This window comes from Musca vetustissima, unplaced genomic scaffold, assembly GCF_032173495.1.
Source record: "Musca vetustissima isolate MV318-11 ecotype Yass unplaced genomic scaffold, APGP_CSIRO_Mvet_v1 utg9712, whole genome shotgun sequence".
Lineage (NCBI taxonomy): Eukaryota > Metazoa > Arthropoda > Insecta > Diptera > Muscidae > Musca > Musca vetustissima.
Window position 1 is genome coordinate 121,123 of NW_026879051.1, and position 72,089 is coordinate 193,211.

Below are 72,089 nucleotides of genomic sequence, written 5' to 3' on the forward strand. Positions count from 1 at the left end.
AAATATAACTAACGACATCAGGCCACCTCCCGCCAGACAAAGCTCACACTTTACAAGACGCTGATACTACCCGAGCTGTTATATGGATCGGAAGCATGGGTACTTGCGCAAGCAGATGAGGCTGCTCTTGGATCTACGGCCCGATCTGTGTCGACGCGGACATACATAGTCAGTCGTATCGAGCTGCAGCGGCAACGGTGGCTAGGCCATGTTGTGCGAATGAATGAGAATGCCCCAGCTCAAAAGGTATATAAAAGCGAGCCTACTAATGGTTAAACGCAGAAGGAGAAGAACACGAATTAGATGGAAAGATCAAGTAGAAGATAACATCTCGGAAAATGGTCTTTCAAATTGGAGGAGATGCGCACAAGACCGCCGTGATTGGAAATCTTTATTAAGCTCGGCTTATGGAACAACAGTTCTGTAACAAGCTGGCTTGTTAAATAGTAAATATGTAAGTTTTAAACAGTTCACCCACGTTTTGTGATTTATTTCACTGTCAAACATCTTCAGTTTGGTCTATAATCGAACAACTCAACCGATACGTAAATAAGCAGAAGTGTCGAGTTTTGAGTGAAGATCTGTCAGAAGGATGACAATAAATACGAATGCACCCAGCCAAAGTCACAGTTTGTTGCGATTTATGGGCTGGTGGCATCATTAAACCGTACTTCGTAACGTAACCTTGAACGGTAAGCGCTACCGTGAGATAATACCCATTTTTTTTTGCCAAAAATGCTAGATCTTGACTTGCATGAAATGTGGTTTCAACAAGAAGGTACCATATGCCACACAAATTGTGCGCTTTAACGCCTCTAAACTATATTTTGTGGGACTATTTTAAAGCTCATGTCTATACAGACAATCCCGCGTCAATTGACACATAGGAAGACAACTTTGGGGCATTTATTGCTATTGATCTTAAAAATATCAGCATTTGCAATGATTTCTTCTTATACCATCCACAACCTACTAACAGACAATTGACAATTACATAGTCTCCATTTAAATGCCCATTGTCTTCCTCCACATGGTGGAGGGTATAAAAAGGTTATATTATAAGTATGAAATCTCTAGATCACTGTAAATATATGGAAGCTGTTTCAATTCACGACTACCTTTGAACAGCAGAATGTTATATGAAAATATTTTATCTCTAGAAGACTTATAAGACCTGATGTTGCATATTGAATTTTGGAATGTTATCCATCCATAACGCATTTTTATATCTGAAAAGGTCCGCTGTATAGTTCTTATATTTCTAAAAATACATGCCTTTAATCTGAAGATAAACACTCTCTTGAGGATAATACTAAGATCTTATCTTGTATTTATTGCACCTATAGGTCTTCTATATAAAAAGGGCCCGTTGAAGGCATTCGATGAATACATACTCTACTCACTGATAAACGAGTAAAGCTTCTGAAATAAATATAACGTTCGTTGGTTAAATTAAGTTGTAGATTTTGCTACAATAAGAAATGTATATAGATAATTTTTATACAAAGGAGTAACCTTCACCATACTTTGATAATGTTCGATGATAGACTATATTTGTTCAATCATATGCTAATGATACATATATCTCGCGACAACACCGACTAATATTTCCTAATATTTCATGTGGAGGTGACATGGAATAAAAATAATTTCTTAAAGTATTTTTGGCAACACTCTTCGTGCAACAGTATTTGATTGCATCGCTTTGCCAAACGGATGTAAGCCATCGTCATCGTAGCCTAACATTCATTCAAATACACTCACTCACACACAAATAAACATACATCTATGCTTCAACTTGCAACATGCAATGAAGCAACAGTTGTTGCAACAGTGAATGTGCATCGTGTTTCAGTTTAAAAAGTGTGTTAACTTGGATAATTTCTCTTTTGCCATAGCCGTGGCAGAGTCAGAGCAGCAACAGATTTTCTTTTTCATTTTTGTCTTTCATCTGCCATTACTTAACGAATTTTCCATTTTCCATGAAATGTCTGTAAGACCGTCTGTCTGTCTGTCTGCCCCTATGTGTGTGTGAGTGTGAAACTTGTTTTCCACTTCGACATAATGGCTTTTCCTTTTTGCTCTTTTGGGCCAACTGGTAATCATTGCCAAAGCCAAATGCCGGATTGTATTCAGTGTCAGTGTTAGCGAAAAAGTTGGTCATGTTATCCATTCAAATGCATTGTGTCGATGTCAATGGAAATGGTGGAGGTGATGGCGATGAAAAGTTCGAGGGGGTTGGGAAGGCCAAGTTGTTATTTGGTGGAAATCACGATCAGTGTCGAGTGCAGTCATGCCTTGACTTACAAAAAAAACAAAGGCTTGCAACACAGTTTATTTGGAGTTGCAATGAAATGTTGATAATTAGATTGTTGTTACTACAACAACTTTTTATGATGATGCTGTTGTTGTTTTTGCACACTCACACACACAACCATATATTGCAGAATGTTATGTTGGTGTGTGAGTCTTTGTGGCATAAATCCAACAAAAGAAAAAGTAAAATTACACAAAACGTTCAAATGGTGAAATGAGGATTATTTCATTTTAATTAAATGTTTGTAATCCGCTGACTGTTTAGAAATCTCATCATATTTTTGTAACATTTATTCCGAATAATAAATAACGTCAAATTATTATTTTCTATTTTTTTTATGAAACTCCATGCGCATAAGATTGAATATGTTTGGTATCTAAGATATAATAACATTTTTAATTTTGTTATCAAAAATAGGTAATTTTCCAAATAAATAAGAAATTTCATTGGTCCGCCATGGTGTTATTTTTTGTGCGAAGTATATTATTCTAGTTCATACTAGATTCAGACAAGTACTCGTTCATGATCGGAAATCATGCCCGACGTCGAAAAGGAATTTTCATTAATACTTGTCTAGCCCTATAAGCCCCCCAATTACTTATTTGCAATGCTACAAGTCTTCAATAGTATGCTCATCTATTTGCCAGTGAGTTAAACATCGTCGAAACAGAAATCGATATTTGGTGGTCTCCCCTTAAATGAAATAAATTGTGCAACATAGCGTATACATAATATGTTACGTATTCGATGAATACCATCTAATTGTAGCAGGTGCATATCCAAATACACCTAAGTCTGTTTTTACACTGTAGATTGGTTCCAAAGGAAGCCGTGTAAAAAATACATTGATCTTATACATAAAGGGAATTCCCCTAAATTAGTGCTATTCACATTTGCTTTGACCAGTAAACATTGTTTGTACGTGCTAAAGGGGAATTCACTTAAATCTTTAAGCTAGTGTTCGCAAACTATCGATACTATCGATGGTTTCAGACTTTTTTCTTTCATAAATACTTTATTGTGATATGAACATACTTCGCAAAAATTTAATTTGACAAAAAAAAATTTAGGTATATAAAATTTCCAATCGTGTAAAAAAATTAAAAATATTCAATTTTCAAACCGTGTACAAAAAGACCGTGTAAAAACAGACTTTGTTGTATTAGTTTGGGGAAAAATAAGTGTTTTATCGAAAATGTCGATAAAATCGGAGAAATGATCGAAGTTGAGCAGCATGTTAGCAGTCGTAATATTGCCCAGGAGCTAAAAATCGATCATAAAACTGTTTAAACCATTTACAATTGACCAGAAATTAGCCAACAGGAGAGGTGTAGTGTTCCACCAGACAACAGTGACTCGCCAGAAACTTCGGGAGCTTGGTTGGGAAGTTTTAATGCATCCTCCATATAGCCCGGACTTGGCACCAAGCGATGATCGTCTTTTTCTTGGATTGCAAAATTTTTTAATGATAAAAAATTGGTATCTAGGGAGGATTGTGAAAATCAACTACTTAATTTTTTTGCAAATAGAGAGCAGGACTTCTATGAGAGGGGCATTATGAAATTAGCTTTAAAATGGCAACAAATCATACAACAAAACGGTGCATATTTCGGACATTCCGAAGCATGTTAAATAAAGTCCTATAATTCATATAAAAATAATGGATTTATTTTTCCCCAACCTAATATTATGTTCACGGATGAATTAAAGTTTAATATTTAAGGCTCATACGCGAATAATTTTGCGGTGAGAATACCTACAAATGAAAGGCTCAGACCTCAGTATTGCAAGTGTACTGGTAAGCATGGAGGTCAGGTCAATAATGTCACTGAGCTGCTTTTCTTTTAATGGTGTTCGATTTATTTACGAGATTTGTGAAGTTATGGGTCGTATTGCTTCTAAAAATGTGTTGAAAACGCAATGGTTCCATTCACTAAAGAAAATATACCGCATGTTTGGGTGTTTCAGATTGATAATAACCTCAAACATACATCGGAACATATCAAAGGTTGTTTTCGGGAGTCAAAAATCAGGATTTTAAAATGTCCAGCAAAACAATCAGATATTCACCCTATAGAAAAAAATCTTTGTAGTATCATATATAACAAAATAAAAAATATTTTCACAAACAAACCGACATAATCTCTTCCCAAAGGTTCAGGATGCGAGGAATAGTATACCCACGGATCAAATTGAACATCTTATAGATTCAATGCCTCGTAGGTGCGCTGCCGTAATCAAAAATAATGGTTATGATGTCGATTACTACCAAAATTTACATGTTTATAAGAAAAACTCTAAAAGTTGCTTTAGTTTTAACCAGGCAAAAATTGGGTCAAATTAGTTTTCCATATAATACTCCTATAATGTTGAAAACCTATTTTTAAACTAATAAAAAAATCAAACATAAACTTCTAGAAATTTTCAGAATATGCAAAATTCAACAGTTAACTACCCACAAAGATATGGCTGTTGTTAGATCTTTGATATCCGTTGCATTTCGTTGTCGGTTACAGCAAAAAAAAAAAGAAAGTTTTAGTTTGCACTTTTTTGCATTCGGAATTGCAGAGGGGTTTAGGAGTGGAGCAACATAAAACAACAATACAAGTAATATCTATTGTGTATTGGCGTTGAATTTCTGTGGCACAGTAGGTTAGTCGGTTGGGTGATCTTTGTTGTTGTAAGAGTTAAGTGAGGCTAGTCAAATGTCGACTACAACAATGGAGGCAACAAAACGTCTCTAGAGCCACTACCACACAGACGCACATACACACATCTATGACTATTTTTTTCTTCTATCCATTCAAGTGCAAATTTTCTCTTCTGTCATTTTTTATGGCCGCTTTTCTAATACGACGAAGAAACAACAACAACAGCAATAAAAGAGACAGCAATGGTAAATGCAAAAAAGTGCATTGTGTAAAAGTTGCATTTTACCAACAACCAATTGTTGTCGGTCATACTTGTTGCACCGTCAAATGCAATAACACTTTAGGGATTGCGATTTGGAAAATTCAAGATACACAGGATTAGGACAAAATTTGCATATCGTAATATCAATCCACTATGTATCTACGCTACGAAATTTTCCAAATTTTGAATTAAAAATCACAGTATGTATTCCATATGCGAAAAGAGTATCGGCCTAAGATAACAAGACATTGTTTAGGACGAATTGCTCAAAATAAGTTTTTGAATGCTGACATCTCTACAAGAGAAAAATAGCAAACTAACATTGTTGTTAGGTAAATGCTTGTCTGTATTAGTGTACGTACGTAATTTTACTCTAAATGTTGTCGATGTTGCTCTTCCAAAGATGGCTGTGGTTTTTGTTACCGATGCAATTGTTAATAATAGAAAACTTTCATGTTACCATCAAATGTTGTGATGATGATGTACAATGGAGAGCTAGGTAGGTAGTGGATATTTGTATTCATGTTGGTGTTTGTATCTCTGTTACTAAGATGTAATTTTCCGATGCAATGCAATCCAATCCATTACAATAATAAAAATGCAATAATAATTGCATTTGTCCCACTTTACTTTCACTCGACAAACTGCAAACGGCAGACATGATCGTCGCTGTTCACTGCCACATAGTAACACACATACATACATGCAAAATGTTTTAATACTTCCATAAAAAATTATCTAGAAACTTTCATTTGTCTAATAATTAATGGAATCTATATATAATTGAAGCACGTAGTATGTTTTTTATCATGGTGTTCTCAAAATATAGGATTTGCAATATATCGAAATACCGATCAGCTTCGACTGCAATATTATTGTTTTCATATATCTCCGGTAGGGAGTCTACTGTGGAAAAATAAGTATATGTTTGGACTAACATGGTGATTGTGATAATTTCATATTACAGGAAAAATTATATTAGATGAAATGAAAATACTTTTTTGGAATAGCTTTGCATTACTCATAATAAGTTATTCGTGAAAAAATTAACAAAGGTATTATCTATATGCAACAAATAACAAATTAAATTCAAGAAGACAAGAATCTCTATAATTACCATAATTAAAAATATGAATAAATGTACATGGTCAAACTTGCCATTTTTTTAATATTCCATTTTCAAGAAATCGGTTTCTTTATACCCTTCAGCCTTATGACTAACGATGATACGGTGAAAATGTGATTCATCAAAATATTGGTTTTAGACCAAATCCGTTTCAGAAAATTTGTAGTCGATTTACAAATGTCCGTCCGTTGTCAGTCAGTCTGGCCGGCTGGCGCGGATGATAACTCTCAAACTTTGTTTATCTTCGAAGATGGGGAAATAAGTTCGAAGAAATGATTTACAGAAAACGCAACTAAATCCGCGAAATTAAAAAAAAAAATCATTTTGTTGGCTCTACTTTTACTTTAGCACGAAGCCTGTGAAATTAGTGGCTTAGTCACAAGTCCAGAAAATATTAAAAAAAAACTGGGTTGCATCAACCTATTTGAACCCATTTTTTGCATTAAAGTGGACACAGCTTCCGTTGTCAGAGTTTTTTTCATGGAGGCTGCATTTTCCGACGGTGGGTACAAAATATTTTCCTTCCGATTTTTGCATTAAAATCTTCTAGCAGAATTTTAATGTCATGACCAGGACAGCGGTCATATGCTGTTTCTAGGCGCTGATAAAATATGTCTTTGGTCTGCTCATCTTTGTCTTCCGTCGGAGCATGGGCGCAAATAAGACTAATGTAGAAGAACTTCGCTCTTAAACGGATTATAGTAATCATCAGCTGTAGTGAATCTGGAGACGAGGTCTTTTATTCTCCTGTTAACCATAAATTCGCATTCAAATTCATGTCTCGTTTCATGGCAGCTGTAAAAAGTGCGTAATCGTCTGATTTACTTACGCCTGACATTTTCCATTTCCTGTAAGGCAATAATATCGGCTTAATACTTCTTGAGTACATCCGCCAAAGCGAAAACTGCGCCTGTTACCTACAACGTGAGATGAAAGAGGGACCAAGACTTCAGTGAAGCACCCTGATTTCTGCAGTGTATTCCAATAAGATAATATTGAACTATTTTCGACAGAGTCCATGAGATCTTTTCAAATTTCAAAAACATTTGATTTTCGAAAAATTTCTAGGACTTCGCAATAGGTTCACAACTTTCCTCAAAAACACAAATACTTATTAACAATATTTACACATACATTCATATGACATACATGTGAAATGCTATTACATATCTCACTCCAACCATCGAATGTTTTTCTTGCAGTAAATATTGCAACAATCTGTTGTTGCACGACTATGTATAGGTGTACGCTCGTTCGTTTGATATAGTTAGAGGGATTGAATGCGCCTGTTGCTGTTACTCTGTATTTGCTGCAATGTGTCAGTGTGTCTGTGAGTTGTTTGATGGAAAAAGTAGGTCAAGCTCAATACCAGCGAGATTGTATATTTCTTGTTTTCATTGCCTTTTGCTTTGGTTTGTTGGATATATATTTTTTGTGCAACTTGCAGTTTGACGAACACGCAGACAGACAGACTAACATTGCTTCTAATCTCTCTTTTCTCTGTTGTTTATTTTCATTTGGAAACCTTTTACCATTCGACAAGCTTTGGATTGCAGTGGCTTGGTGGTGATGGTGATGCAGCAACAACAATAATGGAAACAGTGTAATAAACAACGGCAACAGTTGGCTGGCTGTGGGTTGGTGTTGCAATCGAGTTGTTGCATTTTCTTTTTTCTCTTTCCATGTATTATTATTGTTGTTGTTATTATTTAGTTAACCATTGTTTGCTATTCAGTGATGTTGTAAAGTAAGAAGTTGGCAACAAGTTTTCAAATCTGCGTTAACATAAATTATATTCCATAATATTGTCGTTGTTGTTGTAACTGTGTTTTGTTGTTGTTGTTGTTTCTAAATGATATTGACGTAGAGTTTTTTCCACTAAACCATCGTTTTCAATGTAGGTCATTTCGACAATTTCCTTGCACAAACAGACACACGCCGGAAAAGTGCATAGAAATAGAAAAGCAAAAACAAAATAAACGCTGCTAATAGTGTTTTTCCTGGCCTAAGCCATTCGTGTTGCGCCTTCTTTACTGTGAACGGTAATATGTGTTGGAGTTGACCTTTATTTGAAAACAAATACAGAAACGACGCTGTTTGTAAGGACAACTAATGCGCGGGTGTACACTTAACTGATCTTGGGAAAGTTATGCCATGGAAATGGTGATTGTCTACTTGGCATAGAATATGACCTTTTGAAAAGGAATAGGCAAATAATAATCATTTGGAGAAAAATTCTTTGTGGATGAACTAATATTGATCGAATTTGGAAACGTAGATTTTCACTTACGGTTCGTCGTCGTCGTTAAACATTTTAAATCCGATTAGGACGAACCGATACGACATTACATTATTTCAAAATATAGTAGAATAACATTAAAATTCGGAAGATAGTTGAAATCTGCTAACTAACATAAGTTAAGAGAAATTTTATAAAAATTGCAGTTGCATTTATTCAGTTTTTACAAACTTTACTAGATACGGTTCCATAAAATTCCACTAGAAGATAACTAATTATGATAGTTGTGTGGCTTAAGATTTTAAATTTTAATCGATCGAAATATCGGACCGTGTTTGAAATAATATGTTTGACGTTTTGACTGATATGCAATTGCAGACAAAATGACTACTAACAATTTAACTCTATGTTTTAGCCTATCAGAAATCCCTGTTCTGACGTAAGATTTTTAAAATTGTAAATTATTTCATTTTGCATATTAATGCACATGTATGTTCTGAAAACTTGGAAAAACAAATGAATCGTTAAGAAAAATGTTCCATGAACAACTTTTGACTATAAATGTAGGAGTTGTACATTTAAATTCCATTCAGGCGCTGAGGCATAATTGTAATAATGCATTTCTTATAATAATGATGAAATTAACACAAAAATAAAAAAATTAATTCAACTTTGGGTTCACCGGATATTCGGGTCATGTTACTGAGCAATTTATACTAGAAAATTAAAAAAATAATTCCATGATTGATAATTTGCCATCCCCCTCCCTGTGCGCCAATTAAAAACATTTAGGTATTTTTTTATTTTTTATTTTATTTAATTTTTGTTTAAAACTATTACAATAATGAATAATTAATTATAATTATATATGTTTTATTTTACATATAATATAGTTTACTTTATTTGTTATTTACTTTTGACATCTTCTCAATTTGTAACTGTTCCTTGAAATGGAAATTTGAATTGTTTTTTTTTATTTACATAGAGACAAAATAATATTAAGTATATAATTTGTTGTTAGTAATAAACTGTTTGTTGTACATTAACTTACAATTGTATATATTAATATGTATATTTTATGCGTGCCTAAATAGAAGTTTTTATAGTTGTCATCGATTTGTAAAAAAAGAAACGCATATGTTGATAAATGTAGAGCGCACGCATTTCAAGCCATTAATTCAAGAAATATTTCCATTTGCTTATAGGGAGTAAGTTATGTTGCTGTTACACCTCAAAACATATTGTATTTGCTTTGTAGCTTATTGTAGTTTTTGATTTGTGGGATGAATTTGCCAATAATTGGCGCCGGGTTGATGGGGGAGATTTAATACATGGAAATGATTTGCAAAATAATCTAACAATTCACACAACGTTCTATACAGATTTTCAAATAATGTAAAATAATCCAAATAACTCATTATGGTTGATATAAAAACGATCGGTATAAATAGTATCATCATGATATTGTACGGATGTAAATTAAAACAAGGTTTTCAATTCTTTTGGAAATGGCTAAAATAACGAAAAAATTAACGTCTATGCAAAATATTGGACAGTGTACGCATTTGTTTTTGCAATTCAGAATCCATTCTGGCTGCTTCTTCCTCAAAAATATTGCGCATCTCACTCAAGTTGGGCAACTTATTCGATTTTATATTTAAAATATCACCAAAGAATTGCGTCCAGACGTGTTTCTTTAGATAACGTGGCAGTTTCTGTTTAATATCCCAGGTATCACCTCGCTTTTGTAATTGCATATATTCGCCAAATAGCATAACATGCACTGTTCCCGCAATGCAAAATAGATCCGTTTCGTAGGACCACGAGCGCCCCTCTTGCATCTCTATACAGGTAAAGCCGTCCGTTTGTATGACTTTCCGGAACTTTGTCTTGTCGCCGTCGGGAAATAGCGTCATATCGATGGCACAGCCAAAATCAATTAGACGTAGTGAAGGAAAATGAAGATCGGTACTAGGCACACGCATCAATAGGAAATTATCTGGCTTGATATCGGCATGAATTATTTTATTCTGATGCAGGTGGCTGATTATGTTACATATTTGCGCGGAGAAATGCATGACCAGTGATTCATGCATTACTTTGGTTGTGGCCTGTCGAATTTTATTGTTGATGTCCAACAAAGAGCCGAATGGTGAAAATTCGGTAGCAATAATGCTGGCATTCGGCGCAATTATGGCAGTTGATATATCCATTAGACCGGGTAAAATATTAGGCGACTTTATACGCTTTAGTACCTGTACAAAATTTTAAGAAAGAAAAACATTAAAAATGCGCCTAAAAATTGGCTACAAAATAAAAATCTCTGAATAACATTGAAAAGCTTTCAGTGTATGGAAAATCAAAAAATTGAATTTGGGAGATTATTGATAAAACGGTAAACTTTAATTTAGAATACAAACTACAAAATATGTTTAACAATATAAACAAATACCACAACATACCTGATCGCATATATATATCTCCCAGGTATTTGCAGGTTTTTGAAATTTCAGTGCTACAACAGCACCAGTAACAGCGTCTGTGGCTTTATACACCGAACCATAGGAACCACGACCAATCTCTTTGTCGATATTAAATTGAATGCCATCGCCTAATGTCAACTGTCGCGTGTTGGCAATTTTGGGTAAGGGTGTTTGTATAATCTTATAGTTTTCATGGGCCTCACTTTCCGTTCCCGGAAAATCAAGCTTGGTAAGAAAAGCTTTACACAATTCACTGCTAAAGGGATCTATAGCTTCTTTGGCCATATGTCGTTCGATAGTCTCTAAGGCCTTGGCCAAACGCCGTTCTTTAGCCTCAATATCATGTTGGGTGGAGAAATAGGAATTCTCTTGATAAGTGGAAATATCAACAGCGTTACTTTGATTCAGTGTGGTATTGTTTAATGCTGAGGCATCACGGAAATTGAGTCGACCCACAGCATTGGATAAAGAACAATTTGAATTATCCAGAGCAGCTGCACTTGAGAATGAATAGTTGGCATTATCATTAAACGTAGCATTAAGATGAGATTTATTATTGTTATCCGAAGGGATTTTGGATAAACTATTATTGTTGTTGCTGGCATTCAAGGCGTTTATATGGCCATTTTCTGCTGATGATGAATTGCTATTGTGACAAGCCAGAACATGGAATTTGTTAGAAACTTTCTTTAATTTCGATGATTTTTGTCGCTTGGCGGAAGTCTTTGGCGTAGATGTTTGGCCCAAAAGATATGGATGGAAACTATGATTATTGCCATTATTCCGTTTCAAAGCATTTTCAGGCATAGTTGGCGAGTCAATCTGAAAGGAGATATATGTATATAAAAAGAAGTAATAAATGAAGGATGAAAGGCTCCTACCTCTGGCTGATGATATATTCTCTCAATGGTATATGCACTGTAGCTATTATTATTGCCATTAGGAGTTTCGGTGCCGGTAGTGGGTCGTTCTTTTTTGAATTTTATTTTAAGCGTTTTATTTTGAGATCCCTGGCTAGGAGTGTGCATACTAAAACGTATTGTAGAAGCTTCAATTTGATCCTCCAAATCATCTTGCGTATTAACGGCATTATGTTGATAGTGGACTTGCTGTGGCTGATGGTAGAATTGTTGCCGTTGTTGGTATTGTTGTTGCTGTTCCTCCTCTTCGGTATCTGGATTATCGTCATCCTGATCCTCTGTATCAGCACCAGCATCGTCATCTGCCTCCTCCTCTTCTTCGTATCCTTCTTCCGAAGTTTTTGTGTACTGTTGTGGTTGCTGCTGCTGTTGTTGTTGTGGTTGATGATATCCAGGTTGATAGTTAGTAACCATCTGTTGAGGCTTGTGATGAATTTGGTTAACCTGCTGATGGTTTTGCTGTTGCTGTATCTGCTGTGATTGGTGGTAATATATATTACTGTGTTGTACTTGTTGCTGTTGTTGTACATAATAATGCTGCGTTGTTTGTTGTTGCTGCTGCTGATGATGCACGGGTTCTTTTTTCAGAGAACCTATTTCTTGAACTTGGGCATGATTTTGTTGGGAGTTGGATTGTAGTTGTTGGGTTTGATTTTTTTGCTGCACTTCGGCCACAGATTGCTGTTGCTTTTGTTTCAGTTCTAACATTTTCTGTTTATATCTTCTTGCCCTTATCTCTTCCGGGCTATATTCTACGCCTTGGCCTTGTGGATACACTGTACTTTTGGTATAATAACATATTTTTTGTGGATCATCAGGCTCCTCCAAGAACAGGGCAGGTTGCCACGTCTCATGGTTGTTACGACAGTATGCTGGAAATTTCCTATTGGTTTTTAATCCGGGGACCTGAATGGAAGGGGTGTTGACTGTAGCCGTCGATTGTGCTTCTACAGCTGTTGTTGCAGTTTGGTGCTTTGTTGAAGCCTCTAACGCCCGTTCATACTGTTGGCGGGTCATATTCGTAGTGACTGCCGGTAACTGCTGTTCAACGGGCACAGTTCTTTGATTCTGCGTTGCCTGGTGGTTCGTTGCAGGATGAACGTTGTAGGCATGTTGCGGAACTTGCGTCGCATTAACAGTTTGTAATTGAGTTTGGTGGACAGTTGTTGACATCGTATGTGGGGGTTGTTGTTGATGGTGCTGAACATGAACTGGGTGTTGCTGTTGTTGCTGATTTCCCTGAACCTGAACATGCTGTTGATGTGGATTCCCCTGAAGATGAACTTGCTGTGGATTCCCCTGAACATGGACTTGTTGTTGAACTCCCGCTGTATAGTGAGTGTGGACCTGCTGTTGGTGATAAACCTGATGCGTTTGTTGCTGTCCAGAAGTCTGTGTCTGTTGCGGATGGGCAACTGGCTGCTGCGATGCTACAGTTTGATTGGGAGCAGTTGATGTCTGGTGATAGGAAACCTGCTGTCGATATTGTTGTACTGTATGCTGTTGTCCTTGCTGTTGAACATGATGAGCCGGAGCATTTGTGGGAGGATTTTGGTGGACGTAGGCAGGATGTTGCTGTTGTTGAAGCAGTTGTTGTGCATGCACTGACTTGGTGTACATCAGTTTGCTGTGAGCGTGGTGTAAGTCTGCATATGGTTGTGCCTTTTCTTGAAACGCTAAGTTGTAAACAGCTTCGGCTTCCTTAAAACTATTTATGGACTCATAATATGTGGCCCAGCCTATATAGAAGCAAGCGGCCTGCTTACCTACTCCACGCTGATGCAGCACTTGGTAGAAATGTAGTGGGTTGTTTTGCATGTCGATGTACTTCAACCATAAGCGCACCATTCTCAAGTCCTGTTTGTAGTAGTCACTGTGCTCGTACAGTGTCAGGCACCGCTCCAGTGTCTCGCGAAACTTATTATCAGGATCACCATGACCATGATTCTCGTACCAACAAATATAGTTCCACCAATGGTCTAAGGGATCTGGACCCTGATACAATGCTATGGCATTTTCCCATGCTTGCTTGTCCTTGAGAAAACTGTGCATCTGATCGGCAGACACAGATGACTGTCTCATGTACGAATTCATAGCCAAAACTTGGAAACTCAAGTCCCACTTGTTTTTGCAACGACCCCTTCCCCCTCCGATTGACACAGTTGCACTATCTGATAAACAAATGCAGTGTTGTCAGTTTCCACACAATATTTGGGATGTAAATAACCCCGCGTCAGCCGCGACAGAATTGACGAATTTTTCAAGACTCCACAATCAAGTCGTTCGCACCTTTTCTAGTCGATTCGTTTCAGTTCCTTTTGTGCCCTTCGGAACAGGCTTCAACTTCAAACACTTTTTAAACACTGCATTCAATGCATCCGAAATAAAACAACAACAATTACAATTATTAAAACAAAAATATCAAAAATTAAGAAAAGAATATTTTCCTCATTTCGTGTGAAGTAAGAATGTATAAAAGCGTAGCCGATTGGTAACCATGGCGGCGACAAAGCATAAGTTGTCGACGCCGTCATATAGTGGCGTCGAATCGAAAAGTTATCGACTAATCGAAATCGATATTTGGGTTCATAAAAAATGTAAACAAGGCGGTGCAGCATTGAAGTTTTTTCAGGGACATTTGGTTATTTTATCAGGAAGCTGCAGATCGCTTTTAATAGAGTGATAAGGTATATATACTCATTAAAGCGTTGGCAACATGTTACTCCATTTGTCATAGACTTCCTCGGCTGTACTTTAGCTGATTTCCATGGTCCATGCTGCTTTTTTATAAAGGTTATAAAAAGCAAGATCAGTCGTTTTTCATAAAAGAATTTCGTTTTTCCAGATCTCTAAGGAATCCACAGATACACATTCCAATGTTAACACCCTTTTTGGGACGATCATTTCTCGTCAGAGTTGCCCGGACGTACAATGGCTTGACATTGCCTTTAAGATCATTTAATTTTTCATTATACACTTTCCGAATGAAACTTCTAGAATATTTTGTATCAAATTATTCTTAATGCTTCCTATAATTATAAAAATATGCCACCCCATTTATCAATTTATGATCAATATTTTTAAATTTTTTGAGTAGTTCCGATTCCTAAATTGTTAATATTTCCAATTAATTTAATTTTTATTCAGCAATAACATGTATACAAACTATACATATGTTAAGAGAGCTAAGTAGTTCCGACCCCTCACATTAAATCTGCATTGCCCAATTTTGAGTAGTTCCGATTCCTAAATTGTTAATATTTCCAATTAATTTAATTTTTATTCAGCAATAACATGTATACAAACTATAAATATGTTAAGAGAGCTAAGTAGTTCCGACCCCTCACATTAAATTTGTATTGCCCAATTATTGTTAATATTTAAGAAATTTGAGTAGTTTCAATCCTCCCTTTTAAATAATATGTTTTTAATTTTATATATTTATATTATAATATTGTTTGAGCAGTTTTACACCCCTTTTTGATCAATGTTAATTAAATTTATCAGAATGAAATTTATATTTTTAATATTTTTTACCTTAATTTAAATTTATAATTCTACTAGTTTTATTTTACATAGTAATTGCCACTTTGAGTAGTTTGTCATCACCCAATAAAAATGTTTGCCCCAAAATTGCTATATTGGCCACATTCTTTCTATGTACGTTTTTTGCTCCCTTTTTGTTGCTGTTATCATTTCAATCTGAGTGCAGTTTGTTTTCTAATGGAAACAAGAAGAAGAATTAAATCACCCCAGAGAAAAACACAATCGCACGACGAAAAAATAATTAATTTCTAATTTTATTTTAATATTCCTTACTAAGTAAAATATTGTGGCGATTTACAACGTCGGTGCTACGAAATCTAGTTTAAGAGAAATACTAAATGCTAATTAAATAAGAGAAAGTGTTTAGAATTGCGAATTTACCAAAAAAAGTTTTTTATGTGGTGGTGCTCGTCGTCTTTTTGTCTTCAAATACCAAACAATCAAAGACATCATTGTCGTTGCATGTGGTGGTCTTGCAAACGCGACCGGGAACAGATTGAGGAAAGACATTGTCGACAGTGACAGCATAAGGCTGAGTCTAGTTTTCCAGTTAACAAGGCAAAAGAAAAACAAAAAAGAAAGCAAAGAGAAACAAAGATGGAATATTCTCAAGACCCCTATGAACTGAAATTGTATCAAATGTTTAACAGTTGTGATGGCCAACAGTGTGGCTATCTAGATGAACAGTCCCTAAGGAGACTCTGTGGTCTCCTGGAATTGAGAGACAAAGGAAAAGTGCTTATCGAAAATTTGGCAGCCGAGGGCCGTACCTCACACGTTACCTTTGAGAATTTCAAAGAAGCGTTGCTTAACTTCTTGGGCACAGAGTTGGATGGCGGTGGCAGTGGCAGTGGAGGCGGGAGCAGTTCAACAGCGAACGAGCAAAGTAAGTCAACAGAAAAGGGTGTCGTCGAAGACAACGATGGAAATGTCGTGGGTAAGTCGGAGAGTAATGTGAGCGACTCCTTGTTCTGATTTTCATAAAATCGCTGTCAGACTTTCACCGTAAAGGTATTACGTCAAATCGATACTCACTATCAGACAATCAAGATAAACCGTCTTTTGTTCGTATATACCCTCATATGGCTCGTACTTTAATAATTAGAACAATTAACAAATTTGCTAAAGGTGTTTTCCTTATCACCATATCGAACACCTAAGATAGATAGGTGATTGTTGGATATATTACATACATACACTTTTGGGGGATATTGGATTGCCATTTTCTATAAATAGCATTAATTAGTCTGTCTTACACAATGCTAGTAATCGATTGACATTTGCTTAGCTTTTAACATACCCATCGGAATTAATAGTATGTATGTGTGGGTTGTATTGCTTTTGGCTAAAAGAAATATGCGATAATTAATAACTACTGCAACATGATACATGTATGTATGACATGCAACGTTGTGAACTTATAAATTTAACCCATACATGGAATTGAAAATAACAGCACTGGATAAAGATGAGAAAATGGTGTGAAACCTTCATTAAACCATATTTGTTAACAAACGAACAAGGAACTGTTTGTAATATATCGTATTCAATATAGCCAATACGATATAAGGGTATTAATTGTAATACCCTTACAACCGACTTAAGTATTTAGGTTCGGTAATGATCGGTATGAGAAAAGGGTTTGGCATTCGTTGGGTGTTTTGATGATGATCAGGAAAGGGAACCTAGACTTTAGAAGAGGATAGCTTAAATATGTGCAATATTGCCTATTTTTTATTTTCCATTTTCAAATAATCGTTTTTTTTTGTACTACTTCAATGATCTTTGGTACACATATAAGAAAATTGTCCTGACTGCGAATCCGATAGCGATCAAAAACATATCGAGGATTTAATTTTGGGAAAAACAACTTAATATTATGCCGCTTATTTTTAGATTAAGTGCACCAGTAGTCGGCACTTTTAAACGTCGGATTTTCTCATTTTAAACGTTTCACCAACCCGAGTGCATTTTTCCACTATATTGTTTTTAGGTACATCTGTTTCGAGATTTTGTTTACTCCCCGATGCAATAAACGTTTGTTGAATTAATTTGTATTAAAGTTTAGTAAATTGATAATTAGGTAAAATATTGCCTTTTTGCCAATAGTCTGCACTTTTTTCCAATTGCCGTCATGTCATGTTTACTAAGTCGCATTTTAGTTAAACAAAAATTATATATTTAATAGATTTTTCTGATATTTTTATTAATAAATTATTATTACCAGACATTTCCATTAGTGTTGTATTGAACAAGTTATATAAAATAATTTTATTTATTAAAATATTACAATTATAAAACATGGTGCCGACTTTGGGAACCTGTTATCCAATTCTCGGCATGGCTAAATTACGTATTTCAGAGGTTAAAAGAATTTAAGATTAAAACCATGTCTTCCATTATGTAGAAAAGGTGCTTCTACTCAACTCGTGTTAACATTAACTGATTTTAAGTTTTTCGACTTGGAGTGGATTTTCAAAAAATACGTACTGCACGTGAACTACTCGAAATATTTATCGATTAATGTTGTTGTTATTGTTGACCTGTGATATGTTAATTCTTGTGGATTTTTGTTTGGCTCTAGGTCAATTGAAAAACTCGATGGTTATGGTTTTTAGTTTTGGTTTATTTTTATTTTCCAATATTTCGACTTCTTCGGAAGTTATCTTCAGGGAAATACGTTATGAGAGAAGCAACCGATTTTTATAACCGTTTAGCATAGACAAAAAATAATAATACAAATAATAATATTGATTTTCACTCATCAGCAATGTTTTACCGCTTAATAAGATCTACAAATTTAGCTTGGATGGTACAATCGCATACAGCAATTTATCTCTAAAATTAACCGTGCTTATAGAAAATTGTATGTGCTATGGTATGGTATTTAAAAAAATACAATTCTGAACATACAATTGATTCATTTTTGAGACTTTGACTTTGTGAGACTATAACCATGTGAAAAATTCATCCAATCCAAACAGGATTTTTGCTTTTCCATCGACTATCTTTCTGTCATATATTGTTGGTCGAAATAACAGCAAGTCGTTTTAAATGTTTGTATTCGTTTAGAGCAATTTCCTCCTAAATTACCCTTGTAAACACTTATTTAGATTATTTTCTTATAATTTATTTTACATGTAATACAATTTGGTTTTTTATAGCGTAAACAACGCTTGTAATACATTGTTTTCCTGATAGCCAAAAATGTAAATACAGTCTAAATTGTTTATAACGACTGTATTCAAAAGTCCTGAGTAAAGTTTTGCATTTTATTTGATATCGATTAAAACGCTTATATCGATCAAATTCTTCGTTCGCTTGACCGTCATAAACGAATTGGTAGTGTTTCATACAGAACGAAAGTAATAGGTTTTCATGACATCATTTAAACATATCTGTGAGCCACTTTTTGATAGAATATAATTCAATATTAAAATATATTACAATACATACAAAATAGTCAGGCTGAATCCCAGTTTGTTTTTATAAAAACAAGCTATTTATTTGTGGGGAAGTATGACATTGTCCACAAGGGAGAAAGGCAGCCGATTAAAGTATTCCTATAGATTTTAGTATATATTTACAAATTTTAAATTGTGTATGATTTGCAAATGATTTATTATTTGGAACGAATTTATGTTTGGTAATTAGTTTCATATGTGAGTACGTGAGATGCGAGTGATAGTAAAATCCTGTAATCTGTTATTGAGTATTAGTTTGAATTTTTATTGCGGTCATTTAAATCTTATGGCTTGATCGTAAATGAAGATTATTGCCAATAATAAATTGTAGGTAAACATATGTTCGGAAGGGACAATTGAAGTATGTGTGAATAGTTTGCCATTTGTTTTTGTCAGCAACAACTTTGGTAAGTCCTTACTACCTAGTAAGATGTTTTCGACCATTGGAAACACCTGACTTTTATAGCATGTCCTTTACTATATGACTGCTACATATTCAGGTAGACTCTTCGTCTAATCAGCTAGCTTAGCTTACACATGTGGGAAATTCTTATTCACGGAAGGTTCTAGAATGTGTAATCAGTCTACCTAGTTTGGTTCCACATTTCTCGAGTCCTTTAAATAGCCGTGCAAACTTGAATTCGACATCAGTTGTCTTTAAGACATATTGTGATAAAGACCGATCAGATTTTCAAATATTGCTTTAAAAGCGTAATCAACTAAGAAAAAATGGGTACTCATTTCTTTTATCGAAAAGCCAAAACATACGTCGATCCAACAATGGATGATTTGGCAAGATACTTACGTAAGATATGCGGTATTGTGATACGTTGAAGTTGAAACTAATTCCTCATTCCACCTTTTATTTGCAGAACGATCATTAGTTATTTCTGAACAACAACATCAATTGGATCAAGAAGAAACATTTATAGACAGTCCCCCAGAGTCTTCGGATCGAGAAGTTTCACCCAAGTTGGTGGTAGGTACCAAAAAATATGGTCGTCGTTCCAGGCCACACAACCCAAAGAGTGGAGATGCCAGTGTTTCGGATTCAGAAGATTCCACAGATGAAAAAGACTCCAACTCACATCGTGAATGTGTAACACAACAAGTTCAAAGATCCACGTCACAAACCGACATTCCTGGCACAAGACGTCGTCAAACTGTTGGTGTTACAGAAAGCAAACTAAAACGATGTGCTTCGTTGCCTGCACAAAGGAATCTATTCAACCAGAATAAGGCAAAATTACAAAACAAGGCAAAAATTGGTAACGATTCTTTAATACAGTTAGCAAAGAAACCTCTTAGCAGTAGCGTTGAATCTCTCGGTAAGTATTATTTGAAACACTTTTAGTAGGCCAAAATTGGTTTTATTTTTCGAATTCATTTTCTTTCTTAACATGTCAGTGCTTTATTTTAACCTCAGCAAACATCTTCTAAAGCTTTTGTTTTCATTATTCGTAAACTTGTCTTATTAACGAAATGGGGTCATATTTCCATTAATGGGCAACATCAACATTTATAAATGGGGAAAGCATTTTGAAGAATCTGTTCAGGCGCTTAGGTTTGAAACAGGAACAGTTTGCATTGAAACCACTTTTGATTTTCTAGTCGGCTTCTTGTACACACTCATTAAATCGTCATTGGCTTTCTTAAGCAGTGCCCTCATTACGATCTCATTCAATTCATACTTTTATTGCGCACCTTAGCCTCATTACTTCGAACAAAAGCTGTTGTTTTCAGCAGTTAGTAGTGTCTGCGTGCATCAGCTAGCAGAAACAGCCTATAACCAAACTAAAATCATTAAAATTGGCCAATTTTCACGAATTGGCTTCTTTCCTTTCTTTGTCATTGTCATAACCTATTCAATAAGTATTCTGCCTAGGCTTTTGTGATTGTATAGCTGCTGTAGCTCTGTCAGTCGTCCCTGCAATGTCGTCGCAGACATCTATGTGTCTTATTTATTCTTCAAGTAATGCTTAAAATTGTATTTGATATCTGTAATATTTGGATAGTAAACATTTTGACTTTATTCACTTTTCAAATTCACAAAACAAAATGTAAAAATATAGGTTTGAAAAATCTTTCATCTGCCATGCACGCTGTTTGGAGTTCCTATGAATGGGAGTTAAGCAAAGCTCATTTAAATGCCGGACAATTGACTAAAGGTTTGTTTTGAATTGACTTAATGGCAATAAGATAAATGAAAAAAAAATAAAAATAAAAAACAAAATATCCAAATACAGAACAAACATTAAAAACGGCTGGTGGTATAAACTACACGCTCTTTTTAGAGTGGTCTAATCAAATAGCTGTAGTAATACATATGTAAAACATCCTATGAGAAGCACCTTGTATTTAGTGTTTTTTGTAGAATCAGTTCTAGCACACCCTATATCTATCTTTCTAACTTCCACTTTTCTTTCTACACCCTTAACGAAATCATTTTTTAGTTTGTCTTTATTTTTCCTTTTGATTTTTTTTTAATTCACATAAGGTAAAATATTGAATATAATAAATATGGAACTGATTTTCATGTAGATTTTATATTGCAATCCTCTATTCCGTATTAAAGGTTCGGGTTTTATATATTAAAAACGTGGCATTAATAATTTTAAAAGACTTAACTAACCCAAAATTCAATATTATTTACCAGATACTCCCGGTTTAATGGAAACCCTACCCGTCAATACCATTTTGGATTTGTGGGAACGATCAAACATACCCAATGGTCGTGGAATTCTGTTGGCATTGGGTTTTGATAGCGATGAAATAAATTTGGCCCAATTGAACAAGGTAATGGAAGAAGAAATACCAAATTTGGATGAAGAGCCTCAACAGGCATTGATGAAGGCCTGCTTGGCATTGCAATCAGTGGAGTTGGCGAATTTAAGGCAAACTTCTAAACAGCTACACGATGAGAATTCTAAGCTTAGATCGGATAATAAGGATGCCAACAGACGCATTGCTTTATTGGCAGTAGAAATCGACGAGAGGCATGCTTCGCTTGAAGATGCTACCAAAAAAGAAGTAAGTATTTTCGATAAAGAAATCATTTGTCTTAAATCGTTAGTTTTTTCTTATGGATTTGTTATACTAATCGGTTAATCTCTTCTTACTTTTTGCACAGATTCGTCTCTTGGAACAAAAACATGCCGGGGTTGTTAGAGATTTAACGGCTCGTTTGGCTAGTGACCGGGAAAACTGGTGTAATCTCAATTCACGTTTGGAAGCACGCATTAAAACCTTTGAACAAGATGAAATAAAATTAAAAACCGAATTGGAATTAGTACGAAAAGAGAACGAAGACTTGGAGTCTGAGCAGCATAAAATGCAAAAACAAATCACCGAATTGCTGGAAAAAAATATTGAACTCCAACGTGAGCTAACCGATATGGATGAGAAGAAACACGACGGCCAATATCGCGAGTCACACGACAAGAGTGTGGCGGATGATGAAGTTTTAACTTTGGTAGAAAAAATTTCCAAACTACAGTTAGAAAACTGTAATTTGCGGGATAAAAATGACGAACTTATGGCTGAAGTTGAATCATTACATCATGAAATGAATAAGATGAAAATAAAGAGTAAAAAGGCAATGGCTTCTCCAGAAGAGGCCACTGCGTCCAATCAAGAAGAAAGCGACACTAATTCTGGAAGTACTGCTACCAAACGTCGTGGCGATTCACCAACAAAAACAAGGCTCATTGAAGAAAGCCCACGTCTAGGAAAATTAAGAAAATGCGCCAATGATGAAACACACACTTGCAGTGAAAATAGTGACACCAGTGGTGAATGGATGGCTTTAAATTCGGAATTGCAAAATTCACAGCAAACAAAAACATTGAAGCAGGCCCAAGAAGAAATTGAAAGCCTACGTAAACGTATTAAAGATTTGGAAGAGGAATTGAAGGTGGCCAAAGAAGCAGCACCACAAAAGGTGGTTATTGCAGATGGTACGGAGTCATGTTCACCCACTCCTGAAGAACGTTGCCGTGAATTGGAGGCTAGTTTGGAACAAATGCAAAAGGCCTATGAGGATTGTGAAGATTACTGGCAAGCAAAATTGACCGAAGAAAGGGCCCTATTTGAAAAAGAGCGACAAATTTATGAAGAGGAGCAACAGGAAAGCGATAAAAAATTCACTGAGCTTATGGAAAAAGTACGTGAATATGAGGAACAATTCAGCAAGGACGGTCGCCTTTCGCCCATCGAAGAAAAGGATATGCTGGAACAGCAATATGCTGACTTGGAAGCCGAAGCTGAGGAAATTCGAGAGAATGCTCGAAAAATGTTTGAAGAAAAATCTCAAGAAATTGAAATGTTGCAAAATGAAATCGAAGATCTTCGTTTGCGTCTGGGAGAAAGTGTTGAAATTTTGACTGGGGCCTATGAACTAAAACCAGAAAATGCTGCCAGTAATGCCATGAATTTGGCCGAATCATGCAGCCCCGCCAGCTCCCCTATTAGCTATCTGTGGCACCAAAGCACCATACAGGAACCCTCGAAAAATTGTCAACAGTCTGTGGATAATAATTTACCTACCCTTATGCCGGTAGCGCCGTTGAGCAATAACGCAGTACGGTGAGTACTTAATTTGAATCCCTTCGCCTACATCAAAGTACTATAACTTGCATAAATGCTTTTTTGGAAAGCAAAGGCAATTTCATTTCCACTTTAATTTAATTTTAATTTAAATATTTTTTAAACCCCACTCATTTTTTAGCTGCTCATTTCCTTTGATATCCCATAACATGCAAGTGCAATTTCCAAAACGTTTCCTTAATCGGCTTATCGGAAATATTTAATATCTAACCCTATCCCCATGACACAATCCACCCGCGCGTCCTTACCACATAACAACACCCCACAATAGTATTAACCCGATCCATAACACTTTTAATTCCATAAACCTGCCTTATGTAAATATTCTAAATAAATGAACTTTAAGTTCAGTAAGGGATCTCATAGAGAAAGAAAATTGGCAACTAAAATCTAAGTAATGCATTTATAATTTAATTTTATTTTAAGCTTATTTTAAAATTGACAACTACTAATAGGTGTTATTTTATATTTATTAATAAAAATTGTATATATCTATTGAATGTGCTGACATATATTGATATTTTTTTGTTTTATTTTTATTATTGTTTGGAAAGTACCGTTCGTTCGTTTGTTGTTTGCATGATTGTGTTTGTGAATCGTCGTTCTATTTCTTGGGTATTACATTTGGTGAAATGGTGGTACAGATGCATCATATAAGATTGTCATTTGAGACTATTATGTGTAGTGTACAGATCAACGAGACAGCGATTCTAAAATATTAACAAGTTGGAAAATTTAAATATATAGGTCAACCATGATCGGAATATATAATATTATTATATGGTGCTGGTATTTTTAAATATAATTCGATTTTTATTGGGCAATTTCTGGTTTGGTAAATTTGATGGATTATTTATGAAACACTTAGAATAAATATAAGAAATAAAATGACTTCAATGTTTAATAAGTACGAAGAGTACACGTTAACACCCAGTTTGTAATATTTGTGCGCGCGTTCTTTTCTCTATAAGTGTGCCTAAATAAATATATCATATGGATATATAATTAGAGATTCATATTAAACTTGATTTAACGGTGTCACTCGATTTGATGTATTTTAAGAATAGAAAGTCACGTACTAATCTGTTCCATAAATAAGTTCATATTGAAATTTTAGAAACTTTTTCATACTCAAAAATAATAAAGTCCACGTGTGTCGACATTATGATATAGTTGGTTACGGGAACCCAACATATATGATAAAATAGACAAATTCTTGTACATACACAAAGAACTCATCTGCTACTCAAGAAATAACACACGAAACTAACAAACAATTGTTGTGTTGTCTGCATTTTTCTTTTGGTTTATTTTTAGTCTAAATTTAACAACTTCGGAAACTACAATTTTCAGCACACCGCCACAAACATCGTTGCAGTCGCCGATAGAGAAACCCAGTCAGTCACAATCGCAAAATACTGCACCTTCCGAAGCGGGAGATGTTGCCGATTGTGAAACCTCCTCGACAGCATCCGGTAAAAGTTTCGAAACGCACAGTATACATTCGAATCACAGCCTACAACAGCGTAATATACAAATGGCTAACAAATCCAATGCCAGCATAAAGAATAGTTCAACTAGTCCAACACCGAGTGTTATGAAAGAAGAGCTAAAGCGTTTGAAATTCTTTGAACTTTCACTAAAGGAACAGATAAAGGATTTATCTTTGCAAAGGGATGGTTTGATAATGGAACTTCAGCAATTGCAAGAAGCTAAACCAGTGTTAGAAAAGGCATATGCGGTAAGTTTTAACTGTGTCCACTAGACGCTTATTCATTATTTTCCCCCGGGGTTTTGTCTATAAAAGTTGTTTTGTTCGTATACTTGTCTCAAATAGAATTTCTTGTCGATTATTCGAAATTAATTGCATATTGTTTTTTTTTTCTCTTAACAATGTTCCAAGTATCATGCAACACTCTCAGTCAGAAACATGTTTACAAACTCGTCCTTAACCCTTTGACGTATCAATTAGCGCAACGAAGTTCGCTTCCAACTGTTAGCACACAACTTGCACTAAGTAAACCGGGTTTGATGCAAAATTGATAATTAGACAACTGATTTGCATTAGACTTTGTACTCAACTGCAACAATTTTTTTGTTCACATTATTAGCTGAAAATAACGGGAAAATTGCACTCTTTTCATCAAATGTACACTTCTACACACCACGAGTTAAACTCGTGATAATCAATTTAGGCACAGAAATTGTACCACGAGTCAGACTCGTGGAAATACGTCAAAGGGTTAAAGCATCTAAAATCGATAAAATGTTGTGAATGTAGGAAATATTATATAAAATTAGAATATAAATAATATTCTATACCAGTCAGACGTTGGAATTGATCACAGACTGATATAAATTTTACATTTTATTATAAGAACAGTTGTTATTGAATATATCGAAATCAAAAAATTGTATACAAATTCGATGTATTGATCATTGCAAATATTTGTCTTTTATATAGAGAACGGCACATCCATCATTAATTCAAAGAGTTAATCAATTGGAATTGAAAAATCGTCATTTACAAAATGTCATCAAACAACAACAGCAGTACACAGAGTCCATAATGCAACGTAAGTTGAAGAAACGTAGGGAAATAGTCAAACAGTAATTGTATTTTTTCTTTTATTAATTTTTATAGAATCTTGGCGCAATCACCAGATAGAATTGAATGAATTGCATGGTCGTTTAGAAGCTCAGGGTGCGTTGATTGTTGAACAGGTGCAACGTTTACAAAAGGCCGATATATTGGTCAAAGATTTGTATGTGGAAAATTCCCATTTGACAGCATCGGTGCAGAGGCTAGAGCAGCAGAGGGTACGTGCTAGTATGCTCCAACAGCAGCCCCAACAAAGACCAAATTGTTCAGTACTACCAGGAATGCCTTAAATTGTTAAAATATGATATACTACACGCAAAGATATTTGAAGGATATAAGTTAAAGGTAAGAACTCCCCCAGCATAACCCCGAAAATGCAAAGGATGTTCTTGGAAATTGACGATTGTCATTAGGAAATGTATATGTTGTTATTGTAAGTCGACATTAAGCATCCGTATTTGCTTTAAAGCGTGTCTGCGTCACAATTATACGCAATATTACCGAACGGCCACCACTCGGAACAGTTTAAGACTTTTTTATTTATGCCATTAATAAGAACCAAAATTATTCCAATAGTTTTCCCAATCTCTAAAAATCTATCGCCACAAATGAAACTAGAAAGGTCATAGCACTGCAGTTGTAGCCACAATGCCTTCCAATAAACTGCAACTACTACTAATATATACTAATTCTAACAAACACTAAATATTTAACTAATTTTAAACCTAATATTTTCGGTTACAACGAAATAGAAAAAAGACATTTAATAATCCAATGTACAATGCCAGAAACAAACGAAATCTCTTTGAAATCCCAAAAAGAAATAAACATTAAGAAGATATTTAGTTATGTTGTTAAAATGCGCACAAGACACTAAAAATATGAATCGTAGAACAAATTTTATTTGGCGCAGTATTTTGTTTAGACAAAGCCCATAGTTTTAAAAAATATGTTTATTCGTAAATAGTGAAATTTGTGTGTTAAGCTTGCAAAATACTTGATTGTATTTCTTTTTCGTTTCTTTATGAAATTGTTGATCGAAGTAATATACTGCTTTTGCTCATTGCCTTTTTTATAATATTTATTTGAAAAGTACATCACGTTGTGTATATTATCCCTAGACAAATTAAAAATAGTAATATCATCATTTTCTTTACAAAAAGTAATACTCAAATTTTTTGTGGATCATCGGTTTTTAGAGCCGCCATGTAATACACTCCAAATATTTGGTTATGGCTTTTAAATTCTTTCTCTGACATTCTCTGGCCGAGTAGAACTCGACTTGTTGCAAAAATATAATCTAATAATAAAAAAATTTACCTAATTTTATTGGCAAATTATTACAATTATTTGAACAAATGAAGCCATAAATAAACCAAACAAACCAGTAACAATTCTTAAACTCAAGTGATCATAACCATATTCTAAAGTGTAGATTACATTATAATTTAATTCCCCCAAAAATAAATTACATATACACATTTCGTTAAATAATTCCAATTATATTCAAAATACAGTATTATGATGATATTATTCGAATTCTTATCCATTTTTGAATCTATCTTTAATTCTTACAAAAACAACATTATTTAATAACTTTTAACTATTATTTCAGTCCAATTGTTTTATTTTTAATTGCATTTTGGCAATTATTATGAGAATTTTTTAGAAGCTCTCCTGAATGTAGTCTAATTGAAAACATTAAAAAGAAATTCGATTTTTATCGATGTTCAAATAATTGGTGATTGTTTAAATATATATAGATTTTTTTATTTTTTACTCATTGGATCTTGTACATATCCTAATTATAACAAAAAAAAAGTATTAATATATTTATCTTTATGTTGTAAATGTTTGCTCCACACCTTACCTCCTCCCTCTATTACAAAATTGTAAGTAATAACAAAACTAAATTATTTTTAATTTTAATATTTTTATTGGATACCCAACCCTGTAAAATTTTTACTTTTAAGTTAATTATTTTATTGTTACTCAATAAAAATAAGGAGACAAAAATTTTAATTAATTGAATGTTGACTTACATTTTAGAAAGAAATAAACTGAAAAAAACGAAATATAGACGACTAAACTTATTGCAAATTAATTTTTAAATACAAATTCCACAACACAAATATGACATTAAAACGAAACGTTTATTGTAATAGTTATAGTTTATTCAAAAAAATGAAATGAATAATGAAGAGAGTTACAATTAAAAATTATTTCAATTTAATCATCTCTGTGGTCTTCTTGTTGTTCTCCATATACTACCGGTAAGTTAATCAACATGCTAAAGAGGCGACTCCTTTACAAAATGATGTAGAATGTAATGAAAAGAAAAAAATGTCATAACGAAATTCAACAAGCATGTACATGATTATGTTCCTTACAAAAGGGATCCGGATGTCGATCGTTTATTGCTACAATTGCCGTTGGCATTTCTCGATTGATGAGAACGACAACGTCTTGCCTGTAGTTTCTTCGATGATGGCGATAATGGCTGATGGGATCTGCGAATTTTTAATTTATATATTTTTGAATTTCTTAGGGGCATAGCATCATCCCTGAATTTTGCAAACTCTTCATTGGCAAATATTGGCTCTATTTTACTACGAGGCTTCACATCAATGGAAGGCAGTACAGTTGTTTCACCTGTTGAATATCCAGGCGACTTTAATGTGGTTACTAAATCGTCCACTGTTGGTTTTCTAGAAATCATTGATGTTAAAGTATTCCATAAAATATTGGAACTTAAAGTGGTCTCAGATTCTTGCTGTTGATTAAGTGTAGTATAAGTGTGTGCTTCCATGGTTATCGGACTAGAGTTTCGTATTTCTCCATCAATATTTGGCGCAGTAACAATTATCCCATTGTTAGTAGAGGCTGCCACCGTCGGTTTTATTGTTGAAGTTGTTGTTGGAGGATTAAGAGTTATTGGTTTAACAGTCAAATCATTTTCATCATAATAATAATCTTCATCGTTATAACTTGTCTGTAAATAAATACATGAAGGATCAGAGTTTAAAAACAATGTTTTTTAATAAATCCGAAAACTTTGATTACGAATTGTTCTATTCAATACAATAAATACATAAATATATGTAGTTTGAAGAAAGAAACATACATCTTGAAACTCATTTTGACCCATTTCAATAATGGCCACATCTTTTATCACTACATGGATATTATATTTTCCGCTTTGGCGTTGATCGTAGACAATACGCCCAGTTTCTTCATGTGGTCCATCTTCATCGGGGCTCATTTTGACGCAAGGCAAATGTGTTACTGCCACAAACAACAACAATACCACTGCAACATTTTCAACCAGTTTTATTGATGATTGCATTCCTTTCGTGTTATAAATTGCCGTCCTAAAACAGGTGCAAGTTTCGCTCTCAACAACAAAAATAAGACTGAACGAATGTTCAACCTCGAGTGTCCATGAAAGGGCATATTCTTGAGGATTCTGGATGAATGACGTTGATGTTGAAATGCAATACCGGCTTTAGGCTAACTCTAATATAGTAAACACCAACACTTTTTTTAGATGGTCAATGAATTTTATAATCTTGCATTCTTACCACCTTTCTGCTACTTGTTGAGTATATGTTGTTAGTATGTGCACTGTTTCCTTGTGTTTTATAGTAGTACGATGTAGAGTGATTTGTGTGAAGAGCAAATATAAATGTATGTAGGGAATAGAAATCAATGTTTGCTGTCGTTTAACACAGGGATGGTGTTTGTATTTTGTATTATCAAGTTTAAATAATTCATGATTATGGCGTGGATCTAGAACTCTCCCAGAATAGTTTATCTGCCTTAAAACGGAGGAAACATATTTATCTAGAAAACGAAATTATAAGATGTTGGTATTTATGGCAACACTACACTTATTTTAACTAAAAATTAAAATATATATTTATTTTTTTATATGGTCCAGGGACCAACGAAATTGGTCGCTGTAAGCAATATCAAATAAAGGGCAGAACTTTTTTGGGACTTCTTGTTCTAGTGTATTGGAAGTCAAGCTGATTATTGAGCTTAGGTAATGATTATAGCGAGTCTATTGTGTCATTAGTTGGGTATCTTTGGGAAATTTAAGGCCTGAAGTGTGTGTTGCGAATCTTGTCTATCATATCTGAATATTGTACAAAACACATTGATTTTGAAATTTTAGATTTTTGTAATAGTAGAGCGCCGGAGAGGCGGACATGTATATTATTAGTCTTGAACAAGGCCTGAATTGTTAAACAACCATAACGTTTTTTGTATCGAAATTACATTCCAACTTTAACGTTCAATATTTAGAACTCTTCCGGTTTTGTATGCATGTTTTATTCTGTCCATCATATGGAAATATTCGTTTGAGACCCAATAAATGTATGTGCTCTCTTCCAGAACTAGCGTGAGTTTTCAATTAATTGAAATTGTTTTATTAACATAAAATGTTTTTACCACTTTTGAGTACGTGAACAGACCAGTTCTGGATCAGAATACGTCGATTTCATCATATCTGACTGGTGATAGAAATATTTAAAGTGGTATATGTCGTTCCAAGATTTGATATATCCCACTAATAACGATGTCGCTCAACTACTATATTTTAAAAGTTTTAAACGCATTTCCCAATTTATTTTAGGTAACTGTATATATCAAATAAACAATAAAAACACATATCATTTTTGAACGAACCTCGTAGCGTAATTTTGGAATGGCAAATCGATAACAGTTATCGGAATTGTGCCAGCTATTGAAATTCTGCTGTCAGCTGATTGTCAGAAGCTATTTTGACAGAAATTGTTAAATGGAAAGGGGTCGGATGGTGGTGGTTGTTTTTTATTGTTCACCCAGCAATAATTTTTCGTCTGTGTTCTATCACTGAGCTATATCCCCAATTCAAAGAATAAATTCGTTTCGTCATTGTTTGGCTGAAAAAATTGATAAGTGGCTATATTGAGAGTAGACAAAAATGCTATTCAATACAGGCACAAATTGAAGAAAATTGTTTGTTCTTATGGTAAATTGTTGTTGCGTACTTAGAATTTGCAAAGCTTGTAAAATTTAGCCATCAAAATGAATAATTGGCAAATGAAGTGTTTTATTTTGATGACAACATATGTGTTGGCGACATGGGCTATGGACTCCGTAGTAACAACGGACATACCACCATCATCGGGAGCGGGTGCTGCTGGCCATGATGCTACTCAGGGAGATACTCCGGTTAATACACGAAATGTTGGTGAAGGTGATTTGACAGTCCTGTGTCCCAATATGGTACGTTATGTCTTTGAGAGTGCCATGCCACACGATGAATCGAAGTCGGGCATTTTTGAGAAATATCCTTCATCCACTGATGATATAAATGCTGGGGGCGAAGTAGATTTGCGTACATGTGTCGAGGCTTGTTGTGAAAAAGGTAGAAACAATACTTGCAATGTGGTTTTTATGTTTAAGCGCAAATGCTACCATGTGCGGTGTGTCAGCAACGAAGCCTGTTTGCCCAAGGAACGTAGATCTTCAGCCGGACGCATACAAATGGTCTTGGTCAATCCTGTAAGGGCCGATGGCGAGAAAGAAAAATTCTCATGGTTGGATTCCTTGAAGGCATCGAAAGCCTTAAACGAAATACTACCCTTTGAAGAGAGTGACGGAAATGAAAATATAAATTCACTTAATTTCTGGAAACAACCTCACAAATTACCATACTACTCGCGGAGTGGCGAAACTGTTATACCCAACAATTACGACGAAGATGATTTCCCTTTGGCCGAAAAGAGAGTAAAGCAATTGTTAATGTCCTCACCTTTGGATGAAAGTGAGGGTATATTACCGGAGGATTTGGCCTATTATCGAGCAAACTTATCACCTGAGTCAGCAGCTTTGACAAAATTCTTAACCTGTAATCTGGATGGGAGCCCTGAATCTGGTGGCAGCAGATGTCCCCCAAACGAAGAATGTATTTCGGTTGATTCAACAACAGGCATTTGTAAATGTGTTCGAGGTTTTATACGCAATCACCTGCGTGTATGTGTACCAGATTCTATAGATTATAATTTGCTGGATGAATCGGGAGGAGCGCACAATATAATGATGGCTTCGGCATCTTCAAATGAGGCCACGACAGTACAGAAACCGGAATCTGAGCCAACACCCAAGACAGACGCTAATAAAAAATTAATGGTTTCGGTTGTGTCGAAAGAAGTTCGTTTGCCCGAAAAGGAAGTTACATTAGCTGCATTTACTGTGCCCGACGAAGAGTCAAGCAGTACGAAATACAAATATCTTTGGACACTAATTAACCAACCCAAAAGCCCAATGAATGGCACTATATCTGACCAAAGTCAATCAAAGGTGAAGTTATCGAATCTTTCCGAAGGCTTGTATACCTTTAAGGTAACTGTGACGGGTGACAATGGTACGTATGGCGAAGCCATGGCTAATGTAACGGTCTTGCCCGAGAAACGCATCAATCGTGTTCCTCAAGTCATTATTACTCCCAGTGAACAGACTATTAGACAACCCACGACTAACGCAATTTTAGATGGCAGTACAAGTACCGACGATGATAGGATTGTTTTATGGCATTGGGAAGTAGTCTCTGGCCCCATAGGATATCAACCTAAATTACCCGAAGTTAATACACTGCAGTTGACTGATTTGACCTCACCCGGAAATTACACATTCAAATTAACTGTTACCGATACGGATAATGTTACCAACTCTACAACAGCAAATATAACGGTATTGAAAGGAACTGACTATCCTCCGGTAGCAAATGCTGGCGATGCAGTTATACTGTATTTGCCCAACAACAATGTTACACTGAATGGAACAGCCAGTTCCGATGATCATGAAATTGTAGCCTGGGAATGGACCAAAGATGCTAGTGATGAAGCCAAAGCGGTAGACATGCAAAATACCAGAACTCCTTATGTACAGTTGTCCAACTTGGAAGAGGGCATGTATACGTTTGTGTTGAAAGTTACAGATGGAAGCGGACAATCGAGTACGGCAAAAGTGCATGTTTTTGTAAAGCCTCCAACTAATTCACCACCTGTGGCTGTAGCTGGTGTCAACATGGTAATTATTCACTAAATTCACAATGATTTGTTAATACAACTGAAAACATATTTTCAATAGACAATAAACCTGCCAACCAATTGGGTAACGTTGAATGGATCTGCATCGACAGATGACATCGGCATAAAATCATATGAATGGAAGGAAATTTCTGGACCTAATTCAGCCTCAATTTTGAAATCAAATGAGACGGTATGTGATGGTATTCAAACTTGTACATTATTTTTAACATCTGTTTCTTAAGGTGGCAAATGCAACTGGTTTGACCCTCGGTATATACGAATTCCAATTGTCAGTAATGGACGAAAGTAATAATACGGCTACAGACAGTATTTGGGTAAAAGTGGTTCAAGAGAAAAATTCACCACCTGTGGCCAATGCTGGAGGAGACCAAAGTATTACTCTACCAGTGTCGGCCATATATTTCAATGGATCTTTGTCATCGGATGACTTGGGGGTGGTAAAATATCAGTGGACTCGAGAAGATGCCAGTTTGGCGGCTGGACAAATTGTGGGAACTACCGATAGTAGTCCAGTCATGATTGTAAGTATACACAAATAGGTCAATCTCTATCAACTCATTTATGAATATGTTTTTGTAGCTCACTAATCTTGTTTCGGGCCGATATGTTTTCAAATTGACTGTCAGTGATGAACAAGGTTTGACCAGTTCAGATACGGCTAGTGTTTTTGTTCACCCAGATCCAATGCTTTTGAATTTAATCCAACTTACATTGCCAATGAATATTTCAATGCTGACACATTCCTCTTTGAATACGATTGTGCAAAAAATTGGTCTTCTAATGGGTGATATGAAAGTGCAAGTTCGTGATTTGCAACATGATTCTAGGACAAATGCAGCCATTTTGGTATTCTATGTGGAGGTAGGACCCAAATACAAGTTATTTTGCGTGTAAATGATAATTTTTGTTTATATTTCTTTGTAGACTGAAAAGGCTGGCAAAGCCACACCTGTCGATGGCCTGACCATAGAACGCCTATTAAAAGAAAAACTGCAACGTGATGCCTCTATATTGGGTACAGTGTTTGCTGATGTTCGGACCGTGGTTTGTCAAAATCCATGTTCCGGTCATGGTGTTTGTAATTCAGATACCCGTGCCTGCTTTTGTGAAGCCTTTTGGATGCCTTCATTTGGTTATTTCTGGGGAATTGAGGAAGCCAATTGCGGTATGGATTAAGTTGTTGAATTTCATTTACAAATGTTTTCAATTGTATTTTTTTATTTTATAGATTGGTCTGTACTTTATGTATTTGTGGGTGTTATTGTCACATTATTGATGCTTTCGGCTTTATTTTGGGGCATTGCCATAGCTTGTCGTCAAACTAAAAAGCCTCGTTCAAGACCAAAAGTTCAAAAATATTCTCTTATTGGTACACAAGATGAAGAAGCACCTAATTGTAAGTATATATTTATGATGTAATGCACTACAACAGCACTTCAACTGTTTATATAAACTGAGAGGGTTATTGTTAAATTATTACGTGCATAAGGGCAATTAATGAAATATGTATTGTATGAAATCTATTTGTTCCTCCTTAATTCCTATTGGATTCGTTTAAATATTTGATTCCTTAATTCTTTGTAGATTCTCGTACATCCCTTACGGATTCAGATACGGACTCTGATGTTCTATTCGAATCACGCTCTAAATCGAATGGAATTTTACGTTTAAATGGTGTATCTAAAAACAAACATAATGGTCATGATCGCAGCAAATACCCAGGGAAATATGGACGGAAAGTGAAGACGTAAATATAACAAAAATAAGAAGAACGAGAAGAAGTAAGCTAAGCAAACAATACAAATTTATTTTAATTGTGTTTATGTGATAGTTTTCTTAAATAATGCTTTTCTTTAAGGGAACGTATGTATATTGTCCGAATATAATGATCTGTATGTTCCTTGTCTTAAACTTATATATTTGTATGTTCCTTTTGTGTTCACATTTTTACGTAATCCTGAACATTTTTGTTATTTACGCACATCTTTATTTTAAGTATTATGTATTGCATATAACGTATATACGTATGTATTATTAAACAGTATATCACCATTATATACCTACGCGTCATTCGTTTTTACCTAATTGGCACTGACTAGTCGATCATTTAAAGCCGATTTGAATGTTGCCATTTTTAATTGTCCCTAGAAAAGCTACTTTCTTATGTTGATACAATTCCATGGTTAAGTTCTTTTAGAATGAACATTCGAAACGTTCAGCTTTGCATAGTATGTGTATTTATGGAGAAGTATGTATGTAAGGCGTATGTATCCAATCATTAAATAGTGCAATTTGCATACAATTTCGTTGCGATTTATATGCAATTATTTTATTACCAATTATTTATTTTATTTTTTTATATTGTAAGTCTGACAAATATTGCCCATGACCAAAAAATATATATTTCCATTTTTGTTCCCAGATTCACTGTCATTCTTTAGAGTTGAATTATTGTATTTTGTGATGTACTTTTTCCCTCGGGAATTCCCAGCCATATTTAACCACAAGCTACTATAAACCATACTAGTCAATGAATACATAGTGTTTCAAAAATACAAACAGAAGAAGATAAAAATAATTGTTGTATTTTTGAAATATATCATTACATAAATAATACAAATGATTAATTTGGAGTTACGTTGATGTGAAACATGAAGATTAAAATATAAATTATGAGAATAGAAGCAAAGCGGGGAATTCCCTAAGCATTATATTGTATATTCCTATATATTTTAAAAACAATATAATAATCGTGAACAACAATATTGTATGTATGTACCTTCTAAATATAATTAAGTATTCCACATATATATTTATTTTTTTTAACTCATACCACCCATATAAACTACTCTTATTTTCAACTGTACTTTTGTAGTAGGCATTAAGAACTAAGAACAAATTCATGATATGTATGTATTATTATTACAATAACTGTGTAAAAACGAAGAAAAATAATAAAGTACATGCTTAATTATAACAACGATAATTTGCTTTACATTTCATTTCACTTCAATTATTTGGAAATTTACGTTTGAAATTATAATACAATCTTGTATTGGCTTTATCATACAAAGGATGTGGCAGTACGACTCTTCGAAAGTGTCCATGCTCCAATAGCAAAGCAACCAGGCCGCAAAAATAACCAAATAGCAAGGGCACAAATGAACTCCAAAATTTGTGTAAATCAATAATAGCCTCGGCTGGGGCGAGTTCTTCGTTGGGAAAATGTTCAACTGCATCCTGTAGCCACTTATTTATAAGACCCGATTCAATTAGACGTTCCAAATAATTGTCAATGTGCGGCTTTAACGGCGAATTTCTGCTCAAACCCAAAGCCACGGGCATTTTGACGACACAGTCTCGCATTATGTGCAGAACCGAATCATCGTCGTTGCTTTCGGTTGTCATTAGACGAAGATGCTGCAAAAAGTATTGATTGTCGTAGTAGGCATAACCACCTTTGACAATTTTTTCTGTCTGAAATTGATGAGAAACTCGAATTTACTTAAAAATAAATTAAATATTTAAAACAGCCCCAAATACATACAACACCTGTAATATCTGTCAAGACATCTGTATTCGTGCCCAATTCTTTAAGTATTTGATCGAAGGCATTGTCAAATAGTTTCTTATTCTCAATGGATCCTACGGATAATGTTAAACGGCTTTGCAGTAATTCTTCCAAGGTGTCAATGGTAATCCTAGGCGCAGGATTGGCTAAAATAGCCGTGAAGCTAGCCCGATAGCTGACCGTTATCAGTATACAATAGAGCCAATACCAACCGGTCAATACACGTAAAGGCCAATTCCTTGGCACTCTTGGTATCGACACGTACATCAGCATGGAATATGTTAATAGAATACAATTTGAAAAATTATCAAATAGATCTTCTCGCTTCTTCGGGACAACCATTTGATTTAAATATCGACGGAATTTCACATCGCGAAAGCGTTGAATATTCATGTGACTAATGGAATGTCTTTTTCGGAAAGGGGCAAAGAATTTATTTGCATTTAATTTCGACGATTTCTTACCCATTAGTAGGGCATGTAAAAATGAGAGGAAATAAAAAACCGTGCCCACCAAAAACAGTGACAGCATAACGCCGATCCACATACTGGAACTGAATGGTTGAATAAATGTTTTCCATGAATTATCCTGTGATGATTCGGGCGTGAGAAATGTTAAACACTCATAACTATGTGGTCGGCTGAAATCTAGGACTTCGCTGTATGCGGTAAATATATGCAAATCTCCAATTGCTATGGCTGCAGAGTGTGAGCTCTGAAAATGAAAAAATCCGTGTTTGACATTGGTGAATGTAATCAGTGTTCAACTTACTATTTGCCCTATTAAACCACTGAAGGAACCATTAGACAATCTAGTGCCCCATCGCTCCACCGCAGTATCGAAACTTTCATAGAAGTAGGGTTTAAAATTCATAACCTCTCCCAAAGATTTAATGATTTCGATTTCAAGACCTTGAAATGTTTTTCCAGATTGATTTTCGCTTTCAATTACCATCGGAATATGCTGATAGACAGCGATCGGTAAATGGTGACCTACAAAGATATTTGAGACAAATCGCGATTCTGTAAGTATCTGATGATGAGTATTTCTATGTTGCACCCACTATAATCTCATTAATTTTGTCATATTTTCAATACGCACCCCTTAGATTTGACGACGAGTTTGGAAATAGTTGTGTTTTCTTTATACTCCTTCCTTGGGACCATACCATCAAACGTTTGGTTACCACCATGCCATTGAAAATATTTGGAAATGCTATTGTCGACACGAGGAACCTAAAAACGTAGATGTAAAAGCTGTTCACATTAAAATCCACCAATCCACACTTACTTTCCATTCTCTTCCAACGGTTTAATAAATATTGACGATATCATATTTGACCAGATGTGCAGCATATCTTCAGCAACTAATCGTTCATCGTAAATAAAGACAAATTTAAGTTTTGTATTGAGGACACGATATTTTTCCAAAAACAAAAGCAATCGTTTCACCTGTCCTCCATTTAGCAGAGTAATGAAATGAATGTCACAATTGAACACCTTGATTTGTTTCAAAACCCGCACTGTCTGATAATTTGGTGCCTTCAGGTCTTCGTTATCTCGAATTTTTATATAGAAATTTGTCAGTGGTGCATGGGGGTATTGGAAGAATGTCTTGTCATAGATGGGATCATACCAGTCATCGGTTATGACAACAAAGCAGCGCTCTATGCGAGCTACTGACAATATTTGAGATAAAAGCAGACGAAGGGATTCCGTGGTAGGATCATATCGGTAGCTGCAAATAAAAATTACTACACATATTTAAAATTCGATTTGATTAATGAAAGTCCACTACTTACCTAGTTTCTATAAGACATTGTCCTATTTTAAAATTTGTCATTAGCAGATAAAACTGAATGACTATTGGAGGGACCGATATGCGAGATATCCTCATAATTGTGTGTAAAACGACAACCAGTTGAGTACTGAGAGCCTTTTTCCCACTAGTTCACATTTGTTGGTATGACTGAGCTCAGTCGTCGCTTTTGTTGTCTACTGTGACATTTTCAATTAAACTTTTCGTTGACCTATGCTGACCATAATTGTTGTTGCCTGCCTTACCTGTCGTCCTATGTTAAATTATTTTACAATCGAATGTAAAATGCATGTTAACAGAATTATTGGTTATGTTAAATTTGGTGAAGTTTTTTTTCACCTTATTTATGATACGATTTATATACAATGAGAAACAAATTGAACGGGCAAAAGTGGATCACATTTGTGTCACATTTGCTTTATTACCTGTTGGACCATTGCAGGTTAATAGAGAATTTCAAATACATTATTGTATTTATCCAATATACGAACTGATTTTTGTTATTTTTGGATGTCGTATACGGATATATAAAAACTACATCATTTTATCATATCAATGGTGAAATTTTCATGAAAATCCATCCAGTCGTTGTTGAGAAATAGGCATTTGAATTTTGGCTTGTATCAAAATATAGCTGCTACATAATTCTGTTCGCCTATTATCACAAAATGCAATCAAAGCGATATTTAACATTTTCAAAATGGTACAATTTTCTAAAATTGTTTGTTGTTGCCAGATCTCATGCAATCACATGCAGATGTTGTTTTATGTCATCCAACAATAATAGCATAATTTAAGGCGTAATATCCACAAATACATGTGATCTGGAAACAATGTTAAAAGATTATTTGGAAAATGTAAAATGTCGCTTTGATTGAATTTTGTGATAATAGGCGAACAGAATTGAGTATCAGCTATATTTAAATACAAGCCTAAATTGAAATAGCTATATCATAGCAACGACTGGATCGATTTTCATGAAAATTCCACAACCGTTAGAATTCAATGTTGTAGATTTTGTATATATCCAAAAATAACAAATTCGTATGCTCCAAAAACCTGACATACCAAATTTCTTCGGTAGGAAAACCCAACGAAACGGCAGGACATAAATATGGGGGAAATGTCCAAACACGGCCCAATATTGAAAATTTGGAAAATATGTTTTTCATTCTCCATTCGGAATGTCAATTGCCAGCTACTTTGGTGGGAAAATGAGACTAAATCCTCAATTTTCGCGTTTTAAACGTTTCACTATCCGAGAGCATTTTTTCAATATACTGTGTTTAGGTTCATTTGTTTCCAAATTTTGTTTACTCCACGATGAATTTCCAAAAATACATCCATACCCCAATCTTATATTTCCAAATTTCAGTGCTCCAGCTCTATCGGTACACCCAAATACACATTTGGTACACATTAGTATGAATTTCCAAAACTTTCTACAAAACCTTATCCTACATCCCAACAATGATCCTAACATCAACTTTTAAGATTCCAGTTCTAACGGTTCACCCAAATCCAAATTTGGTACCATTTAGTACGAATTTCCAAGCTTTCTACAAAATCAAATCCTACATCCAAACAATGATCCTAACTCCAAATTTCAGGATCCCAGCTCTATCAGTTCACCCAATATTCAAATTGTACCACAGTTAGTACCATTTAGTACCCATAAATATGAATTTCCAAAACTACATCCATACACCAATCCTACACTCCAACAGTATCATTATTTCCAAATTTCAGTGTTCCAGCTCTACCAGTTCACCCAAATCCACATTTGGTACCATTTCGTACAAATTAGTACAAATTTCCAAAATTGTCTACATATCCTAATCCTACACCTCAACAGTAACCCTGATTTCAAATTACGAATTTCCAAAACTTCCTACTTAAACCAAACATACAGCCCTACAGTGATCCTAAATCCAAGTTTCAAGATTACAACTCTATCGGTTTACCCACAATTCAAATTGTACCAAATTTAGTACATAGTAGTACCAATTTCAAAAACTTCCTACATACCCCAATCCTACACACCAACGATAACGATCAATATATATTTTGGAATTATCCTCATTTCTCAATCTTCAAATTCCACAAGGAAGGATTACAATAGAATATAGTCCAAATAAGTCGGCTAAGTTGTTAAGAAAATAATTTCTTAAAATGTTTTTTTTTTATTCACTTGGTTGTATGCATTTTTTGCCCAAATTTCAGCCCACCAAAAAATGTAAAAAATTTCATGTGGCAATGCCGTACAAATTACAAAATTTGTAGCATACTTTTAGGCGCTCGATTTTTTTGCTGGTTGGGTGTTGCCAGACGAAAATTTTTATTTTTTTTGGCGGGCAACTTGCTACTTCGTTCTGGGCGCCTGGTATTTTTGTGAAATAATATGGCAACCCCCACTAAGAGACTTTTTTAGACATCCATAAATAGAAACACATTTTTAGTTTTTTTTTTAATCTGTTTATTTGTTTTATTTCAATAAATGAAGAAGGTACATAAAGAAATAACTCAACTACATACACTATTTACTTCATAGTACTTAATACAATGGTAGTGTAGAGGAACAAATTGATAAACGATGTCAGGCTCAGCTGGATATTTTCGCGGGCTTTTAGCTCCGTAACATGTACCAGGTTTGATATTCGGAACAACATTTTTGGGCTCATATCAGGAAATAGAATTCAAAAAATTCAACATAACTTATTTGGTAGTCCTTAAAGAAAGATGGCTGCGATAAAAATACACTAAGACTGCTTATTTAATATTTAAAGAAATGTTAAAAAACGGTGATGGTTCCTTGGTTCAATGTTTAGCCGCATGAAACAAAAATATTAAAAAATCCACAATTGTATATTTAAAAAAATATTTTTTTGGGGAAATTACATTTAGAATTTAGATAAAAATATATTTTTTATAGAAATCTTTTTTCGAGTAACACTAAAATCGAGGGTTTTTAAACATTTTTGTTTTGGGGACCAGTTATGGGCGTGGATTCATTAAAAAATACCAGGGACCACAAATGTAAGTGGGTCTCAGAGCTGTCTTTCCTGACCTGTAAGGTATCATAATGAAGTAAAAAATTGCTCATTGGTAGGGAAACGGCAAATTTTATTTATTTTTATTACCAGGTCGTTAAGGACATTTAAATCGGTACATATCTATATTAATAAAAGAGTAAGGAATAGACTTTTAAGTATACAGCCATAACATTGAAGAAACGAGCTGTAAACCATTTTAGCAAAGCACGCATTTTTATAAAAAATTAATGATTTGTAAGGGTTGTTTGTTTGTATGACTATTCATCGTTAAATTATAGCCTGAACCGAATATATTTGCCAGTGAAACAATACACGAAATATATTCAAACTCTTAAAAACAGTGTTTTCCAAAAGATAATAGCTAAAAGATCACCCTTTTTACTTGTAAAAAATATGGAATGACAGTGTGTAATAAAACTTCAGAATTTCCTCTAACCATATCTGGAAACTTTATAAAAATCGGTTTAGTAGTTGCCGAGATATTTGTATTTCAATTCAACGATGGTCCGAAATACACATCCTGCTCGATTCTGATCGTCTATTACCTGAAAATGAAAAACCACACAAAAATCAGTCTTTTAGAAATGGCAAATATTGTTTTCATAATGGGGCAAAGAGCAGTTCGAGGTGCAATTTCTTGTTGCTTGATATGTAGGTGTGATTGTATGTAATTTATGCACATATGCAATGTCAAATATATTTACTTACACATACACACACCATGTTGCTGTATGAAGAAAAAAAATTCCATTTGCGCAAGATCGATTTTTGTGGTGTTTTTCATTTTTTGGTAATAGGCGCCCAGAAACGAACAGAAAGTATATTTCGGAGCATGGTAGAATTGAAATTCGAATAACTCCGGAAATACTTAACCGATTTTTATGAATTTTGCTATTATCTTTTTTGGCATCACTGTTTTTAACAGTTTACACACATCTCGTGTTTTATTTTTCGGACATACATCTTCAGTTTGGTCCATCATTTAACGATGAATCCTAACTAACTCCAAATTTCAACTCTATTGGTTCACCCAAAACTCAAATTGTACAAAATTTAGTACACATAAGTGCGACCTTAATTCGCTTTCCAAATTTCAAGTTTTTAGCTCTAAACATTCACATACTACGAAATTGTATCAACTTTAGTAAATTTTAATACTTTTCGGATACTTATAGTTCGAATGTCCAAAAACCCTTTGGTATATCTATTCTACACTTCATCAATGACCCTCAATCCAAATTTCAGAGTTCTAGCTGCACCGGTTCGCCAAATACAAATGGTACCACATTTATTACTTTTTGGTACTTTTCGTGCCGTATACCTTCATATACATTGAATTTAGTATTTGGTATAAAATACTGCTTCAATATTATTTGTAGTTTACCACATTACAACTTACTATGATTATTTGGTATGTCATGAATATGAAATGTGTATCCACGTTTAGACATAGCTACCACGAAAATGCCACCACTGACACCACAGCTATAAAAAGTCCTCTTTGTGAGTTTTGAAATTCTTACATGGATACCCCAACATAACAGCTCCCTATTGACTTGGCTTTGTGTGTTGGTATGGTAACATCAAACAGTTTGTTTATAGCAATTCGATTTTAGTACTAAATAGGCAGTTGATATTTTTTGTGGATCCCATTGAAATCTGCTTGACTTTTAATTGCCAACAATCGAATAATTCTAAACAAATGGACAGTGCTAAGGATAAAAAGACCCGAAAGAACATTTCAAATGCCAATACAAAATCTCGGCGTTTAAAGCGTACCCAGAATAATGTAAAAAATTGCGGAAGTTGTCCCGATCGCCAAATGAATATTAAACAAGCTGTTTATGCTCCCGACTCCGATTCCACAGAAGTTGAATCATCCACCGACGAAGAAGAACGCTGGAAGGATGTGGCTCGTTCTGCCGAAGTACCAGCCGATTATTATAATATTCAAAAATTGGTTAAATACATAAAGGCTGGCAATCAAACGGCCACCATTGTATCCTTGTGCTGCCTTCAGGATTATGACTTGACAACGCAAATTAATCAGTTTGCCATACAAGACATTGGTGGTTTAGATGTGTTAGTGAATATTTTGGAATGTAACGATGATAAGTGCCGCCTGGGTGCCCTAACGGTTTTGGCTGATATTTCATTGAACATTGATATACGGAAAACTATTGTAGACTTGGATGGTATTCCATTGATTATTGATATTTTGAATTCATCGCTGAATAACCTGAAGACGGTAGCAGCAGAAACTCTGGCCAATGTAGCTAAGGTGCGTTTGGCGAGAAAATATGTTCGTGTGTGCGGCGGAATACCGAAGTTGGTGGATTTATTGGATATTAAATTGCAGTAAGTTACACAAGTTAGTTTATTTTGGGTGGAGATTTTTCCCACACGAAAGTTACTCATAAAGAAGGGCTTCCTTTTATCTCATTTTTTTTCAAACATTAAATCTTAATACATTTTTTGCAAACCTACATCTTAAACATCGTTTCTTGATCGCTTTGTTTCCTTTTTAGCATTTTGCAGACACCGCGCGAAGAATTGAACTTTGAGGAGATTGAACTGCTGAATATGGCCAGGGCTGGAGCCAGAGCTCTATGGTCCTTATCCGATTCACGTCACAATAAAGAGATAATGCGCAAAAGTGGAATAGTTCCCTTAATGGCTCGTCTATTGAAATCTTGTCATATCGATGTTGTCATACCCATTATGGGCACTATTCAAAAATGTGCATCTCAGGTAAGTGATGTAATATTTCCAACAAATACAAATTATTCAATTTCCAATCGCAGCCCAAATTTCAACTGGCAATAAGAACAGAAAATATGGTAGCCGATATTGTTAACCATTTAAATTCGACCAGTTTGGATTTAAAAATGGAAGGCAGCACCGCTATCTATAAATGTGCCTTCGACCAGGCCACCCGAGATTTGGTAAAAGAAGCCGGAGGCTTGGAACCGTTGGTGGCCATAATTAAGGATAAAACCATACGGGAAAATAAACCACTATTGATCGGAGCAACGGGTGCTATTTGGATGTGTGCCGTATCCGATGCAAATGTTTTGAAATTCGATCAATTGCGTACGGTCAACCATTTGGTGGCTTTGCTAAACGACGAATCGGATGAGGTGTTGACAAATGTCGTCGGTGCCATTGCTGAGTGTGTAAGGTTTCAACATAATCGCGATGTCCTAAGGAATGCAAATGGTTTGCCTTCCTTAGTTTCACTGTTGAATTCTTCCCATGCTCCGTTATTGGAGAATTTAGCTAAAGCCCTGAAAGAGTGTGCCGAAGATGCAGAGAGTATGCGCATATTGGAAGATTTGGATGCCGTGCGCCTTATTTGGTCGCTTCTGAAAAACACCAATCCAAGGGTACAAGCGTATGCGGCATATGCCATATGTCCATGTGTGGAGAACGCTCGAGAATCAGGGGAATTGGTTCGAAGTTTGGTTGGAGCTATGGAATTGGTAGTGGGCCTATTAAAATCTAGAGATATTCTAGTATTGTCGGCAGTATGCGCTGCCATTGCAACAATCGCCATAGATAGCACTAACTTAGCCATATTAACGGATTTGAAAGTGATATATAAATTGGCCGAATTGGGTAGGTTTATGAAATCCTTAGCCATATAAAGAAAGGTTACTACAAGGTATGTCCACCATATCATTAAGTCATTATAAATTCTAATTCGTATTTAAGCAAATGGTGGACTTTGATCAGGGACGCAGTATGGGTTTATATCTCCCATAGTTCCGACTTTTATTAGTGGCTATTTTTATTTAAATTATCTACTAAAGATTTTTATTTTTTAATCATAAGGTCGACATATAACCACCTATATAATTTTAACTATAATTATTATTTTTCCCTCAAGTCAATACCACGGAGGATTTATTGCGGAAAAACCTAGCGGCAGCTATTGCAAGCTGTGCCACCTATGGTAATAACACTCAAGAGTTGGGTCGCTTGCGTACAGTTACTCCAATTGTTTCCTATATGACCAGCGATGACCCAGAAGTTCATCGCACTACAGCTATGGCTTTAGAAAAGCTATCGATGGACCCTCAGAACTGCATAACAATGCATCAGGTATACACATATTTTTTAAAGAAGTCTTTTGAAAATGACAACTAAATAATTATCATTTCAGAGTGGTGTTGTGCCCTTCCTATTGGAATGTGTGGGCTCTACCAACAAAGAGTTGCAATTGGCAGCAGCTGGATGTTTGCGCAATATTCGAGAATTAGCATTGAGAGCTGAAGAATATTTGCTTAAAATCGATGATGATTAATCTCCCCATCCACTACATTCAAATAAAACAGACGATTACACTTGTGTCTGTATATCTTTGCACAATTTTAATTTCCTTTGGTATAATAATTAAATAAATACACTTACAAAAAATATAAATTTGTTCTAAGCTATTTACACAGTCAGTTTTTCATTGGTGACAATTCACATAGAATATTCTAAATTAATTCAATAGCTGGCATTGCTGCCTCTTGTCGAAATGCTCATGCGTCGTTCGACCCGATTTGTGTGCGGTAGAAGACAGCCTGGTGGTGGATAACGCCAACGTCGTGGCCTCGACAACAATGTACCATCTGTCGATGCACGACTGCGGAATGGTGTCTCCAATTCACTGTGAGAACTATTCAAGCTGCTAGATCTCATATCGTCATTTGATTCGGAATGGTCATTCTCCTCCGGGCATGCACTGCCTATCACCAAAAAGGAACGTCTTGTTTCATTGACCAGAGAGGCGGTCTCATAGAATGAACAACCGGAATCTGGACTTATGGCCTCGTTTTGAACATCACTTGTGGAACGTTTGAGTTTGGGATTTTTGCTAGATACTCGCCAAAACCGGAAAACATCTCGAAATACATCCTGGACCTGAAAAAGGTGATAATAGATATTTAATGATGGAAAAAAACTTAGTTTTAGTAATGTTCGCTTACCTGATCCACACTCTCTCTAACTGAGATCTCATGGAAACAGGCACAGGATAATTCTTGAAATCTCCTTCGACCCTCCTCTACACTGACCATACGATCACCAGTTTGATCGTTTTTATTTCCCACTAATATGACGGGGACATCCGCCATACCGTCCTTACTGTTTGAGCCCAACTTACGCCGCTTCTTATTGTAATTGATGAGAAATTTCAGACGATTGCATTCGTCGAAACTGCACTTGTCGGTAACTGAGTACATTAAAATGAAGGCGTCAGCCCAACGTATATTTGTTTCCAAATTACTGCAATCGTTTTCCTGCAATCGTGGGAAGAGAAAATATTGTAATAGTATTAAAAGGAAGGATCCAATCAAAAATAAGGATAATGTTGCTAAGTAGTTCCGACCCCTCACATTAAATTTGTATTGCCCAATTAATGTTAATATTTAAGAAGTTTGAGTAGTTTCAATCCCTCCCTTTTAAATAATATTTTTTTAAATTATATATATTTATATTATTTTGAGCAATATTAATTCAATTTGTCAGAATGAAATATATATTTTTAATATTTTATACCTTAATTTACATTTATAATTCTACTTTTTTTATTGTACATTGTAATTGCCACTTTGAGTAGTTTATATTGAGATTCTACTGTATAATATATGTTCTGTTCCCGAACTGCAAGAATCTACTCCTTTTTACTACGATAACGAATTTTCCTTTGTGGTATCGAATAAAATAGTAAAATCTAATAGATTCTTGTAGTAAGGGAAAAGACCTATAATTTTAAACATTTTAGTATAACCGAAATAAAAATTAATCAAATACTTACATTTTGTTGTCCCGTAGCATCCAATATATCAAATTGAACATAATCATTGTCTAGCGTTGTATTAAAGGTATAAACTTTTTCCAAATTCGGATCATATTCACCAATGTAACGGCGTGTAATGAATCGTACAACCATAGCGGTTTTACCCACACCACTTTGACCCAGAACCATAACCTTCAGAGATTTCTGTTTGGTATGAATACCAAGTTTAGCCAACGAGGACTTCGGTGATGTTGTATTCATTGGACACGATGAACTGAAAGTGAACATTCATGAAAGCGAGTAAAATAAAATAAATAACGAAGAAAATGCGTTAATACTTCAAAAGAGTTGTTGCTGTGCGGTGGTAGTAGACCTTCAACAATTCACAGGAATCAAAATTAAAATTTACTTTGTCAGAATCGATGGTTGTTGGTGTGTATTTATTTACACACTCGTTCACATAACCTACATACATATTTGTTTAGGTTTGTTGTTGTCGGACTAGTCTGTCTTTTATACTCGTACAACAATCATAAGTGTCCTTAGAGTGGAAACAATAAAACATCGTAAATGTTAAACGGACTAAATGATGTAGTATTTTTCTAGTTGTTTGATTTTTTTATATTTATTTGCCGCATGCCAAAGCGTTTAAAAGGACATGTTGCTCGCTTTGTTCCACACCCCCCGCTTTACTCTGCGAACTTCTTCCCAGGAAAAAAATGAATAAGAATTCCACAAATACATACAATCGGAATTCAATATAGAGAATAGCTTTGGTTCTTTTGCAGCAAGGGAAGGGGAAGGGAAGTTGGGGGAAGGAAACAGTTAAAATATGTTCAACAGGAACAATAATACAAATATTTTTGAAACTACGCAAATAAATTTACGCAGTTTTTTTTGTATAAATATTTAAATATATTAAAATAGAAGGGTGTTTTATTTTTATAGTGTGTTACTACGTGTTACAGAATGTTATTGTTAGGTTTTCCCATATAACGTAATTTTTTGTAGAATTTTTTTGACAAACACATAAAATATAAACTCCCTAAATATCTTCCGCTAATATAATAATAGATTTTTGTACACATGTATTGTGGTGTGTCTCAAACAATTGCAGAATCATTTTCTTTTTTTAGCTATCATTCAATTTTGTGAGCAAATCAGAGGAATTTTAAAGGATTTTCCAAAATTTAATCTGATTAATTTGTAATATAAGATTGGGTTATGTGAAGGTGGTATATATGTTTTTAATCCAAAATTGGTGGGGAACGTTAATTAACTCATCTAATTAACAAAACCGCTGAACAAATAACAAATTCTGAAAACCAAAATTGAACCAAGTTTTGTTTTAGAAACTTTGAACTTTCTAGATTCGCTGGTTATTAATAACTATTAGAATTAAAATTCAATCTACATAATAAGAGCAAATTAGCATACTTATGGGATGATTCGCCCTTGACGGAAGAAAACTGGGTAGTCCCATATAACGGACTCTTTCACTTTTTAAGCATTTTAAAATGCATTGTCAAAATTTTCAATCTATTTACGTTACTTCTCGTTTGGAAAACAAAAATATATAGGTCTAAACGTACAGTGGCAAGCAAAGGTGTACGAAAATTGTACATTTTCTACTAAAATGTCTATAAAGATTGTTGTATTTCAGCGAAAATTGGAAAGGTTATTCAATATTGGTAAGGTTATTCAATATTATATATGATACATGGTGTATGACATGGGGGTACAGTTTAATGGTTTGGGGGGTGTTTCACATGGTCATGATTTAGATAGGAGGTATAATAAGGAAGAATCATTATCTCAACTATTCTTTAAACTAATTTGTTAGAAAAAACTGCATATCCCTATGGAGATTTACAATTTCAACAATTGTTAGAAATAGGTTGTCGAACCAACAATTTTAATTGATCAAATGGCCAGCACAAAACCGTATCTTAATCCTATCGAAAATTTGTGAGCCTCTTTGAATAGGAGCCTGCCAGTTTTGAAAGATCACCAAAGGATGAACTCTGGCAAAGATCACAAGAGGAATGTAACAAAATCCCAGGTCAAATCTTGAAAAAAATGGATGGAGAGTTTTCAAAGCACATTCAATTTGTAAAAAAGAGCAAAGATTGTGGACAAAGTATTAACAGTTCCTTAATATTTTGATTTTTTCTTATACGTGCAAAAGGGCACGAATTGAGTTATTTTTAATTTTAATTACTTTCTTAAAATATTGTGTATATATTTTTTAATTTTTTCAGTAGTGTTGGCGGGTTATGTATGGCATTGTCTGCTGAATGGTAAGGCAGGGAAGACTATAGTTTCGGATCTCGCCACTGATCGTCCTTAGTTCCCTTCGTTGGGATATTCTCCCCAGAAGCTATTTATAGCTTCTTTCCAAAAAACCGTTCATACCCAAATGTCTCTTGTAACAAGAAGTATTTACGTTCCCAGTTTTTTTTTTATAAAAACAACAAACTGGGATTCAGCTTGACTATTTTGCAAAAGCATTTCTAACATTTTTATATTAAAAATTTTATATATAGTAAATAAATAAGCAAACCTGTAACGTTTATATCAAAAGGTTGAGGGAGGAATTCCCAACATTAGTGCATAAAAATGATGGGTCGTTGTTATTATTTCCTTAAAAAAGTCGTACCTTTTTTTCATTTTAATAACAAAATTCATTGGTAATCTGGATTATTATATTTTTTCCTATAAAAATTCTTCGAAATTTTTCATCGGTTTTTTTGGTTACCAACCAACAAACAATAATATTCCCCTTAAATCTGTGAGAATACTTCAAAATTATTTAATAAGGATTTCCATGTTGTTCTGATGTGTATAGCAATAAAGTACACAATTTAAGGAACTTATACTTTGATATGTTATTCATATCGGGAAAACCCCATTTCATGTCCTTTCTTAAGTTGTATACCTCTGTACAAACATTCTTGCCTTCTGGATTTTGTTTTCGTTTTATACCAAAAAAAGAAGGCACAACAAAGTATAAGGACCTCATCCTTAGTGTTCACATTTTGGAAAGGGAAACACAATATTTCGTTCATTGATCCCCAAGAAGGAAAAAACCCGTTACCATGTGTTTGTCGATTATGTGTACATGTATGTGGATGTGTAGGTAAGCACATATTTACATTGGAATGCCAGTCAACTATCCTCAATCAAGTGGCATATAGGCGTGTGTACATTCATGTATGTTAAGTAGATGGCACATTGAATGTCAAGAAATTTGCATATGTCAGTTGGGATGTGTTATCTTTTCTTTTGATATCCCATTTCATTTTCTATCCTTATAAAACTGCAGTGTGGGGAATGTAAATGTGTAACAAGAAAGCAAGGAGTTGGAAATTGTCTTTGGAATTATCAAGTTAAGTAGTATCTAAATTGTTTGTATTCTGGAAATGTTTTGATACAATGTGACCATAGCGTCTATTTGTAATTATTAAGGACAATAAGGATGAATAGATTATTCTTAAATAAACATTATAATAATGATTATGCTGATGTGTGAATTGAATTGTACTCCTAAATGTTATGCCAGTTATCTATGTACGTGCATATAAAAATACTGTACACTAGTACAATAACAATCAATCATCATTTTATCCCTTTTTAATTAAAAATATTTCAATTTCATTTACTTACTGTTGAGAATTCTCAGGTATCAATCTGTTGAATTTATTTACATATGTAAATATGTAAACAATAATCATCATACCGAGAATAGGACAATAACTGTTGACAATTTTTATGTGACACCTGTTGGAGGCTATAACGCTTTTGTTTACATAGAAATAATTGAATTTTGACAACAATACCATAGATGTGGTTTTTGTTTTTATTATTATCCTCATCATCATTACAACGTCATTTTAACACACACACACACACATAGATAACTGAAGCTTCGTAACCCAGTGCCAAATCGGGTCATCATCATCATTATTATTTATTGGCGAGTTATCATCATCGGAGTAATGGATTGAAACCATGGAATGGGTTGTATTCTTTTCAAGATCAACAACAAATTATAAAATTAAATACTGAAATCTGTTAGATGGAAATCCCCGGTTACAGTCATTCTACAGACACTGTTACCCATCCTTACCACCCATGGAAACCCAACGCTTGATTGTATCCACCACACAACTATGAATATTGTTATCGTCCTCGTGCAAGTGGATGACAAAACAAAACAACAACACAAACCAAAAACGATTGAAATAATCGAAAAAGGTAAACAAACGAGTAACCAACCCAAAGGTCATGGGAAATGGAACACTTGTTGCCGCCACTCCTGACTAGCCAAAGGCGAACTGTTGTCGAAGGTAACCGAGCAAATGTACGATAATGATGACAACATCAGCACTTTTACAACTACAGCCGCAATCAACCTATTTATTGCAAACGGACATTGGACAATGTGATGGCTAACATATTTGTATATATAAGTGCATATATATGTGTGTATAAACAGTGGGAAACAAAATTGTGTTACCATCCTTGAAAATAGCAACCTGAGCTATTTAGCAAAGCTGATATGGACAGGGCCGAAGATTTGTTTATTATACCCTATACAACTGTGTTGTCAGAGTATTATAGCTTTGTGCAGCCACAAGGGTTTGTAACGCCACGAAATATTAGTTCTGGACCACCTGTAAGAAGACCGATCGTCATATGCCGACTAGCTGAGTCGATCTAGACATGTGTGTCGGTCCGCCTGTTATGAACCAATCTTCACGTAACTTTGCATATAGGAGGGGTTCTGGCCAATGAATACCTCTATTGTTTTTGGCAAAGATCGGTTAAAATTTGGTGGGATGAAATGGACCAAAACTTTATTTTGTCTGATTTTTTTCTGTATTTTGAGGTTCTTGAGCGTGTTTTTCAACTGAATTCGCTGAAATTTGGTACTTTGAGTTCTTATTGGGTAAAAAAATCTACCAGAAAATCTAAAAATTATAAATATGGGTTCATTTTCTCGGATAGCCCCCATATAAGGGTACCCCCAATTTTGAGATATTTTTGGAGGTTTTTAGGTGCGTTTTATAACTAAATTCGCTGAAATTTGGTACATTGGGTTTTTATTCCACTAAAAAGTATAAATATAGGTCCACCTTTTCTGGTAGTCCCCATATAACGGAACCCCTGACATTTTTATTTGGTTTTTGTAGAATTATCGGTATAGGTTCATATTTTGGTATTTTTCCCTATATTTTCACTTCAAGTATCTGTCAGCATACCTTTGGTGGAGGGTATACCTATGGGTTCGGCCCGGCCGAACTTAACGCTTTTTGACTTGTTAGATCTTCTTAAATCTTTTTGCAAAAAATAATATTATTTAGTAAAATTTCGTAAAATACGTTCTACTGTTTATTTTGATATTATTGTGATGTTATTCTGTTTTTGCAAAATAGTCAGACTGAATCCCAGTTTGTTGTTTTTATAAAAAACAACTATTTATTAGTGGGGAATGTATGGCATTGTTTGCCGAGGGGTAAGGCAGGGAAGACTATAGTTTCGGATCACGCCACTGATCCTCATCAGTTCCCTTAGTTTTTTGTTGGGATATTCTCCCCAGAAGCTATTGCTTCTATACAAAAAACCTTTCATACCCAAATGTCTCTTGTAACAAAGCGAAGTACTTAGCTGACCAACGACATAAACTGCATGAGAATTTCGCTGGAGCCTCACTTCGAGGTTAACAAGGCATTTACAAACACTACCACATCTTTCCCTAATAAACCGTCCACACCAGTGATGCTATTCTCTAAAATGTTGACCATTTAACCATTTTGAACAGCCATAGACAACCTTAAAATGTAACATAATATTTCAAAATTCTTAGTTATTTTCCTTTTAATTTTGTCGCATATAACATTCGTTTGCGGTTTGCTTAACTTGTAATGGTATTCTCTAAATTTTGCTCATCATTGTAAATATCATTATTTACAAATTACTAACATGAATACCAATACATGTACTCAAGTACTTCTATGGATGTATATGAAAGGCTACGGAACATCGATACAAATTGATGAGTACTATTCTTCACAACAGCGTTGTTCTGACAGTCAGTCTAACCTGTCGCGAAATAAACACAAAGAAACACAATCACATATCACTATGACCTCCGCCTGTCAATCATGACTTTCAACCTGTTGGGGTAACAGAAAAACAGGATGAGTACAATTATTTTGTTGTCCATTACTCATGCACACATGTACGGTCGCAGATGCCACTGAATACACACAGAGTCCTGGCATAAGTAATGTCCTATCCATCTACATCGTTGACTATGCTGAAGATATATTCATTCCTCAATTGCTACGGTAGCAGTTGTGAGAATTTATATTTGTATTACTTCGTCTTTGTTTAGCCAACAAAATTAAGTGGAGCCGTTCAGGATGAACGGATGTTGACTCTCTTTACAAGACATATTACAGCAGCAGCAAAGGTGTTAGTCTTGAAGTAGTCAATAGGATATTAAATGGTCGACTTGATTCCACATTATCTTCTTTTTTTTTCTTTATCTATGTCCGTGTGTGCTGTAGGCATAGGGATGCCCCTAATGGAGGCAGATTGTTTGCTTAACCGACACACACACACATGTTGGAGGAGGACCAATTAAAGTTAACACACAGGAAATCGTATAATCAAATCCGTTGAACAATGTAAATATAGATATTTTACATGTATGTAGATATGTACACTCCCATAAATGTGTATTATATTTACAATTGTTTTTCTTCTTCTTCGATTTGTTATGACTTTGTGGGCATCTAAGAATGTTGCAAACAAAGCGTGACTTGTATTCAATAAATAAAAGTATGTGTCGGTGGGCTCACCTTAATTACACCTGTCTTTTGCAGAAAGAACACATTTCTAACTAAATTTTTGAGTTACAATAAATTTGAGGGATTGATGGAAATTTTCTATGTGAAATTAATTTCGTGGCAACATTTTCCAACATAATTTTTTGTATATTAACAGATCGGGTTTGCGATGAGAAATCCTCCTTACCAAAAGTGTCCAAAACTAAAGCAACTAAAATTACAAGGTTAATAAATGCCACTATGTTTTGTTTTCTACACCTATTTCGATTCTTAAACGGCATTTACATTAGAATTTTCTGCAGGGTTAACCCACTGGGTTAACTAAAACGGCATATACATTAAAACTTTTTTCCAGGTTAACCTACTTTATGAGGATTTATTTGACATATATGCAAAGGAAATGACAATTTAAACCCACTGGGTTAACGAAATCCGGTTAAATGTAAACGTACTGTAACCTACTTTATGAGGATTTATTTGACATATATGTAAAGGAATTGACAATTGAAACCCACTGGGTTAACGAAAATACATTTAAAAATTATCTATAATAGTAAGTTTACATTGTACCGGATTAATAGTACGTTTACATTTAAATCCGGTACAATGTAAGCTTACTATTATAGATAATTCTTAAATGGATTTTATTACAATAGCATGTGTCTGTTTTCAATTTTGACTTACTGCCAAAAAATGTAAAGGTAGCTAGAAACCAGTGAGCGGAGCAGTATAATCGGACGGGGCCGACCATACGATATCATACACAACTACCACGAAAATCTAACTTTCTGCGGTTCTATATTCTGAGCCTGGGCAATAGTTCGCGATATTTGCACCCTATTGACCGACTAAAGGGTCAACAAATATTACTAATATTCAGTACAGCTCTTCTAATTACTTGCCTAGATTCCCTTCACCGTGCGTTGTGTTGTGATGTTCGGCTTTCAACTGTGGCGTATAGATCGTTTAAAAAAAAAAAAAACACAAAAAAGTTTTTATGTTTTCGGTCTACTTCTTCCCAATATTATTATCTGATCATAGCCGAAAATTATTGGCGTTGTCCTTGAATATCAACCGATCTTTACATGAAGATTGGTCCATAGCTGTGCCCTGTATCGTGTTTACAAATTATAATGTACAGACGTACGCACACACATGTTTATATCGACTCAGCTAATCGAGATATGACCAGTATACTTAAAGGTTTAAGGTTTAGGACCAATATTTCGCGGCGTTACAAACTCTTGGGGCTGCACAAAGCTATAATACCCTGACAACGATAAAACTGCTAATAACCAGTAATTGTGAAAATAAGTTATCGCAGAAAATGATTTCGGAGAAATATTCCAAGAAAAAAAAACTGTGATTTCTCGAATTATAAGTTGATATTATGCAACTATATCAGTAGTGACACTTCAGCACGGAGGAAGGCTGCAAATGAATATCCGTTCGTACTGATCAAGAAATTGTCATAGCAGTAAAAAGTACGCATTTAAGAGTTCAACGGAATTTGTGAGACGGTTATCGTAGGATATAACATCAAGAACAGAGCGTGGACGAGCTATGGTAGCAGGCGTACATGTCCGGAAACTATCAAGGAAGTTCATTCTTTTCCGAAAGGATTGGAAAGGCAGAGTGTCTTTCCAAAAGGCTCATATTAATTGGAATCCGACTCACTGGAGAAATATTAAATATTAAAGTTAAATATTAAAGACTCAGACATAAAAAATTACAGTGAGAAAGTCAAAAAAAGAAAGGCTTATGCCATAGTATTGCAGGGATACTGAAGCGTATGGTAGTGGGTCAATCATCAGATCTTACCCTATAGAAAAATCTTTGGAGTATCATATATAGCAAAATCAAAAGAGTTTCACAAACAAAGTTACATAACCTCTTCCCAAAGGTTCAGGTTGCAAGGAATAATATACCCAAAGATCAAATTGAGCACTTTACTGGTTCAATGCCTCGTAGATATGCTGCCGTAATGAAAAATAATGGTTATGATGTCGATTACTAACAACAGTTGCTTATTTATAAGAAAAGAATCAAAAAGTTGGTTTAGTTTTGACCACAAAAAAATTGGGCCAATTTTGTTTCCCATAGACTATTTTTTATTTTAAAATAAATTTTGCGTTTGTTTTTTTTTTTTGTTTTTTAAACTTGAATAAAATTCTTATTTATTTCTGAAAAAAACACTTTCACGACAGTAGATATCGGATATAAGAAACTCAAAACAGTCAGAGATTTCTTTCTTATATGCGTTTCTTTCTTATATGGAATTATCAGATATAAGAAAGTTGTTTCTTATAAGAGTACATACACATATAAGAAATCTATTTCTTATACGAATATATTTTCTTAAAGTAGAATGTTTAAATGAAAAGCCTGTTTTAATAAACAATATTTTATTAAATAAAACAATTCAGTATATAAAAATACAAAGATACGAAATTAAATTATAGTTTGGCAAGACAAAATTCAGTATCTTAAGAACTAAAAATTTAAATAAACAAAAAAATATTTTCTTATATGAAACGTTTTCAAATACCTTTGTCTACTTTGGTGTTTGACACACATTTTTTATATCAGTGTTTTTCTTATTCGCTTTATTCTTATATGAAGCAATTTTTCACTGAAAATATGTAAAAAGGCCCGGAGTTTTGATAATCTTTCTTATATCTGATTTTTCTTATATGAGATGTTATTATATCCGATATATACTGTATACATTTATTTTCAAAAAAGTTACAGGTCATTTATTCAGTTTGCAATTCCATTTGCTTTAGTTTTGGTCACCAGTGTAGTTCCTTCGTACGATGTTTAAGCCCCAGCGATGTGTTCTATACGCTCTGTATATCCCGAATAATTATTGATCGAAAGTGTGAATTTCCGCCAAATTTGATAATAACAATCACAATCAACATTAAAACGGGGATGATAAAAACAACAGATAATAACTCAAAAGGATCAACCATACTGTAGGATAGTTTAAATCAACTGAAGTCACATGTTATCACAGTGTTTGTTTGGACATGTTATAGAACTGTTATTTCCAACATTTCGACTCCAACATGCATGAACCAATATGATTAATCCTGAAAAATTTCCTAGGATATATTCGATTTATAGGGTTTATTTTTAAATTTTGACCATTTATGGAGTGACATTGCTCTTCTTCAAATTTGATCCACAGTATGGCGTAGGGGTAATAATAATTCGAAAAAAAAAACACTTTGCATACATCTTCAAATATTAAAAAAATTATGTAATTGTTTGATTTGGAAAAAAAACTTAGATACATAAAATTTGTAACACTGTGTAATTTGTTTACATTTACTGTAAATAAATTGACTTAGTTCCTCAGACCACAGACTTATGACAGTTATAATGACGTTTGTGGCACACACCATTAGAATAAATGAATCAAGTCAGGTGGGATTATCAATGGAAAATTCGAAAAACGTTCGCTGCATGGCGGTGCAGAATTCTATTGAAGAATGAATGGTTTACGTTGGGGGTGTTAATAAGTCTGGTAAAAAAGTAAGTCATATTTTTTTATTTTAAAGTTAGAATTTCGTGTTTTTCCATTGCAAACAAAATATTGTGCCATTAAGCTAATTGGTTACACTATGTAACTAGGAAAAATAAATACTTATTCGATTAATTACAATGTCTCGTTAATATTGTATTTGCTTATTACGCGGTTGTATGTATTTTCTTGGTAAAAAACAGAAGCATGTAATGAGTCATTAGGAAACCCATGAGAATATACTGAGTATTACGTATTGACACTTAATAAATTACCAAGTTCAATAAATTGTATAAATTTAGTATTTATTTAACAAACAAAATATATGTTTGAATATGAAAATTATTTTCCTAGCGCTATTTTACAGATTATAATAGCTTATAAAATTAATGTTATTATTTTAAAATTAACTTCCTATTTAGAAATGGAATTTTTTATGCAGATATTTAAAAATTATTTTCAAACTAACCATTATAATAGGTTATTTTTTAATCATTGACATGTGCGATTATCCACACTCAAATTTATATTTCTACACAGGAATACATCTCATCATGGCTAAGATTAATCGATATTTGTATATTGAAAGTCAATTTGTTATTCATTGACCTTACTTTGTTTCATTGTTCAAATATTTGCTATTTCGTGTAAATCATACAAAAATCAAATTTTCGACAACAGCAATGATAGATACACTTTTACCTCTTCCGTCAAGGTTCAATCACTTTGGGTTAAGAAAAAAAGATCTCAAGTTCAATCAACTTCTTGCAAAGTAACAGCAAACAAATATAAACAATTTACGATGAAAAGACAAACATATCGGACAAATGATGTGTGACATAATAAAAAAACAAAAATCTAGGAAATGGGGAAGTCAAAAGTAAATATTGACAAATAAAGAATCGACTATCCAAAGATGATTTCCATGATATATACAAGGAATTTAAATTTAAACACTTTCGATTATTTACAAAGTAACAAACAGGTAGAAGAAATTTGTTACGCGATTATTTTGGTCCTATGATTGCCAGATTATTCGAACGTCTGTCTACGTACTCGATACTTTGTCACAAATTCTTGTCTTATATGTACTTGAAAATTGATTATTTCGTACTGTTTTTTCTAATCCAGGGGAACAAATACGCCAAGAATGTTTTACGAGCAGATTAAATGGATATATTTATGTATTTCTAAACGGATGTTTTGTCTGGCCGATTTATTACCAAAAACCAATATTGGTATTGGCTATCAAAATTATCTCTGCACAAAATAAAGTACCAACAAAAATCCCCAAATTATTTATACCTGTTCATAAAACAGAATATTTGCGTATTTCATTCCAGTGTTATTTATAAAACATTTTGTCTATTTTTTTCATTTTTTAATTGATTTTTATATTAGCATTCTTTCAACACCAGTAGCATTCTCAAAAAAAAAAAAAAAACCGCAACCCATCGCACAGCAATCATAAATTGTTTTAATTGATATTCACAACTTACTGTTAAAACACATTTGCAAATATTTTTGTTATTTATTTTTTCCGTTTAAGCTTTTTTATTTGCTTTGCTTTGTTTTTCTCTTTGGATTTTTTGTTTTGTTTTTTTTTTATATTTTTATTTTCACTTGTAGATTGGCCACTGTTGCAATTTTTCGCGCCTCAAATTTCATGTCTAAAGCTTTATTTTCTTTTAATAAATTGAATCAAAAATGATTAATTTGTCTCATTTATTTTTTGCACTTCCACTTTAGTCCCTTAGCTGGGATTTTTGTTTAAAAAAAGGTAACTAACTACGAAATGACACACTCGATGCGTGAGAGAGTATCGTCTTCCGTTTGTTGCAAAAGCTTGTTAACGATTAACGTTAAATAAATCATCGCTTTTGTTTATATAAACATTCACACACATCACCACCATCGCCAGACAAAAACAAGCTATCAAAACAACAACATATCGACCGACCATTCAAATTCCGACTGATGATGGTAACCGTAAAATAGCAACAGTCAGCAAGCAGACTACCACCAACCAACCCGGCTGCCAGCCAACCAGTCAACCTTTGAGGCAGCAACATCGACGGGCGCGTTTGCCTTGTTCTGTTGTTCGCAACACAATAATCGAACAACAATAATGTTTGTTCAATTGTTAGATGGGGTGTATCGTATCTATGCATATGTATGGATGTAGAGCAGTTTGATTTCATGACTAAGCAAATTACACTTAGAGAAAAGATTAGTTGAAATTTTTTTGGCTAGTAAAAAGGTAAAAGCAAAAAAAAAAAAAAATATGCTGGTGGCCAAAACTAAAACAACTAAAATTGCAAGGTTAATAAATGCCACAGAACTTTATTAAAAAATAAAGGAATCGTATTGTTTTTTTTTCAGTTGTAAATCTTAAAAAACAAAACCCTAATGCCGAATTCATTGTGAAATAAATAATAATTTATGGATAAGAGAATTATCTCAATTTTGGCTTGGACAAAACTAAAGCAACTCTACAATACAAACAGATGAGCTCTAAAATTTTAGTTATTTTCACTGTTATAATTACTATGTTTTGGTTTCTACAACAATTTCGATTCTTATAGATCAAATTTTAATGGATTTTATTACAGTAACATGTGTCTGGTTTTCAATTTTGACTTCAAACAGCTAATTACCAGTAATTGTGAAAACAATTTATCAAAGAAAATTATTTCGGAGTAATATTCCATGAATAAATCAGTAATTTCTCGATTTATAAGTTGATTATATGCAACTATATGAGTAGTGACAGTTAATCACGGAGGAAGGCTGCAAAGGAACATCAGTTCATATTGTTCAAAAAATTGTCATTGCAATAAAAATACCCATTTTAGAGTTTAAAGGTATAGGTAAGGGGTTATCGTCGAGTATAACAAACATTTTTTTCTGAAAAAAATCGAAGAACCAGGTTGCCTTTCGCAAATGTTCATATTAATTGGAGTCCGACTTAGTGGAGAAATATTATGCTCTCGGATGTATTCAAGTTAAATATTAAAAACTTAGACATGAAAAAATTACAGCCAGAAAGTCCAAAAATGGAGGAGGGTCAACAATTGTATTGTTTTTCTTTTTTATGGAGTTCGATATATTTACGAGATTTGTGAAGAATGGATCGGATTTTTTATACAAATGTGTTGGAAAACCCTATGATTCATTGGCTCGTAGGTGTGCTGCCGTAATGAAAAAAATGATTTATAAGAAAAAATCATCGAAATAGTCAGTCGTATTGAGCTGCAGCGACTACAGTGGCTAGTCCATGTTGTGCGGATGAATGAAAATGCTCCAGCTCAAACGGCATATAAAAATCAGCCTACTGATGGTTCCCGTAGAAGGGGAAGGCCACGAATTAGATGGAAAGACCAAGTAGAAAACAACATCTTGGAACGTGGTCTTCCAAATTGGTGGACTTGCGCACAAGACCGACGCGCTTGGAAATCTTTTTTAAGCTCGGCTTATGGTACAACCGTTCTGTAACAAGCCAGCTAAGTAAGTAAGAAAAAATCAAAAAGTTGCTTTAGTTTTGACCATGCAAAATTGGGTCAATTTAGTTTTGCATAGAATTTTTTTATTTCAAAAAAAAATTTTGCGTTTTTTTTTCATATAAAAATAGGTAATTTTATCAAAAAAAAAAAAGTTCACTATTGCATAAATTTCAAATGGTTTAGTTTCGACCACCAGTGTATATAGAGTTCTAATAAATATCCGGCGTGTGAGGTACACTCATAAGGGAAAAACTTTTTTTGAATGTTAGAAATTTATGAACAAATGAAGTTAAATATTTCACTTCAGGACCAAAATATTCTACGAAAAAATCTAACGATGTACTTTTTTACGATTATATATTTCACCTTGGCATAGATGGCGATCTTAACCTTTCAAAAATTGTTTAATATTTTTGCCAGGAAATTTTATACACCTTGCTTATCTTAAATCCTTCCTAATATATTTTATAAATATGTTATTATCATCTGAATACCAGAATTGCCTACTCATAACAATTAATTCAAACAAATCATGTATTGAAACAATTTTAAGAATACACTTTTTTACCCAGAATGAAAAAATTACAAGCATTTCGGTTGGGAAATGTGATTAAGGCTATAAAAATACCTAAAAAAGGGAGGGAACTTTATACGGGGCTATGAGAAAACAAAGATCTTTATTGACAAATTTCTGTGAAAAAGTTTTTTAACCTTCAAGAATCCGGAAAGGGAAATTACAATCTCTTCTGTTGACAATCTAGCTAAAACCTTTTATAAACCGATCATATTCGGGAGCTAAATATCGGCGCATAGATCTTTATTCATAATTTTTTGGGAAAAATGTTTTATCCTCCAAGAATCCGGAATGGGAAATTACAATCCCTTCTGTTGGAAAATGCAGTTAAAACCTCTTAGATACCGAACATATTTGGGAGCATTATATCTCTATTTTTTTTTCTCTCAGTGTATATATCACATATGAATGGAAACACTTGCGACGCTTGTATTAAACGGCCGTAATGAAAAGAGCAAGTGTTAACTGAAACCACAACCCAACAAAATGTGTTCGGATAAATGTATAGTCGCATTACATATACGAACAGTACTCTACTTATTGCTCTTCACTTTACTGCTACTGATAGACTAACAACAGCAACTGGTATGTGGCCACTTGTCGAGTCAGCTGTCATCTTCTTACTCAGCAAAAGCTACTATGGTAGCAAGCAATAGATGTTGCCTTTACTTGTTTTTTGTTGTTGTTATTGTTTGTAACTCTTCGTACATATTATTCGCATCTCAGTATGTTTTTTAAGCTCCATGGTCATTGTGTTTTTGGTGGTTCAAGTGGTAATGGTGGTGCTGGTGGTGGCGGCGACACATTTACAAAAGTACGAAAATAACGATATGTCGCTGGTTTATATTAACTATTCAGTAAAACGTAAATGAATTTAGTGGGGGTTTCTTTTATTGTACAAAATTTATTTTCAGGCTTTTGGTTTTTAATTTTCCTTTCACATAACTAAAAATAGACGTCCAACAGGTGTATGTATGTTGCGTTGATTACTTTGTTGCAGCAACATTGTTGTTAAAACATAAGCTACTAGTTTGTTGTGATAGAACGTGTTGAAGTAGTTTTGGTATCATAATATATTTGTTTTGTCCTGATTTATATTAGGAGAGTTTACTTGCGGCAATCTTTATCGTTCTCTTTTGAAATTGCTCCATGCGTCTATACAAGACAATTCGGTTTCCAAAATATTTTTTATTTGTTGTTTTTCACATTTAAATATATATAAAATGTCAACAAATACGAAATACACAAAACAAATTGCCAGACAATTGTCGGTACGAGCAATTTTTTTTCATTTCTATACCCCTTGCCCCTCTCTCCAACAAACAAAGACTTGCCGCAAGTAAACTCGCCTAATCTAAATTGGGACTTTGGAAAATGGTATATAAATTCATAAATAAATGGTAGTTTTTCCCTAAATGTTCATATTCATATTATCCACACAAAAATTACAAATTCTCAATGGAAGATAGACTAGCGACTATGTGGATTATCCATCAATAGCGACAGACCTTCGGCAAGAAACCCTCTGATATTAGATTGACCGATATTAAAAACTGGGATTTAAAAACAAAAAATCTGCACTTGAAACTCCTACCCCCTTCTTCCGGGAAATCTGTACTTAATTTCTGAACATTTCATATACAACAACACTATAATCTGTAGTAATACACCAGGAAAGCAGATATATCAGCAAAATATTAGACAAAATACGTGTGATATATTTGGAATTTGGGGAATGGAAATACAACCAAACCAAAATTTAAATTCACATCTGAATTTCGAAAAAAAACACTTGAAATGAAAATGAAACTGTTTTAATTTAATTTACTTCCATTAAGGGGACCCCCCATTCTCGGTGTCAAAAAGCATCACTTGATGCTGACACAATGAACCGACTATATCATGAAGGGTTCTTGAGATTCAATCGGTCGAGATCTTTCTTATATTTTAACTTGGTTTGTGGTAAAAAATAGACGATTTTCCAAAAAAAAAATATTTTTTAAAGGTCCGACATTTTGTTGATTTTTGAGCGAAGCCAATAATCCTAATTCATACGAGAGCCAGACATGTACCCTTAAATGAATATTATTTTTTGAGATAAACTTATATTTTTAATAAAACCCCCCTCTTTTTGTTGATTTTAATGCAAAAAATGTTTTTTTCTTAATCCCATGACCCTGAGTATATAAAATCATTTTCCAGATCTTTTAAGCCTCATTTAAGATGTGTTTTGCTTTGCTATGAGCACCCTCAGGGATTTATATAAATAATTACAATAACAATGGACTATCCTCATTGAAAAATTTCACGCCTGAATTGTATCCAATGTGTTGACAGTTTTGTACGTATGCATATATGTGTGTGTGCTGTTTATACTAGGAATTATTTAAATATCAATAAAAACAAGCGTCACCTTAACATACCTAAGAACAAATGGCGGAGTGAGCAAGCGGACGAACGAACCAAACCAAACAACAACCAATACTTGTTTTCTTAAATGTTTTTGTCAACTCCTCTTAACTTATGCCAGGCTAAAATCTATACACTACATATGACGCATGTGTTTGTTATGCACACATATCTTAGTGCTAAATACCCAATGTAGATAGAAATCTATTTGGAATTTAAACTGGATATTATTGACACAATATAATAAATATGTAATAATTCCAATGAATGAATATGAAAAAAAATGATTTCCTTTTTTAAGACATTTCCAAGAAATACAGAATTATAATAAATTGTATGTTGATGACACGACAATAGCAGGAATTGTATTATAGATTTATTGTAATTCATTAGCATTAAAGTTAAATCTCTAATTTTTAGAAAATTTTCCCTTAAAATATTTCTAATTTTAAAAATTTAATTGGAATCGTTTGCTCGTAATGGTTGCTATGATACAATTATGCTAACGATTTAAGGTACAAATGCTGAAATCGTTAATATTCGTGTAAAATACTCACTTAGGCGTATGATTCATATTTATGTGAATCATACGCCTACGCCCGTACATGACAATAAGTGTTATTGGGCGTATGATTTATATTAATTTTGTAAATATGTAGTCTGATATGTAACTGCAATCAATGTACAATTTACTAAGGTTCTAAAAAAAATTATATTTATTCCATGGTATAATAATAGAAGGCAACAGCAAGTGTTGTTGTACAACAAACGCATGGAAATTTGTTTTTGTATGCTATACTAGTGTCAACGTCATTTGACAGAAAAATGTAAACAAACCAATAAATTATATTTATTTTGAAAATAAAATATTTTCGACTCCTCAAAATAAAATTTGAAAAACATGAATGAAAATGTATCAAATTTATATTTCTATCTTGCATTGCACATCTTTCCTATAATTGAGCTATTGCCACTTATATGTTTAACACATATGAAAATGCATGGAATTGCGAGTTATTCAATGAAGAAAGATTTGCTTCCTCAAACTTTCCCAACAGGCAGATTGAGTAAAATGAATACGGGAGGACATTTAATAAAGAACAATTTCGAATTGTATGCGTTCCCAATTTTCTTGTTGGTGATTTTTAAAAACATAATTTGTCAAATTCATATTGACACTAGTATTACTAGCTGGGCCTTGCTGTTACCTTTTATAATTGTACCATGATTTAATTCGAACATACATGAATACAAATTCAATAAGTCATGCATATATAGCCGCTTTCAGGCATCCGAATTATGCGACGACAAGAGTGCTTCTTAACAATTGAAAGCGTCTTTCTACAAACAGTGTTTTTACAAATGGCGGGCACTATTACTCAAATAATTCATTATGTTCCAAATTGGAATCCGTTGTTCTTGTCGCACATATATCTTGTATGAACTAGTAAAGATCTTCCCTATTTGTATACTTTTAGAATAGAATCACTTTCGGAGTCGATTCATGCATGTCAGTCTGTCCGGGCGAAATTTGGCACAGCCTACCGAACTAAGTCTAAGTGTGTGTTAACTTTCTTGGAAATCGGTTCAGATTTAGATATAGCTCCCATATATATTTTCGTCCGATTTAATGTAAATGGTGTACCAAAGTCCCTATATATCTTTCGATTTGCACGAAATTTGGCATAGCTCATTGAATTGAGCCTAGAATGATGTGTGCTAAGTTTCTGAAAATAGGTTCAGATTTAGATATAGCTCTCATATATGTATATATATATATATATATTCTTTCGATTTTATGTGGGGGTGCCTTTAAAATATTTTATTGATTGATGATCCCACTTCGCCCATAAACATTTTATACCCAATTTTCCTACACAAATTTGAGCGAAGAAATGTATATTTTGTGTCTTTGGAACCAGAAGTTAAAAAGTAAAATATAAGGTCATTGATATTTCTTAATCATTAAAAATTTCTTAACAGGGAGATCTGTCGTGGAATGCTATTAAATTCTTTCAAAGAATTTGGTTATTAAGATCCCAGAGGGCAGGGAGTCGGGTGAAAACTGTGTTCGCTATTTTTAAGGTTTCGCTCATAATTTTTAATATAATTTAATATAGCATTTCTTAAATGCCAACGTATCATCTTCTTAAGTAGTGAAAATCCCCATTAAAGAAATGTTCAATTAAAGTTCACTTTTCCTGAATTATTACTGTTTACCCGTGGTAAAACATTCTTGTTTTCTTATCTATATAAATAATAATCATAAATGGCACCCAAAAATATTATTTTATAATTTATATAAATTAAAATTTGTATTATAAAACATAAAATTTATTTTTAATTTAATGACTAATACTAACAACATATTTTTTGCAATAATTTAAAATATAATTGCCAGCTACAAATTATAGTTCATGTTGGCAATGCTGCTACGCGTTATCTTTCATAGCAGCAGCAACAACAGCTGTTCTTTCCTCGTCATCATATGTGTGCCAATAATACTGGTTGACCACCGGCTTCTATGGCCGAACATATGATTCTGTCAATTTTTCATAACATTTGTTTTGATTTGTATTTGCAATTGTTGGAGTGTTAAAATATTTAAGTGTTTGTTATTATTAATTTCGAAACGAAAATGTCGTCGAGAATTATAACATTGGCACAATTAACGCCCAAAATGTTGAGTAAGTTAGAAGTTCATTTGATTTTGGGTACGACAACTTTTTGTAAGGGAATTTGTCTTCAAAAACGATTGCATAAAAGTGAGCTACGTATGAATCTTTGGTGTGGAAAGTGTATTTTTTTTTAGGAAACATGTCTCTAGTAAATTCGAAATCTAATACAAAAAACAAATAACAACAACAAACATTTTGTTTTTTAAATATGTCTTGTAAATTATATGTGTTAACAAAGATATTATCTTGGCATCAGTATGAACCGGAATTGAACACATTGCAACTTTAACCACTTGTCATACCTAGCAAATAGGTAATCCTTTGGGCCAATAATATAAATTGATTAAAAACGATCATTATTTTTGCAGCAGTTGTATGTCAATTCAGCCAGATGCAAATATTTAACAAGGGGTTTTGAAATTTTGCGAATACAAGTCTGTTATTTGTAGGCATTAAAAATGTGATATATTGGCCCTTGTTTTGATATAGTACCGCCAAATGTATATTAAATATTAAAATAGCCCATGTTTTGACATAGCTCTCTTAAACAGGTTCGAACAGGTCTATGCCGCATATTTCACTGAAATGACGATCACATCGCAATCCAGATTCTTGAAGGGAGAAAAACATCTTTGCAGAAAAATTTTAATAGAAGTTACAGTTTTGATTTATCGCCAAATGAAAGTACCACCCCCTTTCGGGATTTTCCTTTTTTGAAATGATGTTGTTCACTCCTCAAGAACCCGGTTTGTCTATACTTTTACATAGCCTCAGTTACAGGTTAGGTATTTTGGAGGTCTTAGACACATTTTCAAACTTAAGGGCACCTCCCCATTCTAGATTTTAAAATTTCAACATTTTGATTGAGGTGGTAAATGAATACCAATGCATGTTAAGGTTTGTATCTTTACACATATATAATTGAAGATTTAAAACAGAAGAAAAATAATTTGCAAAATTTAGTTATTGTTGTTTTGTGTTGTTTTTGGTGATTTAAGACAAGTCCTTATTTTTGATGGCGGGCATGATAACTCCTCACTGGAACATCGGAATCCGGAAATTACAACGGTGTTAGAAAGAGTACATGTCTGGCTCTCATATGATCTAGGATTATTGACTTCGCTCAAAAATTAACAAAATGGCGGACCTGTGAAAATTGTTTTTTTTTTTAAATTCATATATTTTTTACCACAACGACTTTGTTAAAAGTAAGGAAGATCTTCACCGATTGGCTTTATCCTAGTTCATAGGATAGCTATACATTCCCTGAGAAACGTGTCAAAATTTGGAACCGATTGGATTATTAGTTTCTGAGTTTTTGAGCAAAAACACTGCTTCTAGAAAAATGGTTTAAAGTTTGAGAATCACTCTAGCCGTCACTTGATGTTGACAATATAAATCGGCTATATCTTCAAGAGTTCTTGAGATTTTCACTTGGAATTTTGTAGGGACATTGCTGAATTAGTGTAGGTTCGACCTAAATCAAACAACAAACTTAAAGAAGAAGAGTGGAAAACATATTTGCAAAATATTCTCAATATTATTTTCGAACGTTAGCCGTATTCTCCAATTGAAGAGGCTGTAATAGAACATCTCGAACCATTATGTTGTAGTTATAATTTTGGATTTTATCTGTAATTAAAATTGTTAGATCTTATTAAGGGGTGACACATTTGCTGAAGGGTGAAAATCGTTATATTTTTGGATTTTATCTGTAATCAAAATTTTTAGATCTTATTAAGGGGTGACACATTTGCTGAAGGGTGAAAATCAATATTTCGAGTGATAAGCTAAGAAAATCCACCTCAAGTCGAACAAATTAAAACCAGTTTTAAACAAAACCATTAGCTAATAATTCAAAACTAAACTAGGGGGTTTCTTCTACCATAACAAGCTTTCAGATTTTGGCGACCTCAATATATTTGAGATTTTTGTGCTGCACAGGGTTATCATATTTTAATATTTTTTCGGATTGTTCGTTCTCATTTACAATTAATTAAAAAATGCGTATCCATAGCGTTGCATTTGAGTTTATTATGAACAACAACAAACCGAACGATGACGTTCATATATGTATATATATTTACATATGTAGGCATTTGACAAATATTTTCAATCAGATAACGTGTACCAATTATTTCATTTGCTAGATGCAAGAGAAAGCTTTTCTCTTGCTCTGAAAGCTCTCAAATCTTTGTTTTACACAATTCTTAACAATATTATCAATTTCGATGGAAAATTTTGATTATTTACTATTTGTAGATTTTTCCGTGTTGTTATAACAAGTTCTGTGCTGAATCACGATATTTTCGTTGATGACATCGTGTCAGTTTAGTTGTAATTGCATTCATAAAAAATATCTACTCTACGTTTTGAAATTATTGTGGACACATAATCAAGTTTGAAGCAAATGTTTTTATTATTTTCTCCAACACTTCATTGAGATATCGCTTCAACTCAAGAGTGAGTACCATTCATTCAATATTTCATACATAAAATTTTTTTATTTTTATATATGTAACAAATAAATGTGTATGTAATTATAGATGTCAGTGTGTCAATATTTAGTTTCAACATTTGAAAGGGGGTTTTGTTTACCAACAAGAAGAAATGATGTTGTTCTTTGTTGTAAGTAAATCCTTCACAATATTTAATGAAAACAAATCAACAAAAAAGCAAAATATTTGTTCATATTTTTAATGTGTGATATAATCATGTTTATATTTACATAAACAAAAGAAGGCACCAGCGATTGATGAACTAACCAACCCGCCGCCAGACAATTCTGAGAGATCACTCACTTAGTCCGTGTTGACGATGGAGATGTTCTTCGCATGTACAGTGTTTGGCTGAGATATTGTGATACATTTTGGAATTAAAATAAATATATAAAAGAAATATAAAATAACTAAGAAACTCCCCATACTACAAAAAATAAATTTTAAACATCAAAATATTTATCCATTGTAGGGCCGAATTTTTCTTAATTTTTACCATCAGGAACGATATACCATAATAAATTCACACATTCTTGCGAGTAGGAATACCTCTAGGAATCGAAAACATTCAAAATGCATTAACTTTTGCAAGGAGTTCTGCAACTCATTGAAAGCACACAAAATTCTATATATATTGGAACATGTTTCTAGGATCTTCAAAATACTTAAATGGAGCGGGACCTTTAAGGGGACCCCCCCATTCTCGGGGTCAAAATTTTTGTTGATATAATTCGAATCTACACTGATTAACTGATTAACTGTCTCTACAAAATTTCAAGTGAAAATCTCAAGAACTTTTGAAGATATAGCCGATTTATTGTGTCAGCATCAAGTGACTGCTGAAGGGCTTCTCAAACTTTAAACGCGTTTTTCTCTAAACATTTTTTTTGCGTATGGCGGGCACGATAACTCAAAAACTAATAATCCAATCGGTTCCAAATTTTGCAACGTTTCTCTGGGAGAGTATAGCTCTCGTATGAACTAGGATAAAGTCAATCGGTGAAGATCTTCCTTATTTTTTAACTTGGTTTTTGGTAAAAAAAATCGGCGATTTTCCAAAAATATTTTTTCAAAGTTCCACCATTTTGTTAATTTTAGGCGAAGTCAATAATCCTAGTTCATACGAGAGCAAGACATGTACTCTTTATAACACCGTTGGAATTTTCGGATTCCGATGTTTCAGTGAGGAGTTATCATGCCCGCCATCAAAAATAAGGACTTTTCTTTAATTACAAAAAACAACAACAAAACAATAACAAAAATTTTTTGTAAATTATTTTTCTTCTCTTTTAAATCTTCAATTATATATGTGCAAAGTTACAAACCTTAACAAGCATTTGTATTCATTTACCAGCCCATTGAAAATCTTGAAAAATTAAAATCGAGAATGGGGGGGGGGGGTTCCCTTAAGAGATCTCTTTTTTTAAAGCCCGATTGCAAACTTACAGCCATTTAGGCTTATGAACACTAACATCAATACTACTTTTATCAAGATGTACTTAAAAAATATTTTTGGTAATTCACAATTAATTTCCCCAATATGATAAAGAATAAATTAAGAAAAAAATTGTGTTTATGAGATTGTCAATCGGTGGGAAATTAAAATTTGCAAACAAGGAACACATAAAGTATATTTTCTAATATGTATACGAATGTGCTTACATTTCAAATATTAAATTATTATGTTGATAGACATCAATGTAAATCAGATGGGCAATTTTTCGAAAATTCCGCAATTATCAGTAAGGTCGTAACAAAGTTTTTACAAAGACATGTTAACACAATCATAAATATAGTGTGTGCCAAATAATTTTTTTTACACTTTATTTCATATTTCACATTCAAATAGACATTGTTTCACTTAAAAAATATCCCCAATTGATGACATGTCTTCCTGTTAGTCATTTAATTTTTAACACATACACATACAAAAATAAAATTAATTTACTTATATTTGAAAAAATTAGAATAGATAAATCCTCGAGATTCCCACACACGTTCCTAATGTCAATAGACGATCAACAAAAAAAAAAAAAAAGAAAACAAAAAAAACCACACGTGTGTCCACAAAACGCAGATGAGGATTTAAATTTCCATTACCATTTGATGAAATTGCGTTGATTTAAATATGTTGGACTGATGTATATTTCGGGTTGATGATCGACCAACTGCATGATGAAATTTTGTGAATTTATTTTTTCTTTTTTGTTTATTAATGTTATTTTGTTCTCACACACGCGAACATAGGCCAGCACGCACAAACAACCGCACTAAACTGAATAATTAGAACTATATGTACGAAGCCGAAAACAATGCGGTATGTTTCTTGGCCAATTTTTAATTTACAATTGAAGAAGTGAACTGCAAAATAATTCGTTTTGAATTGTTTTCATATTTGATGCGACGGCGGAATATGCAGATTTTGTATTCATTTCCGACATATGTATATATTTTCGTTGTTGTTGTTTGTATTAAAAAAATAAAAATAATAAA

The 72,089-nt window shown here is 33.8% G+C and overlaps 7 protein-coding genes across 7 annotated transcripts; 3 read left to right on the forward strand and 4 right to left on the reverse strand.

Annotated features, from left to right (window-relative positions):
- Positions 1–10,109: 10,109 nt before the first annotated feature.
- Positions 10,110–14,114, reverse strand: LOC133323858 (putative mediator of RNA polymerase II transcription subunit 26). Its single transcript, XM_061532759.1, has 3 exons — positions 11,960–14,114; positions 11,058–11,900; positions 10,110–10,850 (listed from the first exon to the last, which is right to left on the reverse strand). The coding sequence occupies exons 1-3, from the start codon at positions 14,090–14,092 to the stop codon at positions 10,125–10,127; spliced, it is 3,702 nt and encodes a 1,233-aa protein (XP_061388743.1). The 5' UTR covers positions 14,093–14,114; the 3' UTR covers positions 10,110–10,124.
- Positions 14,115–15,938: 1,824 nt separating this feature from the next.
- On the forward strand, positions 15,939–26,521 carry LOC133323853 (blastoderm-specific protein 25D). The gene is made up of 8 exons (XM_061532753.1): positions 15,939–16,388; positions 17,157–17,171; positions 19,881–20,336; positions 21,665–22,038; positions 22,139–23,592; positions 24,931–25,354; positions 26,078–26,189; positions 26,258–26,521. The coding sequence occupies exons 1-8, from the start codon at positions 16,142–16,144 to the stop codon at positions 26,503–26,505; spliced, it is 3,330 nt and encodes a 1,109-aa protein (XP_061388737.1). The 5' UTR covers positions 15,939–16,141; the 3' UTR covers positions 26,506–26,521.
- Positions 26,522–28,601: 2,080 nt separating this feature from the next.
- LOC133323859 (uncharacterized) lies at positions 28,602–29,477 on the reverse strand. Its single transcript, XM_061532760.1, has 2 exons — positions 29,340–29,477; positions 28,602–29,207 (listed from the first exon to the last, which is right to left on the reverse strand). The coding sequence occupies exons 1-2, from the start codon at positions 29,475–29,477 to the stop codon at positions 28,602–28,604; spliced, it is 744 nt and encodes a 247-aa protein (XP_061388744.1).
- Positions 29,478–31,288: 1,811 nt separating this feature from the next.
- On the forward strand, positions 31,289–35,069 carry LOC133323860 (dyslexia-associated protein KIAA0319-like protein). The gene is made up of 7 exons (XM_061532761.1): positions 31,289–33,295; positions 33,356–33,487; positions 33,540–33,839; positions 33,898–34,179; positions 34,243–34,483; positions 34,547–34,714; positions 34,903–35,069. Exons 1-7 carry the CDS (start codon positions 31,289–31,291, stop codon positions 35,067–35,069), a joined length of 3,297 nt encoding a protein of 1,098 aa, XP_061388745.1.
- Positions 35,070–36,327: 1,258 nt separating this feature from the next.
- Positions 36,328–38,731, reverse strand: LOC133323861 (glutamate receptor ionotropic, kainate glr-3). Its single transcript, XM_061532762.1, has 6 exons — positions 38,691–38,731; positions 38,180–38,626; positions 37,991–38,124; positions 37,661–37,881; positions 36,866–37,603; positions 36,328–36,795 (listed from the first exon to the last, which is right to left on the reverse strand). Exons 1-6 carry the CDS (start codon positions 38,729–38,731, stop codon positions 36,328–36,330), a joined length of 2,049 nt encoding a protein of 682 aa, XP_061388746.1.
- A 4,731-nt stretch (positions 38,732–43,462) lies between these two features.
- LOC133323862 (armadillo repeat-containing protein gudu) lies at positions 43,463–46,066 on the forward strand. The gene is made up of 5 exons (XM_061532763.1): positions 43,463–44,118; positions 44,289–44,511; positions 44,565–45,378; positions 45,650–45,864; positions 45,926–46,066. Exons 1-5 carry the CDS (start codon positions 43,463–43,465, stop codon positions 46,064–46,066), a joined length of 2,049 nt encoding a protein of 682 aa, XP_061388747.1.
- A 188-nt stretch (positions 46,067–46,254) lies between these two features.
- LOC133323854 (ras-related and estrogen-regulated growth inhibitor) lies at positions 46,255–47,822 on the reverse strand. The gene is made up of 3 exons (XM_061532754.1): positions 47,567–47,822; positions 46,737–47,048; positions 46,255–46,671 (listed from the first exon to the last, which is right to left on the reverse strand). The coding sequence occupies exons 1-3, from the start codon at positions 47,807–47,809 to the stop codon at positions 46,255–46,257; spliced, it is 972 nt and encodes a 323-aa protein (XP_061388738.1). The 5' UTR covers positions 47,810–47,822.
- Positions 47,823–72,089: the final 24,267 nt, after the last annotated feature.

Excerpts from the sequence above, each read along its gene's own strand:
- LOC133323853 (XM_061532753.1), top strand. The coding sequence starts at position 16,142 with ATGGAATATTCTCAAGACCCCTATGAACTGAAATTGTATCAAATGTTT. Across the intron at positions 23,593-24,930 it reads TTGAGCAATAACGCAGTACG|TCTAAATTTAACAACTTCGG; the intron begins GTGAGTACTTAA and ends GTTTATTTTTAG. Across the intron at positions 26,190-26,257 it reads CACAGAGTCCATAATGCAAC|AATCTTGGCGCAATCACCAG; the intron begins GTAAGTTGAAGA and ends TAATTTTTATAG.
- LOC133323860 (XM_061532761.1), top strand. The coding sequence starts at position 31,289 with ATGAATAATTGGCAAATGAAGTGTTTTATTTTGATGACAACATATGTG. Across the intron at positions 33,296-33,355 it reads CTGTAGCTGGTGTCAACATG|ACAATAAACCTGCCAACCAA; the intron begins GTAATTATTCAC and ends TATTTTCAATAG. Across the intron at positions 34,715-34,902 it reads AGATGAAGAAGCACCTAATT|ATTCTCGTACATCCCTTACG; the intron begins GTAAGTATATAT and ends AATTCTTTGTAG.
- LOC133323861 (XM_061532762.1), bottom strand. The coding sequence starts at position 38,731 with ATGACAAATTTTAAAATAGGACAATGTCTTATAGAAACTAG. Across the intron at positions 38,627-38,690 it reads CAATGTCTTATAGAAACTAG|CTACCGATATGATCCTACCA; the intron begins GTAAGTAGTGGA and ends TTTTATTTGCAG. Across the intron at positions 37,882-37,990 it reads CTCGTCGTCAAATCTAAGGG|GTCACCATTTACCGATCGCT; the intron begins GTGCGTATTGAA and ends ATATCTTTGTAG.
- LOC133323862 (XM_061532763.1), top strand. The coding sequence starts at position 43,463 with ATGGACAGTGCTAAGGATAAAAAGACCCGAAAGAACATTTCAAATGCC. Across the intron at positions 44,119-44,288 it reads TTATTGGATATTAAATTGCA|CATTTTGCAGACACCGCGCG; the intron begins GTAAGTTACACA and ends TTTCCTTTTTAG. Across the intron at positions 45,865-45,925 it reads ACTGCATAACAATGCATCAG|AGTGGTGTTGTGCCCTTCCT; the intron begins GTATACACATAT and ends TTATCATTTCAG.
- LOC133323854 (XM_061532754.1), bottom strand. The coding sequence starts at position 47,809 with ATGAATACAACATCACCGAAGTCCTCGTTGGCTAAACTTGGTATTCAT. Across the intron at positions 47,049-47,566 it reads ATGCTACGGGACAACAAAAT|GAAAACGATTGCAGTAATTT; the intron begins GTAAGTATTTGA and ends CCACGATTGCAG. Across the intron at positions 46,672-46,736 it reads TTAGAGAGAGTGTGGATCAG|GTCCAGGATGTATTTCGAGA; the intron begins GTAAGCGAACAT and ends CACCTTTTTCAG.
- LOC133323858 (XM_061532759.1), bottom strand. The coding sequence starts at position 14,092 with ATGAATTCGTACATGAGACAGTCATCTGTGTCTGCCGATCAGATGCAC. Across the intron at positions 11,901-11,959 it reads GAATATATCATCAGCCAGAG|ATTGACTCGCCAACTATGCC; the intron begins GTAGGAGCCTTT and ends ATCTCCTTTCAG. Across the intron at positions 10,851-11,057 it reads AGATATATATATGCGATCAG|GTACTAAAGCGTATAAAGTC; the intron begins GTATGTTGTGGT and ends AATTTTGTACAG.
- LOC133323859 (XM_061532760.1), bottom strand. The coding sequence starts at position 29,477 with ATGAGCCCCGATGAAGATGGACCACATGAAGAAACTGGGCGTATTGTC. Across the intron at positions 29,208-29,339 it reads GTCAAAATGAGTTTCAAGAT|ACAAGTTATAACGATGAAGA; the intron begins GTATGTTTCTTT and ends ATTTATTTACAG.